The following is a 72,089-nucleotide window of genomic DNA, read 5'->3' as shown; positions in this document are numbered from 1 at the left end:
TGATGAAAATCAACAAAAATAATACTCATTCACTCCAAGGATGAATAAGCCACAAAAGTCCAATAAAAATAGGGTTTGAACATCATATGCAAAAATGACTAGCATAATAGTGTAAAACCCCAAACCCTCATCCTAAAAATTAGGGAAATGTGCATACCCAACCAACTGGGCACAACTAGCAACTAGAAGCAGAGGGGAATACTAGTTCTCAACCTCCCAACATACAACTACCAAAAATAGAAGAAGAAATAGAGTTGAAATTAAAAAATAGGAGAGCCCTACTTGATAGCCAAAAGGGTAAAAATATGAATCTAAACAATAAAATAAAAATCCTATAGAAGTTGCCAAAAATTGCAGCACACCAAGGTCTCCCCGAGCTAAATTCAACAAGACCAATCTCGTGATGATCCCACACCTGTAGCTCCTACAATGAACATAATTACAATCCTATAGAAGATGATTTGGAAATTTTCTCTCAAAATTCTATTTTTCAAAAGTAAGATGTGAAGAATCAAATTCTTTTTTGGATACTTATTCACTTTTTGAGTGAATAATGGATTAGGGTAAAAATCCAAGTAACCTAGTTAAACCCCAAATCAACCCAAATGAAAATAGGATATTCCAAGTAATTGGAATTCATCTACAAAAAAGTTTCTAGAAATTAAATTAATTAAAATAAAGCCAAAAATTCCCTTAAACCAAAATTACATAATTCCCTAAAACTTTCATGACAAATGTGAACCTCTAAATGCACAAACATGCTCACGGGTCTAATCATGCAATTCAAATGAGTCTAAATTTATTAAATCACTAGAAGGTTTAATTCAAACAATTAAACATGATATGTTGATCATACAGGACAATATTGGCTAGATATGAATACTTGAATCACTAACTCCATGTGCCATTGTCAGGGATATAAATCTTGCACATGATTAAGTGCAATTGCATATAATAACATAGTTGAAGCAATAATGCACTAAATTACCTAATTTAGCCATTTATTTAATTATACTAAAATAATCCATTTACAACACTCACTTTCACATAAAGCATCACAAAGAAAGAATGAAGTAAATAACCATAGCATCAAATCTAACATATAACAAAATTAAGGGTATGTCCAAATACCGGATAACTAGAGATCATCATAAAACATACTATCATTTGAAAAGACATTAGCATGCAAATATGATCAATTGAGCAGCATAGTAATCTAACATCTATGATATTGGAAATCATAGTATAACATTTGACCATTGAGTCATCTCAAATGTAAAAATAACATGAGTTAACAAGTATCTCTCAGACCAAAATAGAACAAGGTACAGACTACAAACATGAAAGGCACTACATAGATGTGATGGTTGTTGAGCTTTCTATATAGTTGAATTAAGTCTAGAACTAATGTTAATGTTAAAGGTGTACATAGCATCATTGGTTTATTATCAAGATCTCATTTCTCACTAGTTAAACAACAAACTATGTATATTTTTAGAGTGAACTACCCCAGTTAGTGTATGATCTCACTGTGTTGAGTTAGGGAATGTTTAAAGGTGTTCCTTGTTATTTGAGATTTCTCTCTCATAGATTCACACCATAACTCTGATCTTGATAAAGGATTTGGCCAAGAACCTACAAGATTTTTTTGTTGCATGAAATGGGAAAATTTGTAAAGTTGTCTTTTTACAAAGTTACTTTCATCATTTTCATATCCAACCATGAGCTTAGATTTATGTGTTGATAGTAAAGGGTTGTTCAAATTAATTAATTTGTCGAGTGGTTCCTTTGGTTTAATATTTTAACCTTTCACTATTATAAGGGTTTATGCCTATCCAATGCCACCCCATATTTTTCCAAAATAAATCTCATGCAACATAGGTATAACTAAATTTATTTGAAAACTTACATTAGCACAAACAAAGAATATATGTGTTTGTGGAAGAAGAGGGGTACCTTTCTCCCTAGTTTTTTTGTTTTAGGAGATTTTACAATAGGAAAATGGGCATAAAATGATATGTACATGTTCCTAAGGTAGCAAAAAATGTTGGCACAAAAGGATGTGCTATCTAGTGGGATTCTTGCAAGAAACTTTAAAGTAAATGGAAAATGTAGCTTTTCCAAATCACAAGCCTTTGTATGAAGAATATATTATTAGGAAGTTCCTTAAAAAATAAGAGGTGATTCCAGTATTGATGGGAGTTCAAGATAAGGGTTTACAATTCATCTAAATATTTTTGGGCTTGGGTTTCAATTCAATTTGGATTCAATTGTACAAAAAAATATGTTTTTTTAAATATGTATATTTGTGTATATATATGCAAAAAGAAAAAAATCCATACTTGAATCTTCTAATAGTAAAGGAACATAGAAAAATACACCAGAAAACCTATGTTTTAGTTCAAAAGGACGCTAATTGTATCATTTAGCAATACATACAACTTGATACACTTTCTTGGTTACATGCATGGAACATATTACCATATCATGGGGATAGTTTGAGAATGAAAGGAATTTTCAAAAGATAAGTGCAATTATTTGAATTTTTATTTTGTATTGGTTATGTCAAAAGGTGATATACAAATTTGAAGTCCTGGATTCAAAGATATCACATCTTTTTAAAGACATTCCTCTATAACCTAATTATCATCAATTTAGATGTCGCCTATTGTCAATTTGGATTTCCTTTATGAGAAAGTTTTCATTTTCATATACAAATGCATAAATCACATATAAACATCTTTTTTGGTCTTTTTAGTGGTCACAATAGGGTTGAGAGATCAAAAAACACTTTAAATTTTCTTTAAAATAATCAAGACCAAATTCAGCCTAGATCTAGACAATAAATTCTTCAAAGTTTGTTGCAAATTTTGCCCAAGTTCCTCTAACAGAATTTGGAAAAATTTCATAACTTTGCAAGATAATTTGGAGAGAATTTGACAAGGACCAGACTTTGTATAGATTTGAACAAGAATTTGAGGGTTGCTACAAAGAATATGATAACTTAGGTGTAGAGTGATCTCAAGGAGCATGATCTTAGTTTTTCTTATGTTAGCCTGAGTTAAATTACCTATGAAGAATTGAGGGCTTTCCTTTAGTAGCGGTCAATACCAATGTGTGGTAACATCAGTCAATAGAGTGTTACATAGAGACCATCAAAAAACTTCACTCAATAGGGACCCACCCCTTCCTAATGTGTGGCATCTTTAAACAAAGAAAGCAAGGATTTGAGAATTATGTTGATTTGATGGAATTCAATCTAGTTAGAAGCCTTAGGCTAGAAGAGAGGGAAAACCCTAATAAAGATGAGTATTCCCAAAGTCCTAAGCCCACTGAGTGGGTATATTAAATATTTTGAGGAGGGTGGTGAAGTAGAATCATCACAAAGGCCAACACCTAAGAGGCAAAAGATTGAGCGAGAGGCTCAAATCATTAAAGGCCCAACCAAGGAAATAATCCAAGAGTCTAGTGAGTATTTAAAATATAAAAGAAGAATATTGAGGGAAGCTCAAGTGCCTCCACCATAGGAATCAGGTGAAAGCACAATGGAAATTGTTAAGGCCACTAATGATAGAATTATGTTGTCTTGAATGTTTGCTAAAGATGATGAATTCAAAAAAAAACTCTTTGAATAGCAATAGAATGAATTGAATAAAGGTTTGGATATTTAGAATGAAACTAATGAGAGGAAGGAGGAGTTGGTTAAATATTTACAACAATTTGATCCCAAGAGCCACAATCTAAGTGTGGAACAAGCAAGAGATTTGGTGAAAAGAAGTGGTATGATACTTCTATCAAGATAGGACATGAAATTTTCTTTGATAGTTGTCCAACTTAGAAGGTAACCAAATGATATTTTTAGGTCAAATATTGAATATAGTGATTTGGTTAGAGGGTCACATTTTGATCCTAAGGGTAAGACATTGCTAATTTGGTCACTTGCACTTTCTTCCCAAAAGCCACAATTAATAGATGTATAAGGTGAGAGGAAAGGGACTAAAATGATTTCAAATATCCAAAATACAGCTAGTAGAAAGATTGGTGGAATTTTTAATATTGATTAGGCTTTAAAACCTACCTCATAAATATGGAATCCATTTTAGGCTTTAAAACCTACCTCATAAATATGGAATCCATTGTAGGCTTTAAAAACTACCTCATATGTTGTTTGCCAATAAATTCATATGGAATTTATTTTAGGTTTTAGAAAAAATCCTATTTTAATAAAATAGCCAATGTGGATGTCAATGTAGAGAAGATAACATTCAAAAAAGTTTGATTATCTCTATAGATAAGACATGATGCATCTGCAATGTTGCAATAGACATGATCTGACTTGAAATCTCATGTTTGAATCTTATGTTCACATAGTGCTCGAGGCTCAGATGTGTTTGATTGATAGGGAACTATAAAAAATGCTCCATATCTCTCCAACCAATATTCATCTCTACATCATTTTGTATGCATTGATGAGTTATGGGGACATATTGCACCCAATGATTTGGATTTGGGGTGGAAGTCTATTTTGACTTGTGCCTACATTTTTTGAAGTTGTGCCTACTTTCTCTTGCAAAAATCTTTAAACTAACCTCAAATTTTTTGTATTATTTTCTCTTTAAAATTCAATGTCCAATATAATCAACCTAAATGCATGAAATCACCAGGTCACATTTGATTACATACATGTGTTGCGCTTAACCCTTTCTCTTGCCTGTGTGTAGCCAAAATAAAATGAAATGAGAACCAATTTTCTTTTTTGTTGTTTTTATCCTATGTTGGTCAAAATTTTGACCTTTTCTAGGCATATAAAAAAAAAAAAAAAAAATCACAAGGCAAAATGGCCTTTGGTCAAAAAATTTGGTTGAAAAAGAGGCCATTTCTACTAGTGGTCTCATGAAAAGGTACATCTTCATGCCCAATTTGCAATTATGTTTCAACCCTTAACAATTACAAATGATTTCCTCAACAGAGAGAGAGAGAGAGAGAGAGAGAGAGAGAGAGAGAGAGAGAGAGAGAGAGAGAGAGAGAGAGAGAGAGAGAGAGAGAGAGAGAGTTTATCTAACTAAAGCTACAAAACATTAACACCCCCTCTTAGCTAGGGAGGATAAACATAGGATATGATATTATCTTAATGTATTATCAAGAATGGAATATTTAAGAAAATCCTTGATCAAAACATATTCACCATCTATATAATAAAATGATGTCAAAAGTAATGGCCCCAAAATATCAACTCGTGTGCTATTCACCTAGTACTTTGAGTAATGGTGTCCTCAATGTTAAGATTCATGATATTCACCAAGTACTCTAAGTAATGACCTCATGAACATCAACTCACATGAAATTCATTAGTACTTTGAGTAGTGGCCTCCTAAGCATCAAATTGCATCACACACCAAATACTCAAAACATTTATAAGGTATGTGCACATGTATCCTCAATAATATTTACCATAGGAACATTCATGGTCTATTTAAGGAACTTAATCCACCCTAAAAGATACAGTCTATCATGATCTTCTTAGTCATCATAAGTTATTCATCATAATAGAAGATTAAGTTATTATAAGATTGTCACCTTCCAATAATTTTAACAGATACAATTGATAATCATTTGGAATCTCCACTTCCTCATGATGTATGTAGGGCCCAAAATAGTCATGTAATAACATTCATAATTCATAGTCCTCTAATTTTAATAATTTATTTATCGTTGGAGAATCCATCTCAACATGGTCTACTCCCTCAAAAGAAATATGATCGAGATCCTCAAAAATTGAGTAAACCATATCTTATTTGGTCCCTCTCTTTCTAAGGTTTTCTCTAATGAATTTTTAGACTCCCTCTTCTTATATGTATTGTCAGCCTAATACATGTTGTTCAAATTTCATTTTACTCTTATTATTATATTCAGTACCCTTTTTCCCTATTAAATTCCAAATGGAATATTGTATAGATTAAAGTCTCTTCACTGCAATTTTTGATTACTCGTCCCTTTCTATTTTTGCATATCCATTATTGGCCTTTATCAACCACCTCTATACTCATCTCCCTTATTATTTTCTTTACCAAATATATCATATTCTAGTTGCAATGTCAATTTTACATATTAAATTCATTGCCTTGATATGTAATAAAATGATACATGATGTGGAATCTATTTCCATTGCTTGTTTGATTGATACTTTAGAAAATATATCATTGTAACTCTTATGTCAATTTTTTCATTTGTTCCAAGGATGTATCATCTTCATTACAAAGATTTGTTTTTGCCTTCTTTACTAAATTTTAGCGATAGATGGCATAATTGGATCTCAGTTTATTACATGGCCTTTTCTTTTAATCTCGATAGATGAAGAATTGAGTGCACATCATAAGACCCGATAAGAGTAAATTTTCAACCACATTTTATTATTATTTATTTCCATATTACTAGAGGACATTTTATTACATGTTTGGTTACCATGCATTATCATCTGTGGATGAAATTCATTCCAATATTATCAGTCACCTTATAGAACCCAAAATATCATATTTAGTAATTGGAGACAAATATATATATTGGAGACATGTGTGTTTATTTTAATATGGAGTGTATTTGACCTACCCATCTTATCATAATTTGATGTTAATATCATTGATTATATCTACATTTTCTTTCTCTATCTTTCATTTATGACCTGGCTTTAATACCATGTTAAAGAACTAGGATTTTGCAAATGTGTACAAAATGAAAATTCAATATTAATAGATATTGAATGTTGATTTATAATTCTTGATCTGAGAATTGTATTCACCAAACTCTAAAGGATAGAACATATATTGATTTTGATGTCTTTCCTTGTGATTGAATCTACATTATAAAACATATGGCTAGATATATCCATGAGCATATATGTCTCCATAGGGTGGAGAAATTCCTATCCATGGGTATGTCTCAAGAAAAGGTACATCTTCATGCCTGATTTGTAATTGGGTTTCAACCCTTAGCTACTATAAATGATTTTCTTAAATGATTTCATGAATATTCTTAAGAGATTATTTAGGAAGACACTTCTCACCTTTACCCTTCTCTTCAATTCAAGCATGCGAAATACAACTTTATGCTGATATTTTATAGCTTTAGCTCTCTCTCTCTCTCTCTCTCTCTCTCTCTATATATATATATATATATATATATATATGTATGTATGTATGTATGTATGTATGTATGTATGTATGTATGTATGTATGTATGTATGTATGTATGTATGTATGTATGTATGCATGTATGTATTTATGTATGTATGTATGTATGTATGTATGTATGTATAGAGAGAGAGAGAGAGAGAGAGAGAGAGAGAGAGAGAGAGAGAGAGAGAGAGAGAGAGAGAGAGAGCTATAAAATATCAACATAAAGTTGTATTTAGCATGCTTGAAGTGAAGGGTAAAGGTGAGAAGTGTCTTCCTAAATTTAATCTCTTAAGAATATTCATGAAATGCCTAGAACTATTGAATTTTTTGTTAAGACAATGGTTATGTTATCATAAAAAATTGATCACTTGTAAGATAAAAGAAAATTATTATAGAAAAATAAGTAAAGGATAAGGAATCGAGAATGAATTTTCATAGGGAAATAATTAGAGCTTGGTCACTTAAATGACCAATAAATTTGACTAGTCTCAATTTAGGTGTAATGACATGATTTATATGTAACACAATGATTATGGGAAATACCCAGTAGTGGCTATAGCTAACTTTTCATTCTCAATTGAGGTACAAAATGATGTCAAAATTTCCTAACTTTTTTATTATTCTTATATGTGACTTAATTTCTTGAAGCCAAGGTTTCAGATTCTCACCAATAATGATCCACTCTATAGAAGTTGCATATGCATATAGGTCAAAAAGTGGCCAAAAGAACATGTCACTTGGTATGAGACACTAGGAACCTTTACAATGGTTCATTTTAAATCCAATTATAAATAATAATAATAGTTAGTTTTGAATATATAAATTGCCTATAGTAAAGTATTGAAGCATATGGACCTGTTCAACATTATCTTCATCATTGGGAGGCATAAAATCACATGTGACCCCATTTTACCTACCCATGTGCCACATAAAAGGCCTCTATAGGGGGGATTTCAAATCATATGGGAGCCCTAAAAAACATTATTTTCTCTAAAAAAATTTCCATGTTTACCATCATAACTTGTCTCCTACCATTCTTCTTTGTAATTCAGCTCTTTGTCTGAGTTGCCTAAGCATTCGTTCTTTGTTCTATAACTTCTAGGTAACATTTTTCCCATCAAGCATGTTTTCTTTATTATAAGTAGAATGGTTGATATAAATAATGATTTTGTAAATGTATTATAGTTCCTTCAATGTTTATTATTTTGCAATGGTCATTGAGCGTTCTGGTTTGTTGTTAACTAATTATCCAAAGGAATTAATGTCTACAACAAAATGATGGATTTTGCTTCAATGTACATGCACTTAAGTATCTTTTGTAATCATTTATTTAAATATGCTCCATTTTCTTTAAATATTTATTAATTTATAAATGTCTTTGAGAGTTTTAGTTTTTTATTTAATTGTTATTAGCATGCATAAAAAGTTTCAACAAAATGATAGATTTCTCTTTTGTGTGCATGAACTTTGGTATCTTTTTTCATTTATTATTCAAATGTGTTTCATTTCCTTTAAATATTTATTATTTTGCAATTTTATTTGAGGGTTTTAGTTTATAGTTCAATTATTATCTGTATTCATTAGGTTACAATAAAATGATGAATTTTCCTTCACTATTCATGCATTATGGTACTTCTTGTCATCACTTATTCAAATATGTTTCATTTCCTTAAAATGTTTATTATTTTGCAAATGTCATTGAGGGTTTTCAATTTGTTACAAAATGATTATTTGTATGCATAATAGGCTACGATAAAATGATAGATTTTTTCTATTGCATTCATGCATTTTAGTATATTTAATGATCATTTGTTTGAATGTCTTCTATTTCTGTTAAATATTTATTATTTTGTGAATACAATTGAGGGATTTGGTCTTTTATTATGAGTATCCATATGCATAAAAAGTCGTAATAAAATGATGAATTTTTTTCTTCATGCATTTTAACATCTTTTGTCATCATTTTTTCAAATGTGTTTTGGATTTCCTTTAAAAATTTATTATATTTTTTAAAATTTAGTAGACCAATTCAGTTTGTTGTTCAATGATTATCTGAATACATAAAGGGTTGTAAATGATGGACTATTCTTCCTCATTTGTACATTTTTGTGTCTTTGGTATTAATTTTTTCAAATGTGTTCCATTTCCTTTAAATGTTAATTATTTTACAAATTTAGTCAAGGATTTTGATGTGCTATTAAATTATTGTAAAATGGTGCTAGCATTTTAGGTTTCAAAAAGTTTGACTTATAAATCATGAAAGACTACTTATATGATTGAGTTATTACTTTCATGAAATGTATTTTATAAATCAATAAATATTACTTATAAACCTTTTGATGTTAAATTATTGTGGATCTACATGATTTACAAAGCTTTTTCATCTCTATAGGAAATTTCATTTTGGTTATACAAGACATAAATGTAGCACATGAATATTGCAGAAAACTAGGACTTAAAAAAGGTGGAAAGACCTTTGTTAATAATGTATACATGCACAACATCATCAGTATAGGAAGTTAGATTTAGATAAATGAGAGTGGAGGCATGAATATGTTATCTCTTGGGCCCTTAACATACTTTTTCACAATCTTAACACTTATATACTTTCAAATCATAAGCTCAGTGATCATATCAAACATTAAGATTCAAATTATTTAAATTATTACCTCAAACTTGTATACTTATTATTCTTAGTATATACTAAGTATCAGAGATATTTACCAATTTATACTAAATCATAGAATAAACTTCTAGTATATATTGAGTTGTAGCAGTGAGTTTAAAACATGAAATAAACATGCAACATAAGAAACATTCACACAATTTGACACAAGTATTTGACATGGAAACCCTATTAAGGGAAAAATATAGTGCCTGCCCCTAAGTCGCATTTCTGTCATCATTGCCAAACTCTTTTAGGCCAATTTATGTTTGATGATTAGTATTATTATTTTAGACATTATCAGATGTTGTTTTACACTCAGTTTATTATATGATGAGATTACTTGGTACTCTATATATTTCATGCATGTATGATGATTATTCAATGTTTTCAGTTATTGATGATGATTAGTTAGATGGTTTATTATCACACGTGCTTTCTTATGGATACTTACCCCATACTGCATGTGTATGGTGTGCGTGTTTGTTTTATTTATGTATGGTGTTTTTGATGTGGTAAAGGAAGGGAGTCGTAGTCACCTGCTAGTCGGGATCTACACGATGCACCACTTCCTGCCATTGTCTGTTTAGCTTAGAATATTGTGTTTGTACATGTGTGGATTTTATGTAGGTTGCAGGTACCGGGTATTGACTTCCCTGAATTGCCAGGATGAGCGTACCCTATCACATTGTCTCAATGGTAAGAGAGGGGAGATAAACTCTTAAGTCCAAATCCTAAACCCTTTAGCCAATTGTCCTAATTGATAATTAGGACAAGTATCTGAGTTAAGTACCCTCCGAATGCATCAAAGGATGTAATTTCATGATTATAACCCTTTTTGTTTGATTTAGTATGTGTTTTGCTATGATGGGTTTTCGTATGTTGTTATATGAGTCCTTGATGTGTTTTCTATTAATTAAGTCTAATTAAAAAGATTAATTAATGATTTAATGTAATGGAGAATTAATATGATGTCTTTAATATTTAATTAATTGAGAAATTAATTAAATAAAAGAATTAAATTTGGAAATTAAAGTTCAAAGATAAATTTAGAACAGGATAATATTTATTTAATTTAATAATAATATATTTAGAGTTCATTTTTAAATAAAAGCTAAATATTATTGTTAATTAAATTAATTAAATATGTTATCAATTAAGTTTCTAAAATTAATTTAAAAAGTTGAAAGATATAAAATTATTAAGAATTCTAGATCACGTGATCTAAGCATGAGTTTAAATATGAGAAATAAATTAAAAGATTAAATAATAGAAATTAATAATGTTATTTTAATTTCATGAAGTGCACATGAGATTAAAGTAATAAATTAATTTAAAATAGAAGTCAAGTGGAATATTAAATAAAGTTATTTAATAAATCAACTTATTGTGCATAAAAGATGAATGCAAATTAAAAGAAAAGAGAATAAAGGTTAATTTGGAGTTAACTCAGTTGTGCAAAGAGTCTTCTCGGGTGAACACACAATTAGTGCCCCGGTTTGAGGAGAAAATTGCTTATCACAACTTTGGGGGTTCATTCTTGGGACACACATATTTGGACAGGAATTTTTGGGAGACTACTTTTGGAAGCAAATTTCAGAAGGCTAAGACCAAGAAAGTTTTCCAGAGGAAGGATATTGAGGGAAGCGAATTCTCTTACAGTTCCTGGAGATTGCATAATAGCATCAAGATCAGGTAGGGTCTTGTGTTTTTTATTATCGATTTATTACGCAATTTTCCTTTCCTGTCTTCTTCGTGTCTGGGGTTTGTAAATCTGAATTCTCTGTGATGAATTTTAACATTACAATATTGGAATTTATCAGATTCTTGTCAATAAACTTCTGTATACATGAGATTTAAATGGGAAAGGGTTGAATCTAATACCGAAATTCTAAATTGGAAGTTCGGATTGACTATATTTCTATACCAATTTAATGAAAGAGGCAATTCTTTAATATAATTATATATTATATATTAAGGAGGAATTGAGTTAGTTTATTTATAAATTTATATATATATATATATATATATTTATATGAAATTAAATTTCATTTAAAAATAAAAAAATAAAATATATTTATAGAAATCGATTTAAAAACAAATCACTGTTTTTAAACAAATATATATAAAATTTATGTTTTAAGTGGGGGGAAGGCAATCACCCCGTACCCACCCCCACTACCGACAACCGACAGTACCTGCATCGTAGGTACTGCGACGACAGGTACAAAGTACCTGCCGCCTTAGGCCCTGCGACCGCAGGCCTGCGGCAGAGCCGACGGACTTTAAACGTGGGTTTGAAAGGCTGTTTTGTTATTTCATTTTTTTTATATTTATAAATTTTATTATTTAAAAAAAAAACAAATTTTATTTTAATTAAAAGTTTTAATTAATAAATTTTTAATATATATTAATTAATAAATATTTTAATCTTTATTAATATTTAATAATTAAATAATAATACATTTAACATAGTTTGTAAATATTAATTTATTAATAATTTTGGGTTAAATATTAATAAATTAACAATTAATAAATAGATTAAAATAAGTAATTAGAACAAATGATTATTTATTAATTTAATTAAAATTAGTATAATTAAAGTTAATTAATAATGAATATTAATTGATTAAATGGTAGATTTGGAATATTGACTTAATGGAAGTTATTATAGAAATGGGTTAATCGTAAGGGGTAGTTATGAAAACCTAGTTACTTGAATTCGATATTAATCTGAAACATAAACCTTACCTTAACTTAATAATATACTTTCAAATCCAATCTCTGAGACTTTGATGTTTTCTTTGTGATTTGAGTGTTATGGGGTTGGTTTAGCGTTGACCAGTTTAGGTTGTTACCAGAGGCTCGGGGTTGTGAATGTGATGTCATGATGATTTGGTCTCGATCTTTCTTAACCCGACCATGGTAATGTGATAAAGTGCTCTATGACATGATTGTATTTACTATTTGTTATTGCTTTCCAGTTTCCTTGTGTGAAGCTGAGATGTATGTATTTAAGATACCTGACTTAACCATTTTCGAGTCTCGATCAGTTATACTTGGATTGCTTTTCGGTCGCTTGAGAGGATTGAAGTGGTGGTTATGTTCTTGATGATGTCATGTTTTGACTTGACCATTTTGGAGTCTTCGATCAGTATTGTAATTTACTATTTGGATACTTTTTGGTTGCTCATTGGAGAACCATTGGATTTTGTGATTTATCATTGATGCCTTCAGTTGCTGATAGAGAACTGTCGTGGTCATATGATTATTATTTGGTGCTTATCTATTGCTCATGAAGAACTGATGTAGTTTTGTGGCTTATCTTTTATGATGTCTTTTCAGTTGCTTGTATAGGACTGAGGTGGTTTTATTATGATTCTTTGATTTATGATTTCATGAGCCTAGGGTAGGTTATCTATGTGTAGAGTCGAGAAGTGGCTTGCAATGGGGATCGGGGCCCTAAGAGGCTGCCTGGAGTAACCCATTGTAAGTTGTTTTAATAAGTGAAAACATTTACACTAAATGAGGGAAAATGAACCTAACAAGATAATTGTATGTTCTCTCCCATGCCTTGAGTGCTAGTATAGACTAGGATGGGGTAGAGAGAATGCTTGGTTATGACCTTGCATTCCATAGTATGCCTCATCAGTACGAGAGGATACTAATGGCCGCAGGGATCAGTAGGGACCCAGGATTCCTAAGGGATTGCTCGGGTAACTTCTATGTGACTTTTGCAATGACACTTTTCCACTTGCATATTAGGTTTCCTACGTGTCTTTGTGGTGCCTCTAGGTCTAGATGTCTATCTATGTTGGAACCCTTGAGTTAGTATACTTTTAGGATTTCCTAGACTTAGAGAGTACTTGTGTTTTGTGTTTTGATACCTTGTTTGGGAATTGAGACTATCTCCTCAGCGCGGTGGGAGTGGACTATTTAGGTTCCACGCAGTCGGGTGGTAGTGCTTTTACTCTTACCATTGAGATCCGTTCCGTGGTCACCGTGGCTGGAGTTTTCATGATTAGTATTTACCTTCACTATGTTCTTGGATTATTATGATGGATGGTTAGATTTTATGATAGATGTTTTATCATTATGGATGTATGGATGTATCAAGTATGGTGAATAGTTTTGTATATATCTTTACTGTACTTTGTATCATGGATTCGTGGAGGTTGATGTATTTCTATTTTTACATATGTATATTCTTTTAAGCCTTTCATACCCTGTGACTTGTACAGTGGATGATTGAGCATTCCAAATTAATTTGCCAAGAGGCATTCGAAACAAATGTATATTATGGACATTGGACTTTCTGATTATTCTTTCATATGTATGTGGTAGTTGTTAGACTTAGAATTTAATTAAATTTAAACGTGACTCAACGTCTTGGGATCCTTAAGAAATGTAACTTGCGATGTATGGTTGTCGATCATTACATGTTATTGCTTCCGCTACTATGTGTTTGATGTGTATGTTATACTTTCTTACTTTAAAAAAAAAAAATGTTTAGCAAACTTAGTGAAACTTTAGGTTAATTCTTTTGGATCCCTTGGCGAGGCGTTACAAAAAACTACCTAGGAGGTGGTAACCCAAAAATTTCACTCTACTAAAGTGAGTTCCAATAGGAGTCAACCTTGTAAAAGGTTATGTACACATCATTACATGTGACCTTGTTAGAGGATTTTCACCGAATATCATCTATACCTTATCACTTCTTGGTATTTCTAAAGAGTGGCCTTCTCTAAAGGACTTATAAATATTACTATTGAATGTGATCATATAGGAATTCAAAAATTTGTTAGGTCTACTCGGTTAAGATGTTTTTTTTGCTACAAAAGTTAGAATGTAATATTGAACTAGTGTGTTCAGTTTAGCACTACCTTGCTTGTTCAGATTTCTTTTTCCCTCATACACTTCCTTTTGATCCCTTTCTAACTAATCCACATGTTTCACATGTCAACTTAGCACTTCCTTTGCTTGATCTTTCTAATGTAGCTTTCTTGGTTATCCTTGTCTTCCACCTTCTTCTTCAACTTCTCCAACTTAATCAATAGGCATCAACAATAATGAACTTCACATTCATTCCATAAATATAAAACTTACTACTTCAACTCTCCATGTGATCCATCCATTTTTTTTCTTAGAAACATTAGTTAGATCTTCATTCTTCTTAGGTTTAGTCTATCTAGTCACTCAGTTAATAGAAAATATAATATCTATTCCATTAGATCTTTCCTAAATTTCTCCAACCATTGATCTCATAAATAACTTTATCCTTATCCTTTATTCTTCTCAAAGTTTCCTTTTTTTCATCAAATATTGTCCTTGAATTCTATCTTACCCCTTCTATTCTTTTATTCTATGTTCAATTAATACTAGATCTTGCTTGGGCAATACTACACTTAGTTAACATTGACTTGGCTTGGTTAACAGTACATTTCCTTCACTTCTTTTCTTACACTCAATAACAACTATAATTTCTCAATGAAAATTTTAGTAGGTTAGTTATTTCTATAATCATTTATTCACCTAGAAAAATTTCTAGCTTATACATGATTTCATAACTTCATGAAATAATCAAGCCAATATTATACTATCATAGTCTAACTCATTCAAGTGCCCACTGAATATTATACTCTTGTCAATCCTTACATCATCAATGATCATACTTTCTTCATATCCTCTTCATCAATCAAATGATATGGAACTCTACTAAACTAGCATTGTCTTACCAACTAAGGCTTGACATCAATGACAACATAATAAATGATATGACTCTTTTACATACATTACCAAAAATTTTAATTTGGGCTAACAATTTCTAACAATCTCCCCATTTGGAATTGATGGAAATACATAAGACATAATATTTCCCTTTTTTATTATGCATCATATAGCTTTTGATTCTCAACATCTCTCCCCATGTGGTATGTGTCTCTATTCAATCACATCTTCAATCATCTCTTTTTTAGTTCCCTTTGACACATTGCTATCTTATTATAGTTCTCTCCCTTATTGGCTCCCTCCCCTTGGCTTGTCATCTTTGCTAAGGATCTCCCCTATATTATCATCACCCCATTTTATGACAATAATAGAGGTAAATATAAGATCCAAGTAGAAACTCATAAAATATTTTAGATATACCTTGCACCTTTCATGTACTCATTACATCAGTTTTATTACAGTCACTCTTTCATAACTCTAGACATAAATCCTAAAGTGTAAACTCTTGCATCAACTCCACAAAGATATTTAAGTTCATCCATGAATTGATGTAGCATGCATATTTTGTTAGTTAATCTTGGATAGAGAAAGAAATCCTAACTTACCTCTTATATACTTAAAATCATCCTTAGAAAGTGGCTTGATAAATCTATCGTAAATTTTCTCCTTAGACCTCACATATTCTGATCTGACTTGTTTCTCTTATACTTTCTCCCTCAAGTAGTGATACTTGATAGATATATGCTTGGTTTTTGAATACATCACGAGATTCTTTGAAACATTTATGAAACTTGTATTATCACAATAGATAGTAATAGGCTCAATAACTTCCTCTTGCATTCCTTCCAACAATTTCTTTATCCAAAAAAAAATTGAACAATTAATTGTAACAACAACATACTCAACTTCAACATTAGATTGTGATATGTAGCTTTGTTTCTTTCTTAGACAATATGTAATCATTCTTTCTCCTAAAAATAAGTCTCCACCACTATTGCTCTTCCTATCATCAATATTTCTAGCCCAATCAACATTAGTGTAAAATCTTAGCTCAAAATCACCTTCTTTCTTATACCATAATCCACAGTCTTTTGTTTCTTTAAGATATTTTAATATCCTCTTTACTACAGTCATGTATTTCCTTAGGATTAGAAGAGAATCGTGCAACTATTCCAACTACATGTACAATATCATATCTATTGTGTACAATATTTACACTTTCTCAACCATTGAACTATATTGTGTCTCATTCACTTTGGTAGTGTCATCTTCCTTAGATAATTTGCAAAAAGTGACCATAGGTGTACCAACTAGCTATGACTCATCCATACCAAATATCTTTAAGATCTCCTTAATGTACTTAGATTGAGTCACATATATACCTTTCTATATTTGATGATCTTGTAATCCAATGAAGAATTTAATCTTGCCAAACAAAGAAATTTCAAATTCCTTTCTCATTTGATCATAAAATGACTTACTTAGAAAATCTTTCCACCAAATACTATATCATCAACAAAGATCTAAACAATTAAAATTTTATCTTCAACTTCACTTTTCAAGTAAAAATTTTTGTTCTCACTAGTTCTAAAAAATCCAATCATAGTTTAATATGAATGCGATCTCCCATACCATGCTCTTGGTTATTTTTCAATCCATACCATTCCTTTTTCAATTTACATACTAGGTTCCTTTGATTTGTCTCATTGAATCCTTCATGTTGTTCAAATTTTCTTTAAGTATTCCATTTAGAAATGTAGACTTGGCATCCATTTTATATACGTTGAATTTCTTGTAAGAAGCATAGGAAAGTAGAGTTTTGACTCCTTCCAATCTGGCAATAGGTCCAAAGGTCTCTCCATAGTCAATTCCATTTTCTTGGTCATAACCTTTACAAACTAGTCTAGATTTGTTCCTTACAACTTCTCCTTTCTCATTTAGTTTGTTTCTAAAATTCTACTTTTTTCCAATTAAATTTTCATCTTTGGGTGTTTGTACTAGTGTTCATGTATTTTTCTTCTCAATGTGGTCTATTTCCCCATCTGTTGCATTAATCTAATATTCATTATCAAATGCAACTTTCATAGCTCTAGCCTCAAAATGAGTGATCAAATATTTCAAAAACTACAATTAAAATAATTTTTATGTTTTCACTAATGTCAAACCTTATTGGTAGGACATTTTTCTATATTCTTAGGGTGCCATATCATGATTATTGATTAAGAGGATTTGAGGACATGAAAAAGGACCTAGAAGAAATGTTGAGTTTTGAGAAACTACAATGGGAACTTGATCAATTGGATTTTGACAAGATAATATGATTGTTTAATCATAATATGAGTGAAGATTGTTTAATCATAATATGAGTGAAGACAAAAATTGTATTGAAGCCTAGAAGAAGTGATCAAGGAAAGACCAAATGCATAGGCTTGATCAAACAAAAGAGAAGAATATTAAAGAACTTGAAGTTTATGTTGAGTGATGCTAGAGTTGACCGAGAAACATTATAAGTTGAATAATATACAATGTTGATTGGGCATCAGTATTGACTAAGTATCAGTCAATGTGCCAAGAAAAATAGTCAATAGCAACTGAGTTATTCAATGATGTTTGAGTGTCAAAACACAGTGTTGGCCAAGGGACAACATTTGACAAATTATGAGGAAATTGTGATCTCATCAGACACAGTTAATTTCTTGGAATATGTACAGTGTGTTGAAGATAAGGATGGATGACCTAGAGCATTTAATTCAAGAGAAACCATGTTTGAGCATATCTATGCGAGAATTCAAGTAGAATTTAGGAGAAGTTTCTAGAAGAGAAGAGAGGAGATGAAATGATGGAGGTATTCATTGTATGTGTTGAATGTAATTGAAACCCTAAGATCTATGGTGATTTTTAAGTTGCAAAAGATTAGAGTTACCTATTTAAGGAGGTACAAGGGATATACCTAAAGAGGTTAGCAGAGTTTGTTAAGACCTTAACAAGGTTAGTGTAGTTTTTGATTTGTTCATTAGAGAGCTTGAGTAGAAGGCTTAATAGTGAAGAGTTGTGAAGAAGAGTGATTTCTTCCAAGAATGTCAAGTGAATTAGTAATTGAGATGTTAATGGAGGCCAGTTAATGAGTTAGCTATTAGAAAAAATTGTGATATATATTTGCAAGAGTGATTTGTATTTGTCAAATCAACTTATTGCTACTTTCTAACCATTGTATTGGTATTGAAATCCTTTAAACAAGGTTGACCTAATAGTCATAAGTAAATCCTTTAATCAAGGTAACATTCTAATAGAATTTTATAAAGTCCTCTAACAAAGACACTCTTAATAAGGTGATTAAATACTTTAACAAGGTCACATTTAATAGTATGTTTTGTAACCTTTAACAAGGTTGGCTCATAATATATCTCACTTCGGAAGACTGAAAATTCAGTGTCATGTTACTAGCAATTTTCCCAAATTTGGTTTCTCCGTTAAATCCTAGTACCATACTTGTGTGGGTTTCTTTTAAGATGTTTTATTGATAATTTTTTACATTCTATCAATTTTTTATTATTAGGATAGTGGACAACAAGTTTATGTTATCAATTATCTTCTATAGAGACTAAGCTACTAAATGTTTAGATTTGAGGCATTTAAAGTGATTAAAAGTTTAATTTGTACTTCTAGATCTAAGGATAACTAATTCACCCCCTCCTCCCTCTAAGTTATTCATAATAATTCTTACAATTGGTATGAAAGCTCTTTGGTGATTGTACAAGAAATTTTGAAGGTACTTGAAGCTAAAGATCAAGATGTAAAAAAAGGAGGTGCCAAGGTTGAACAAATAGAACTTCCCTACATGTCATAGTTTGATGAAGTTGTATCTAGTAGAAATTGGAGAAGGATCAATACACTATGTGGAGAATGTGTATGTAGAGATACCAAAACCCTTAACAACACATCAACTAAAAGAGAAGCAAGAACACAACCTAACAATGTTGTAGATTGTATCATCCCTAAGCTATACTATGTTTGATGACATAAAGCATTGTAGTGCTACTAAGAAAATGTGGGATACACTGTAGACTGTCTATGGAGGAGACACAAATTTTTTTAGGGCCAAATAAGAAATCTTGAGAGGAAAATTTGATGAAATGAGAATGGTAGAAGGAAAAAATATTGTACAATATTTTAGAGGAATAAAAGAGGTGGTAAATGCTATAAGAGGATCAAATGGGAAGATTGATGATGAAACTGTGCTAAAAAAGGTATTGATAATTCTAGTTCCTTTCTATGCTATTATATTTTTTGCAATACAAGAACTGAGATGTGCCCCTGCTAATAACCTAACTTTGGAAGGTGTAGTTGGGAGGTTAACTACTTTTGAATTGTTAAATTTTGATAATTTTACTCCTACTAATATTGAATGTGCTTTCAAGTCTTAATTGGTTCTTAGTAAGTAAGGAAAAGGAAAGTATGTAAATAGTGACAATGATGGCTCTAACGATGATATTGATGAGCTTGAAGCATTTATGGCAAGAAGATTTCCAAGAGATAGAGGAAAATACAAAAATAAACTTCTTATAATATATTTTTCATGTAAAAAAGTTGGTCATATGCCTTAAAGATGTCCTGATAGAGAAGACAAATATTAAAGAAGGGAAGGAAAGTGCAAAGGCAGAAGAGATGACCCAAATGATAGGAGAAACAAGGACTACAAAGACAAAAGTAAGAAATATTGTTATACTATTGAAGAAGAAACCGATAATGAATATGATAGTAATGATGATGAAGTTTTCTATGTTGCTATGGAAGAAGATTTTGATGAAAATGAAAAATTTGTATTAATTTCATATGTGAGTAAAGGTGATAGATGGATAATTGATAGTGGATGCTCACATCACATGATTGGTGATAAAATAAACTTTGAAACAATGGAACAATATAAATGTAGTTGTGTTAAGTTTGTTAATGATGCATTATGTCTTGTGAAAGGTAAAGGATCAATACAATTGACCAATAAGATCAAGTTTGACAATGTTTATTGGGTTGAAGGACTTAAATATAACTTGTTGAGTTTTTTTCAGCTAAACAAATTAGGATACAAAGTTGAGTTTCATCACAAGAAGGATAGGATATTGGATGTCATTGGTGAAATAATTGGGAGTGGTGATCAAACAAGAGGAAACTTGTTATATCTAGATTTATCTAATGAGACATGTTTTGTAGTGCGTACCCCTAGTTTACTTTTTAGTTATTATTGCCAAACTCTTTTAGGCCAACTTTATGATCATGTTTGATTATTAGTGGTATTTTCTTTCTAGATTGTTGGATATTATTTCTTTCTTAGTTGATCATATGATGAGATTACTTGGTACTAGTTATTTTATGTATGCATGATTATTCCTTGATGATAATGATTGTTTACAATTATTTTAGTTATGTCATGATGTTAGTTAGATGGATTATTTATACGTTATTTCTATGGATACTTACCCCATACTTGCATGTGTATGGTGTACCTAAATGTTTTATTTTATGTATGATGTTTCTAATATGCTTGAGGGAGGGAGTCGTAGTCACATGCTAGTCGAGATCTACATGATGTATTACTTCCTACCATTGCTTGTTTAGTTTAGAATTTATATGTATGTATATGCATGGGTTTTATGCAGATTGTAGGTACTAGGTATCAACTTCCTTGAATTGCCAGAATGAGTGTACCCTATCACAATATCTCAATGATAAAAGAGGGGAGATAACTCTTGAGTCTGAATCCTATCCTTGAAACCATTTGTCCTAAAAAGTAGGGCAAGTATATGAGATTTTTGCCCTTCTGAATTCCTCATATGACTTAAAATTGTGATTATAACCTTTGAGTTTGATCTAGTATGTTGTATTTTATAATGGGTTTTCATAGTTCGTCTTGTGGGTCTATGGTGATTTTCTCTATTAATTAAACCAAATTAAAAGAATATTTAATGAATTAATTTAATAGAAAATTATTAAGATAATTTTAGATTTTAATTAATTAAATAAAAATATTAAATTTAAAGATAAAGTTATAGTTCTAATTTTAGAGCGTAATAATATTTATTTAATTTAATAATAATATATTTAGGAGATCATTTTTAGATAAATGCTAAATATTATGATTACTTAAGTTAATAAATATTTTAATAAAAAATGCTTCAAAATTTAATTAAAGAGAGAAAGAGAAAATTAATATAACAAAGATATTTTAAATTGCAAAAAGTGTGCATGAATATTTAGAAAGTAATAAAATATTAAAAAGAATTCAATCAACAAGTTCCCTCTCATGATTGCACAATCAGAGCCCTGAATTTAGGGGAGAACTCTTTATTAGAGATCTAGAGCTCATTTAGTAGGGACGAGGATTTTGGAGAAGGGATTTTTAGAAAAAAAAATTTAGAAGGAAGGGGTTTTCTCATGTGCTTCATGTGTTTGCATGTTTGCATGTTTGTGTTTTAACATCACATTTAGGTAGAATCTTATGATTAATTTACGTGAAAGATATCCATTTTCCAATCTTTTGTCTTCTTCATGTTTGGATAAATCCATTCTAGGAAAATTGTAGATTTGTTTGATATCATTGATAAATTCCTATTGTGAATCTTGGTTTAATTTCATTTCAAAGATATATGTGTTTGAGGAATTAATTCTTTTGAAACCCTCATTCTTTCAAGATTTAATCATATTAGTTTTGGATTACAAATCAAATTCTTTTTTTGGGTTTCCCTATCAAAATATTGTTCATATTTTTATTAAAAAATATATTTAAAAAAAAAAACAAATTGGAGGGGGATATTTGTTTCAGTCTTTTGTTTATTAAAAAAAAATTAAATGGTTTTGGTGGGAAAAGCCATCAACCCTCCACCTATATATGTGAATTGTGGGCCTCAAATCCTCACATACACTTCAACATGGTCATTATATGAAAGATCATCCCGGAATGAATATAAGATTATTCATCCAAGTAAATCCAACAGTGTGACCTATTGCCTTCCAACTAGAATGATTTTGCATTTGCTCTCAAAATGAGAAACGAGCAACTAGACCTCTAGAATGAAGGATTTTAAGCTATATGAGATTAATCTAGATGAGAATGTATTATTAAGCTAAGAAATGAAGAAACATATTATGCTAAATGGATGCATATTAAACTAGTATGAAATTGATATGCAAGAATATTAAGCTAAGAATACAAGAGAAAATAAGTAGATATTTCAGCATAAGTTTGATGCAAATTCTAATTTTCAACCTCTGTAATGAGGAATTGAGAGCTTCTTAAATAGAATCCAAGAGGTGATCGATGGTCAAGATTAATTGGAATGGACGATCAAGATTCAAAGTGAGACTCATTCATAATGGAAAATTCCTTAAGAAAAGGAATTTAACTGGTTGCTATTGTGTGGAAAATGGAGTTAACTGATTTGATTTGGAGTGGAATAAGGAGTTAATAGATTTAATACCTTTCTAATTTTAGTTCACCCAAAGGTTCCATTTCTAAACTGAAGAGAAGATTTGGAGAGAATATTTAATTTAATAAAATAGAATATGACCTCATAAATGAATAAACTTTAATTAACTGAATAATATTTTTCCCCTCTTTTGAATGAATGTGCAAGTAGCACATTCAATTCAAAGAAATCAAAAGTATGAAGCATAGATCAAGAAACGAGATTGGTTTTGAAATTGATGACACATAAACCAATTGATAAGCTTTTAAAGGCTATCTCTAGAACAAAGCTTAACCTTAGGGGATCTAGATAGAACACCTAGATACCTAGATTGATAAGCTTTTAAATATTATCTCTAGAATGAATCATAACCTTGAGGAATCCAGATAGAGCACCTAGATACCTAGATTGATAAAAGAGATAACAAAACCTATCATGAGTTGTAGAATCATCTCAAAAATGAGGCTTGGTCCTCAAGAGTCAGGGTTTAGACTTTCCCAATATGTGTCCATCGAACTCTGATAAGAACTATTATAAGATTGTTCAACTGATCAAAAGATAAGATAGATGGAAAATGATGCTAGGTAGAGGGGACAAGATGCCCTGATTGATGAGATGCCCTGAGTGATGAGGACATAAGATTTAGATTGAGTTGAAATTCAGATTCAATGATGTGATCATTCTGTTGTAATCATCCTACCCCCTAGAGAGCAAAATCAAAAGATGACACACCAAAAATATGATGTAAAGTGGTATATCAAGAGATACAAAAGAAATATGAGATTTCAAAGAGTATAGAAGGGATCAAAATGATTAGAAGAAAATTTAGAGTCAATTCAAAGTGATTGTGAGTTCCAAAAGACCAAGTTTGACCAAAGTTGAATAGAGTTGACTTTTTGAGAAATGTTGGAAAATTTGAAGAAAAATGTGATTTGAAAAGATTCCAAGATTTACAAAGTATCAGCAAAATTGGACTGCACAAGCATTTGATTGTGTCAGTCCCAAATATTTAAAGTGTGAATTTTAGTTATTTAAGTGTGTTAGATTTTGAATTCAATCTCGAAAATGAGTTTAGAGCAACAAAAATAGTCAAGAAGATGATTAATCAATCATTTGTCCAATTGTGAAGAAACATGATACTTTTGAAGAAGTCGATAATCCCTCATCACGAAGGATGTAAGTAAATGAGTGATCGAACCATGTGTTGATGCAAATGCAACCCTACATTAGATGCAACCCTAAGTTTGGTTACCAAACTTCAAAACTTATCATCACTTAGCATGTAGCAAATCCCAAATGTCATACAATCTCCACTGACATTGCAATCATAAGAATATAAATAGGACATCTGTTCTAGTTTTTTTGGAATTACATGTAAGTATTTGAGGCACAAGAAGCTAGAATGACTAGAACATTTGTCCCTTTTAATGTAGCAAGTTAACACAAGCATCAACGCATAAATGCTAGGATAACTAGAATGTTTCTTGTGTGTAGACACACCAAACACACAAGAGATATTTCTTATGCTAAGTAATCAATAAGTATTCTATCCACAATGACCCTTGCATTCATAACCTAAGACAAAAATGTGCTAGATATACTCATAGTGACCCATACATTCACTTAGTAGGACAAGTATTAGTAGTTACTATAGCATAGAGAATTCACTCAAACAAGCAAGGAAAAGAACCAACCTCAATGAAGAGTCCATATAAAAGGAGTTGAGGTACACATGGCCATCCAATATGAGATGGAGGCTCTTATAGTGGACACCCCATTTATATGTATGCTTTAGATCATTGGAACTAAACCACAAATAGAAAGCAAAGAAAAGATCATGCCCCTAGTCATTGCTTCTCTAGTAAAAAATGACATCATCGAGTTGCTCAACGAGACATGATAAAGAAAAAAGCAAAACAAACAAAGAAAAGCTAAGCATGTTCCAAATAAATTGATCATTTTGAGTTCAATTTTTGTGTTATAGGATTGATGTCAAGTGTCAATGTTTAGAACATATTTGAAAGAAATATCTTCAATAGGGTGACAACAGTAGATAGACACAGTTAGAACAACTAGTGGCTGAAGTCAAAGAGGAATCTTCAATAAGAATAACTTTGATAGTAAACTAAGTAACAGTAGATAGACATAGTTAGGAGAACTAGTGACTGATGGGAGAGATGTTCTTCCATGAGAGGAATCTCAAAAGTGACACGAGCAATAGTAAGTAGAAGTAGTTAGAACAACTAGTGACTAACACAAGAGATGTTCCATAAGAGGAATCTCTAAGTGATACTAGAAATAGTAGATAGACACAATTAGAACCATTGGTGATTGATGTGAGAGATGTTCTTCTATGAGAGGAATCTCAAAAGTATCACAAGCGACAGTAGGTAGACGTAGTTAGAACAACTAGTGACTAACATGAGAGATGTTCTTTAAGAGGAATCTCTAAGTGACACTAGTGAAAATAGAAAAACAATTAGAAAAACTGGTGACTGACACAAGAGATGTTCCATAAGAGGAATCTCTAAGTGACACTAGCAACAATAGATAGACATAGTTAGAATAACTGTTGACTAACACAAGAGATGTTCCATAAGAGGAATCTCTAAGTGACACTAGTGACAGTAGAAAGACACAGTTAGAACAACTGGTGACTAACATGAGAGATGTTTTATAAGAGGAATATCTAAGTGACACTAGTGACAATAGATAGACATAGTTAGAATAATTGGTGATTGATGTGAGAGATGTTTCATAAGAGGAATCACTAAGTGACAATAGCGACAGTAGACAGACACATTTAGAACAACTGGTGACTGATGTGAGAGATTCCTATGACATTGCAAGGGTTGCCCCCAAGTTATGACAAGATTCAATCCATGGATACATGAGTAAAAGTAGCAAACTAAAGTAGAAAAACAATTGTACATGAGCCAAAAGATGCATTGTAAGATATAGCATTTTAAACAAGAGGTGCCTGTTTACCAAGTTTTCACCTTCTTGGTAGAGATTCTATTTTTGCTACCATGTGTCTGTTTCCAAGTTTCCATCAATGGAACTTTTTTTGTTTTTCAATTTTTTTGAAGTTTTCTCCTTTGATTTTATTTTTAATTTTGAGTTTTTCAAATTTTTTTGGTATTACCAAGGCACCTATTGCTAGGTTTTCACTAAGGTAATAATTGTTTTAGAACTTTTTGCAATTTTTAGATTTTTTTTGGACATTTAGATATATACAGAGAGCTTTTAAAACAGATCAGATATAGAACCTCTTCAGGTGAAGAGTGTTGATGGGCTCCTTGAGCACCTCTCCCTTAGCTATAGAAAGTTGGTAAGCACCAAATCTGAACACTACAATGACTATGTAGGGACCAAGCCAGTTGGTTTCCAACTTCCCCTTTTGTACCCTTTTTTTTTCATTCTTAGGGTTTTCTCTAAGAACAAGACCACCCAATTGGAAGTTGTGTGGCTTAACTTTCTTATTGTAACTTCTAGACATAAATTGCTAATAAGCTCAAAGATGATCACATGCCACTTGCCAATGTTCATCTAAAAATACTAGCTCTTGAAGCTGAGATATTCTACAGTCTTCATCAGTAATGAGGTCTTTCATGGAAATTCTCAAATTAGGAATCTTGACCTCAATTAGAAGCACAAAATCTACTCCATATACTAAAGCAAAGGGAATTGTACTTGTTGGAGTTTTGATACTTGTTTTGTAAGCCCATAAAGCCAGATTAATCTGAAGGTGCTAGTCCCTTCCAAATTTACTAACTATGCAATGCAAAATATTAAGGATTGCATTGTTGGATGCTTTTGCTTGACCATTACCCTGGGGGTAATAAATATAAGACTAGTGTTGCATGATTCTAAAATTTTTACACATTTCCTTACGATCCTTATTTTTAAACTATCCTCCATTATTAGTAATAATGGAGGAAGGTACACCATACCTGCATAGGATGTAATTCATGATGAACAAAGCTATGGTTATGCCATTTTCTAGAGAGAGAGGGAATACATCTACCCACTTAGTGAAGTAAATTGTAGTGGTAATAATAAACTTATGTCCATTTGAAGAGGATGGGTGAATCTGACCTACAATATCAAAGGCCCATTGTTGGAATGGCCATAGTGTAACAAATAGAATTAGATCTATAGCTAGAGCATGAATCAAATTCCCATGGAGCTAGCATTGTTTGCATGACTTGGCATATTTGATTGCCTCTTTCTCCATATTAGGCCAATAGTAACTGGCTCTAATAAGTTTACGAGCTAGTGTCAAGCCATTAGACTGAGATCCAAAAATACTCTCATGTACATCTATTAATGTGCGCTTGGACTCAGCAAATTCTAGACACCTAAGGAGTGTTCTATTGAGACCTCTCTTAAACAAGTCATTAGCAATAATAACATATCGTAAAGCATTACGAATAAGGTGACATTTTTCATTTCAAGTTAGATTGTCTAGAATGGTTTGGTTATGCAAGTAAGAGTATATATGGTGGTAGTAGGATGAATCATGTCTTATAATAGAATAGATCATCCTAGATTTAGGAGAGTCATAGGTAGGGTAGAGTAAAATTTCCACTAGAAACTCATGTTGGATATCATTTTTTGGCATCTATAACAAGGAAGCTAAAGTAACCATGGCATCAACCACTTTTTTTCTGCTCGAGGAACCTTTTGAAAAGTGATATGAGAAAATTATTTCTTCAAGTCATCCACCATGTACTTATAAGGAATCAATTTCTCATCCTTTGTTTGATATACATCATTGACCTAGTTGATTATGAGCTGTGAATCACCAAAGATGTTCAATTGATCCACTCTCCATTTAACTACAATCTTCATGCCATTAATCAAAGTTTTATACCCTATGATATTGTTTGTATAAGGAAATAGAATCTTGTATGCCTTGGGTAGTGAATACCTCTGTGGTGTTATGAACAAGAGTCTAGCACTGGATCCCTATTGTGTGAAGGAGCCGTCAAAGAACATTACCTAGGTTTGATGTGTAATCAGTAGAATTGATTCATCAGGAAAATCAATGTTGAGTGGAAGAAGACTCTCCATTGGTGCTTTTGATAACTAATCAGCAATCACTTGTCCTTTGATAGCTTTTTGTTCAACATACTAAATGTCAAACTTTCTTAATATGATGACCCACTTAGCCAATCTTCCTATTAGAGTTGCCTTGCTCAGTAAGTACTTTAGTAGATCAATTTTAGCAACTAGTCATGTATAATGGGTAAGCATGTAGTGTCTCAACTTTTGAGAAGCAAAGACAACTACCAATAAAGCCTTCTCAATGATGGTGTAATTCATTTCATAAGAAATTAGCATGCGACTTAGATAGTATATAGCTCTTTCCTTGTTATCATTGTCTTCTTGTGCTAGCAAGATACCAAGAGATGATTTTGTTGCTGAAATATACAAGATGAGAGGTTTCCTATGAATAGGAGGCATCAATATTGGTAGATTAGTAAGGTATTTCTTTATTTATGTTAAGCTCTACTCACAATATTGACTCCAATTGTATTTCACACCTTTATGCAACATCTTGGTAAAAGGTTGTGACATGTCTACTAGTTGTGAGATGAATCTATGAATGGATTGAAGTCTTACCTATAGGCCTTTCATCTAACTGATATTATGAGGTGGGGGCATGTCCATGATTGCTTGAACTTTCTCTGCATCAACCTTGATTCCTTTTTCAAACACAATGTAGCCAAGTAGTTTCCCAGATGTTACACTAAATGCACATTTCTTGGGATTAAGTCTCAAACTGAATTTCTCCATGCAATCTAGGATAGGTCCCAAATTTTGAAGGTGAGTATTTTGTTTTGTGCTCTTAACTAGGGTATCATCAACAAATTCCTCCATTGTTTTATGCATCATGTCATGAAAAATTGTAGTAACTACCCTCTGATATGTACAACCAACATTTTTCAAACCAAATGGCATCAAATTTGAATAGAAAGTTCCCTATGCACAAGTAAAAGTAGTATTTTCCTAATCTTTTGGTGTAATTTTGATCTGATTATAACTAGAAAATCCATCCATGAGTGAGTACATCTCATATCCTACCATCATATCCACTATCATATCAATGTTGTAGAGTGGAAAATCATCCTTTGGACTTGCTAAGTTTAGATCTCATAAATCTATATAGACTCTAATAGATTTGTCATGCTTCAAGACTAGAATGATGTTTGATATCCATTCAGTGTAATCAATATCTCAAACAAAACTAGATTTCAAAAGCTTTTCCAGTTCATCTTTGACAAGCAATGCAACATGAGGATGCATTTTTCTAAGTTTTTGTTTGACTAGTTTAATTCTTGGTGCAATGGACAAGTGATGCATTATGAGATTAGGATCTAATCCTAGCATGTATGATTATGTCTAGACGAAGTTTATCTTTTTCTCTTGGAAGAAGGCAATGAATTCCTCTTTTTCTTCTGAAGATAGTGATTGTCCAAGATGTATCATGTGAGGATGTTCTTCTATTCCCAAGTTGATCAACTATGTGGGCTCTATCAACACTAATGACCACTCCTAAAAATGACTAGTAAGTGCATCAAATACCTCATCTAGAGGCTCCTCAAAGAGGTTTTCACTCTTCAATATGTCTTTTATTTTTACTTTTTTAGGTTTCAACAATACCACAATGTGGTTTTCACCATCAAACCTTTTATTTCTTTTCTTTTTAATTGTATGACTGAGATATTTGATGTCAACTTTAGTCACTTTGTTCACTAGTGGAAGATGTTACTCGTTTGATAGTGTTTAAGCAGCAAGCAAGAGTGTAGTCATTCTAGAATGTAGGGACTTCACTAGATGCTTTGGAATTCTAGTCTATGAGCTCAGGATAAGTGAGTGAAAGAGATGTGATGGGTTCAATTGTGTTGACGGTATAATCATTAAATGCTTAGACAAGCAATTCGAGGCCTAGAGTAGCTTCATCTATAAGTGTGTTCAAATTCCTTTGAGCATTAATGTCATTAACCAAAGACACAAGGATACTAGATGGATAGGACTCATCCAAATTAACCCTAGATGATTCACCTACTTCGAGGAGCTTTTCATAAACATGAACTTGATCTATGTCTTTATCTATAGTTTCTTTTGAGAGAAATTAAAATTCATACTCTCAAGAATAAATGCTACATGGAGATAGACTATATAATTCCCCAACAGTAATAGAGAGAAACTCTCCTTCATCCTTTAGATTTTTACAAAGATACTCAATGTGTAGAGTGTGAATAGACTCTTCTTGTTCTTGTTGAATATAGGGAGAATCAATAGTGTCATTAGAAGAATCACTATCACCATCCATGGTACTAACACATGGCACAAAACCATATAGTTTTGCAAAGAATTTAGCAAGATCATTAGGAATTGGATAAGGATACAGATCCTCATCATCAGTATTATCTTCATGGTCATTGGACTCAGTGTGTGACTCATTTTCAAATGAATTCTCAAGTTCTAGTATAAATTTTTTAGTCCCTAAATGGAAGGGAATCTTCTTGAAGCCTAGACCAGATGTGTCTCTATTCCTTCTAGCTATCACCTTGACAGGGTCAACCAAATCATTTTTGTTGCATCCAATAGGACCAATCCCCTTGTAGCCAAAACATTTCATGAGTCTAAGATTGGGACCATACTTTTCAAGATTAATTTAAAGAGCCTATTCTATGAGGTCAATTGAAGTTTCTTCTTTGTAGATCCATGCAACAATAGCTCTTCTTTTACATTCATCCTCAAGAGGTACAATAGCTTTGACAAGGTACCATCATACTTAGTTTGATGTGTCAACACAAATAGTCTCTTCACTTCAAATGGTCTCCCATAATGATGGGGAGATTCAAGAAGAGATGTCAAAGATAGAATGGGTTATATGTAATATTCAGCCATTCCAATTTCTTTTATCTTCAGTGACTACTCAATTTGCTTTAGCTTGTTATCATGATAATCTATAGACTCTCTATTAGTAGGTACAAATTTTTTAGTAGATTTCAACATGTTATAGGTGTAGCTAGTATTTGTAGGTATAGTGACTTCAAAGCCATGAAATAAGAACTTTATGCATTGATGATGAGTGGAAGGTACAACTTGCATCTCACATATCCATGGTCTTCCTAGCAGAATATTGTAAGCTAAGGGAATGTCTAGGACTTGAAAAGTGACATCTCTTTCAATAGGATCAACTCAAAGAGATAACACAACAAGACCCAAAGATTTGCACTTGACTTCATCATACACTTTGATAGTTATCACGACAAGGGTCAATGGACTCTTTAGAATATTCTAATTGTTTGAGAAGAGTAGCAAAGGCAATATTTAAACTAGCTCCATTATCAATAAGCACATGTTGGACACATTTCTAGTGTATCATAACCTCAATGTGCAGAGGTTGATTATGCAGATGATTTAGTGAATTTTCATCCTCCTCAGAGAAGGACATATAGTAAGGTGAAGTTAGATAACCTACCATAGATTGGAACCTCTCAAGATCAAGATCTTGAGGAACATTTTCCTCAGTGAGGGCTTTGTCAAGAATCTACCTATGAGTAGGAGAGATTTTGAGAAGTTCAAAAATCATGATTTGAGCATTTCTTTATTGTAACTAATTTAGGATACTATAGCTAGAAGTCACAAGTTTTATTGCTTTTCTAGATGGACCAGCAAAAGGTTTGTCTTTGTGTTGTATTATCTCAGGAGTAGAAGGCATAGGGCCTTTGAGTACTAACTTGGCATGAGAATCCATAATAGTATTGGCACAAGTTTGTGATGACTCATTTTCAAATGCCCCTTAAGACAAATGGTGTCTTAGGTTTAGTTTTGTCTTCTTTACCCTTGATGGTGATAGTGTCACAATACTCAACACTATTGGTTCAACCATGTGGACTATCTCATCATCATTGTTAGAGTAAATGTAGTTGACCTTGTTATTAGGTTTCAGTTTTGAGTTTTCTCCTTTTTCATATTGAGGGAATGGCTCCTTGAAAGCCTTGTGATCCGAGTTCTTGTTATGTCCATGCACAACAATGGCACCATCATCAATTAGGTCTTGGATTTTGTGACACAAGTAGATACAATTGCTAGTTTTATGACCTTAGTTTTGGTGGTATTTACAAAATGAATTCTCATTCCACCATGGTGGCCATGGTTGTGGATCATAAGGATGAGAATTTTCCAATGGAGAAATGAGTTTATTTTGTAAGAAAGGTCTTGTAAACCATGTCCAAAAGTTCACCAAGAGGTGTAAAATCTCATTTAGGGCATGTAGCCTATGAGTTCCTTAGTTTGTTTCCAGATGTCTTATTGTTAGAAGGAGGTTTCTCAACATTCTTGGATGATTTGAGATTATCTGTAAGATTGAACGTTGCCTTAGTAGGTTTAGGAGTAATGTTGTCAACAACTCTTTGATGCACAACTTCTCAATTTTTGTTCATATATTTGGACTTTTCCTTATTAGAGGTTGACCCTTGTTTAGTGTCCTTCTAAAGGGTTAGCTCACCCTTTTTGACCATGAATTCCTCTATCTAGATAGCTTGTGTGACCATTTCTTTGAAGGTATGTGGACCTTGAAGTTTAAATCTATACCTAAAATTAGGTAGGAGATTATCCATAAAGATGTTAAGTTTCTCTATTTTTGGGATTTTACTTGAGTATTTGGTGTAAAGTTGTCTTTATCTTTGAAGGAATGTGAGTAAAGGTTCCCCAAATCTATGTTTAAGGTTGCACAAATCTCAAATGTTAGTTGGGTGTTGTATGTTGTGAGAGTAATGTTGGAGAAAAAAGTTAGCAATCTCATCGAATGTTTTGATACCAATAAAAAAGTGTGAGAACCACTCCATAGCCTAACCACCTAGACTTCTTGGAAATAAACACATGAGATATGTCTAATTATGCATAAATTCCATAGACAAGGCATCAAATTCCTATAAATGATCTTGGGGATTAGTAGTTCCAAATTATTTATCATACTTAGGTAACTCAACTCCTCTTAGAAAAGGAGGCATGTCTATACTCTTATCAAAAGGAAATGGACAAAGAGCATATAAGGTGTATGTTTTTGTAGGTTTTCCTTTATCATGCATCATTTGGGCTAACTAGTCTTGCATGATTTTTAGTTGCATTTGCAATTTGGAAGTTTTAGTTTCATCTTCAGGTGTAATGATAGTTTTAATGTTAAAGTGATGAGGTAGCTTGACTCCCTCTTGGGAAAGTTTGAGAAAGTATTTCTCTTTCTCTTTATTAAGAAAGATTTTCATGACCTTTTGGAAGTTTTTTTCCTTACAACATTTCTTAATATGGTTGGGGAGTATTTCTACCTCTTCTTCATTCTCATCTATTAAGAGAGGTTCCTTATATCATTCATTCCTATGTTGATCTTGGTGTCTACTTTGTTTTCCATGTTCAGTTTCTTGATTAGCCATTGTAGGAATGTGACAAGTTTCAATGTGTTTTGGTTAAAAAGGTTGTCTAAATAAGATTTCAACTGTATTGTTTGGAGATGTATGACCTTTGCTATTTTTAGGATCCTCTTGGTACAAGGGGTTCCTAGTTTGTTGTAAGTTTATAGAGAACATTCTCTAAACATGAGATGATTTGACAAGTGAGGAAGATTGTGAAGATTCCTTATTAGATGAACTAGAGATAAACCATGTGTGAACTAAAAAGTGACCTCTGCCACAATTATGACTCCTAGCTCTACCTCATCTAGCTCTAAGGGGATAAAACACATTACTGCTTCTTGTTTCCATAATCATAGACAAAAACAAAAAGTGAAAGCTTAAATAAGGACCACACTAGAATGTAGTCTCAAAAAAGGAAGATAAGTGTACTGTATACTAAGGTATGAGTTATCTAAGTAGTGGCTAGAATAGCCAAAGATTATGACTATTGTGACATGAATTATGACAAGCACAAGAGACCAAGGAAAAAATAAATAAGAGACAAGACTAGTTTTTGTGTAGGTCACAAGTCGTTAGCTAAGCATTAATTCATTGTTTGAAACTATTTGTAGACAAAGAAGACGTACAATATTGTAGATAATAGACCATATTTAGAGAACAAGTAGCTCATATAGAAAAAATTGACAATTCACAAGCAAAATTTTGTGTGAATATTTCCAATGAAATGTGTGAATAAACATAGAGAGCCAGGCAAAGATTCAAAATAGCAAGTTTTGCAAAGATTTCTTGTGCAAGGACCTGTGTAGATCCATGCAAGAATGTGCTAGACTAACAACAATACAAGATTCTAACAATAGGACAAATCTACAAGATCTCGTGCAGAGATTCTCATAGGATCATGCAAAAACTAGGATAGGGTCACATGAAAAAATGCTAAACAAAAAAAATTTGTGCAAAATTTTGGAAAATTGGGCTTGAAAATAGGGACTAGACTGACAAAAGAGACTAAATATTGAAGAGATTTTGCAAGTTTCAAAAATTTTTGGATAGATTGTTCATTGTCTTGACAAATTTTAGACAAGTAGTAAGACCATTTTCAAATTTTGGACAATATTTTGGTTCTTTTGAACAAGATAGTTGGTTTTCAGATAAACACAGGAAGCAAGCAATAGTTTCAAACAACCCAACTGATTACAAAGAAACTTGAAGGGCTGGGGGAGTCTTGACCTTTAGTTTGTTTGAAAGGTTTGGACAATGTTTAAAGACTTAATAATAAACACAATTTTATCCCTAAAAAAAAAAAAATTGGTAGAGAAGGTAAAACCTTTGTCCCACAACTTATGTGCATGCCTTCACCTCACACAGTTGTGTCACCCACTAGAGGGCACCCATGCTTTTGGTGTATTCCAAGGGCTCAATAACATATATGCTAAATGAACACTCTTGTGGTAGGGGTCAAGCATGTATACCACCTTCCAATGCCTAGGTACATGCCTATGGTGAGTTCTTTAGGAGAGATTCTTCCCCGTCCTTACACAAAGATTATGCCCCCTTTTAGAGGTTAACTAGGTAGCAACTAACTAAAAAGTTTTTACTTGGCTTCTATTCATATTAACCCCCAATGGCTTAACAAGTGAAGTTGTGGCCAGAAACCCACACCAACATCTATAATTGCATACACTTGACAAGTAAGACTGGGGTTGGCACCGACCAGTGGAGTTTACAAAGCCTCTTCTTTAAAAGTGATATCAGAATGAAGAAGAGGAAATTAACATGGCTTTGGAGTCTTTTACACAACAAAGCTACTTTATTAGAGTGAGGTGAAATCTCTAGTGAAAGGAGTGTGCTCACTTGGGTCATTCCTAGAGGTTGGATCACTTCGACAGACCCTCTAAAGGTTGACTCAGACTAGTGGTTTGGATCTAAGGGTCCAACTTTCTAATTTACCTTAAGGGAAATAGCCTACTCCTCTACATCATTATCTTACCCAAACACACAAGACATGTTAATCACCAAGTTAGCTTATCTATCCCACCTTGTCCTATTCCAAGACTTTGATTCCCTAAAAGGAAATCATCATCTTTTCATTAAAGACTTCATTTGGGAGAACCACTAACTTGCTTGCCTCCCTCAGGGATCGTCTTTTAGAGGCTTCTAGGTTTCTGATTTACCCTTGGGCATCACTTCCAAGTGGTAAAGAGCATACTCCCCTATTCCCCTATCTTGCACCCTACAGAGTTCAAAAGCCCTATTTATACTATGTGTGGAAAGAAATAAAGAAAACACAATATTTTAAGTGAGTTTGAAATGAGTCTTTGACATGCATATCTTTGAAAAAGCATCCTGCAATCATACAATTAGTACTTGCTTCAAGTGTTTTGATAAGGTGTCTTCGACATGCATCCGAAAAACCATTGTCAAGCTATTTGAAAACTAGAATTCAAAAATAAAATGCTTTAGAAAACACCATTAGTAAAACGGAAGCTTAACTATGGGAAAATAAAATTTAATTTTTTTTTGTTCTTTTTTGTACCCATAAAATATCTTAGAAAATGTCAAAACCTATGAAAACATCAAAAATCAAATTTGTTTTAATACTTTTTTCTTTTTTAAAATTTCCTACAAACCACTGTTAGTTAGATCATCATGATAAATAGAATCTAAAAGTTACATAATGCAATTACTGATGCAGAATTTTGTGCAAAATCTTGCACAGGCTCGTGCAAGAAAATATTGTGTACCACATTAGAAACTGCGCAATTGTATGCTTTTTCGCATGAGGAAGTGTAGAATAGAGAGCGAAATCTCAATTTCTTTGCACAAAAATCAAGAAAATGGTATGGACAACCATGACAGAATAATTAAAAATGTAGAAAACAGAGTAAACAAGACTAGAAAAATTGATTTCTCGGCCCCACGACGGATGTTAGAAATGTATACATGAATTGTGGGCGTCAAATCCTCATATAGACTTCAACATGGTCATTATCCAAAAGATCATCCCAAAATGAATATGAGATTATTCACCTGAGTAATTCTAATAGTGCGACCTATTGGCTTCTAACTAAAAGGATTTTTCCTTTGCTCTCAGAATGAGAAGTAGGCAACCAGACCTCTAGAATGAAGGATTTTAAGCTATATGAGATATGTAAGATTAATCTAGATGAGAATGTATTGTTAAGCTAATAAATGAACAAACATATTATGCTAAATGGATGCATATTAAACTAGTATGAAATTGATATGCAAGAATATTAAGCTAAAAATGCAAGAGAAAATGAGTAGATATTTCAACATAAGTTCAACACAAATTCCAATTTTCAAACACTGTAATGAGAAATTTAGAGCTTCTTAAATAGAATCAAGGAGGTGATTGACGGTTGAGAATAATTGGAATGGAAGATCAAGATTGAAGGTGAGGCTTGGTCATAATGGAAAATTCCTTAAGAAAAGGAAGTTAACTAGTTGCTATTGATTGGGAAAAGGAGTAAATTGATTTGATTTGGAGTGGAATAATGAGTTAACTGATTTAATCCCTTTTCTGATTTTAGTTCACCCAAAGTTTCCATTTTTGAACTGAAGAGAAGATTAGGATAGAATATTTAATTTAATAAAATAGAATATGACCTCATAAATGGATAAACTTTAATTAACTGAATAATTAAATTCATTAATTAAAAAAAGAATATATGTATTAAATCAAATATATTTAATTCCTTTCTACATTAGCTAAAGGGGTAATTTTAATTTAATTAAAGTATGAACACTTATAATTAAATTAAATTAATTCAATAGGTTTATTATAGCCAATTTGAGTCAATATTTAGGAGTTAAATAAATAGTGTGATTAATGTAGATTAGGGCTTTCTTCATTTGACACCTAGGTCAAGTAGTGATTATCAGAATTAGAATTGCCTAATAAAATAAGACTTAGGAATAATTGAATAGACCAGAATTGGTTAATATGGCAATGTGCCAATTTTGGGGTATTACACCACCCACCCCTCTTTTCCCCTACCCCACCATGATAGTGGCAGTGTTGTCAGTGACCATTAATGGCTGCGCACAGTAGACCTTATTGTCATGACAATAGAGGTACTGTTGTAGGCAGTACTTCGTTGTGATGATAGCAGAGCTGCCGCAATAGAGAGCTAGCCCACTTTTAAAAACTTTTATGGTAAAGTTTTTTTGTTTAATTTAATTTAGATTTATTAAATTAAAGTAATATTATAATATATTTTTTAAATGTTAGATTTAAAGTTTATAAATGTTTATAGTTATTAAATGTCATAATATTATTATTATTTTCTTTTAATAATAATAATAATTATTAGATCAAAAATTACTTATTAATAATTTAATATATATATGTTATTTTATTAATAAATTAGTGGTTATTATAATCTTTAATAAAATCATAATTATTATATTAAATTTTTTAATATTTTTAATTAAAATTGAAATTAATGAATTATGATATTGTATGTGAAAAGTAAATTCTAAAATTGTAAACTCTAGCAAACTGAAAACTAGCAATGAAATGGAAACTTAAACCTTACTGTAAACTCAAAATTGTGTGTTTTCAAAATCAAACAAAACTATGAAACTACACTATTAATTGTATACTTATGTTTTTAGTTTGGGGTTTACCTATAAGTGTTGACTAGTTTTGGATGTCTTCCAAAGGTCAGGAGTTATTGTTTTGATGATTGCATATGATGACATGATTTGGTTTATGTATACTTTCTTGGATCAGTCCCATTAGGATGATCATATTAGTGATGTTTATACTTTGACCAGTGATTTTAGTATTTATTAGTTGTTTGTTTAAGAACTAGTGCATGGTATGTGGTCTTTTGAGATCTTTTTACTTTACTGAGCTTAGGCTAGGTTATCTATATGTAATGTTAGGAAGTTACTTACAATCAAGGCCAAAGCCCAAAGAGGCTACTTGGGTAATCCATTGTAGGTTGTTTAAATAAGTGATAAGATTACATTTAATGAGAGTAAAATGAATTAACAAGAGTCATTATTTTTCCTCATCCATGCCTTAAGTACTAGTACAAACTAGGATGGGAGTAGAGAGGATGCTTGGTTGTGACCTTGCTTCATTAGTATGCCTTGTCAATACGAAATGATACTAGTGCTGCATAGAGTCACTAGGGGGCCAGAGTCTAGTCAAGTTGCTAGGGTAACCTCAAAGTTGACTCATGCGATGACACTTGCCCACTTGCATAGTAGATTCCCTATGTTTCTTTGTTTGCTTCTGGGTTTAGATGTCACTTGTGTCTTGGTACCTTGAGTTAGATTGCTTTCAAGTTTTCCCTTGACCTAGATATTACTTTTGACTTTTGGGATTGTTATCCTATTTGGGACTTGAGACTATCTCCTCAATACAGTGGGAGCGGGCCCTTTTTGAGTTACCATAAGGTTAGGTGGTAGTACTTTTTACTTTTACCATTGAGATCCATCAATTTGATGCCATGGTTAGGGTTCCTTGTTCTACATTTCCTTTCATTCTATCTTTGTATACTATGATGGATGGTTATATCTATTTTATGTATTTTATCTCATGGATCTTAAAGAGATGATGTAATCTATTTTATAATGTATATTCTTTTACCCTTTCATACCCTGTAACCTATACAGTGGATGATTGTGCATTTTGTTTATTGTCAAGTGGCATTCGGGACAATTTTATATTATTTAAATGGATTTGAACTTGTAATTAATCTTAAATATGGATGTGTAATATATATTGATTTTAGTATTAATTAAACTTAAATGTGATTCAATGTCATGGGATCCTTAAGGAATGTAATCAGTTTTAGTGTTGTTTATGTATAAATGTATGTTATTGCTTCCAATGTTTTATAATTGTTGTTATATGTTATCTTTAAAAAAATTTTTTTGGCAAACTTAGTGAAACTTTAGGCTAGTTCTTTTGGATCACTTGGTGGGGCACTACATGTTTGTTTGCGCAAAATGAAGATACATGGTTATGGCATAAAAGGTTGTGTCTTGTGAACTTTGATAATTTGGTAAGCATCCAAAAGATTAAAAGAGTAAGAGCATTACCAAGACTAAGGAAACTTTATAATGCTATGTGTAAACAATGTCAATCAAGGAAAATGACAAAGTCTAGTTTTAAGAGCAAGACATACACATCTATTGATATTTTTGAATTGGTTCATACTGACTTATGTGGAAAAATTAGAGTGTAAAGCTATTGTGGTGATAAATATTTCATTTTATTTTTTGATGACCATTCTAGAATTATGACGGTGATATTTCTTAAAGAAACATCTGATGCTTTTCAATTGTTTATGTGGTATTTAGCAAGAGTTGAAAAGGAAATAGGTAAAAGTTTGAAGTTCTTGAGATCTCATAGAGGATGATATTTTATCTCTAATGAATTCAACATATTCTTCAATGATAAAGGAATCATAAGGTATATGTTAGTACCTAGGACCCCTCCACAAAATGGAATAGTTGAAAGGAGAAATAAATTAATCATGGACTGTGCTAGAACACTAATGATGGAGAACAATGTATCATAGAAGTGCTAGAGAGAAGTTATAAGTATAACAATCTATAATTTGAACCAAGTACAAATCAAGAAAGGTACAAACATTACATTATTTGAGTTATGGTATGGGTATGCACCTAATGTGAAGTATTTTAAAGTTTTTGGAAGCAAGTGTTATATACTAAAGGAAAATAGGAATGTAAAACTTGATTCTAGAAGTGATGAAGGCATATTCCCAAGATATTCTACTAAGAGAAAAACTTATAAGTGTTTGAACTCTAACACTAACAAATTTGTGGAAAGTACAAATGTGAAAGTTGATGAATATGTAGAAAAAAATGAAGTTGAGTGCAAGATAGAACCTAAAGATTATAGCACATTCATAAATGTAAATGAAGGTGTTCTATTCACCTTACCTAAGATATAAAAAAAAGCTATCAAATAACAACAACAAAATAAATGTCGAGTTGTAGCAACAGGTTGCTGGGAAACAGACTCTAGGTGTCAAGTATTAGTAGGAAGATGCCAAGTAATATGAAGAGGTGTCAAACATTAGGAAGACAATATCAAGCAACTAGAACCTAAAGAATAACTAGAAGAAGAGATATACAATGAACTTGAAATAAATTTTCAAGATGAACCTATATAAGATTAAAGAAGAAAATAACCTACACTAGAAAATTATGTGAGAAGACACCATTTACCTAAATAAATTATTGGAAAAAAAGAATATAGGGTTATGACAAGGAAAAGACTTAGAAGTGATACATGTTTACTTTGTGAAATTGGGCCTAAATCAATAAAGGATGCTCTAGATAATGAAGTTTTGATTCAAGAAATGAATGAATAAATTGAAAAGATAAAGAAGAAGAACACTTGGAAACTAATACCTAGATCAAAGTACAAGAATGTTATTAGAACAAAGCAGGTATTTAGGATCAAGCTGAATGAAAAAAGAGAAATCATAAAGAACAAGGCTAGATTGGTATGCAAAGAATATGCATAAGAAGAAGGTATTGATTATGGGGAAACATTTTCCCCAATTGTAATATTGGAAGGAGTTAGAATATTACTTGCATATTTTTCTTATAAAGGATTTAAAGTATACCACATTGGTAGGCAAATCTGCATTTCTGAATGGAATACTAGAAGAAGAAGTTTACATTGAACAACCAGAAGGATTTGTTGATCCCAACAAGAAGAAAATGGTATGTAAACTGCACAAAGCCCTATATGGATTGAAACAAGCTCCTAGAGCATGGTATGAGAGGTTGCATAAGTATTTGGTAAAGATTGGTTTTGTAAGAACTAATGACAACAATAATTTGTACTTGAAAACGGAAGATGGTAAAGGGATACTAATAGTTGTAATATATATTGATGATGTCATATTTATAGGACAAGATGCATTATTCAAATCATTTGTAGATGAGATGAAGGAGGAATTTGAAATGTCTATGATTGGTGAAATAAACTTCTTTCTTGTTTTGCAAGTATATCAAATGAAGCAAGGTGTCTATGATACTTAATCAAAATACATCAAAGAATTACTGAAAACTTTTGGGATGGAAGATTCAAGACCAGTTAGTACACCTATGGCTATAGGATATAATCTATCTGAGAATGATGATTTTACTAATGTGAACTAGACATTGTATAGATCAATGATTGGAAAGCAATAATATGTTGTTCATAGGGGACTATATATTGCATTGGTAGTTGGGATTGTTGCAAGGTTTTCTCCAAATCCTAAGGAGAATCACATGATGGTTGTGAAAAGAATTCTAAGATAACTAAATTGAATATAAGGCTATAGTCTATATTACAAGAAGAATGAAAAGTCTAAACAAAAAGTGTATATAGATGCTAATTGTGGAGTCAATATTGATGACAGAAAAAGTAAAAGTGGTGGACCTTTCTTTCTAGGAAAGATATTATTTTCTTGGACAAGTAAGAATTAGAACTACATCTCAAAATCAATGGCAAAAGCTAAATATGTAGTAGTAGCAATAAATTGTTCAAAAATTATGTGGATCAAGAAATTGTTGAAAGGGATGAAGAAAGAGATCATTGGTCCTGATTTTATCTACTGTGACAACACAATTTCTATAAACATATCAAATAGCCCTATAATGTACACAAAGACCAAGCATATTCCTATCAAGTTTGATTATTTGAGAGAGTTGGTTCAAGATAAAGAAGTGAGATTGGAATATGTGAACACTAAGGAGAAAATAGTTGATATTTTCACTAAGGATTTACCTAAGGATGTGCATGAGTATCTAAGAGGTAAATTAGGGGTGATTCCCCTAGCTAAGGCTACTTAAGCTTAGATATAAATATGCATCAAATGTTTTGATCATATTATCCTACAAGTTGATGTAGAAAATTATACTTTAGGAGTTGCCTAAAGTAGTGAAGGTAGAAGAAAAAAACTTTGTATCTCTCATAAGAAGAGATGACAGGTGATGGATAAGATTAAGAAGTATTGACTTGAATATATATACATGGTAAAGATGTATGAGAGAGATGAAGTTTCTTTGGCATTTTTGTCAAAGAAGGAGAGAATGTAAGTGAGGGATATATTATACAATTACCATATGAAGAGGAAGTTATTTAGGAAGAGCTAAAAAGTTATTGTAAAGAGAGAGAATATATGTAAGGTGGCACCAGCAATACAAAGGAAGTTGATTGATTTCATGATCAGATGTGATAGAGGGAGTCTATTTGTTGCATATTAGAGCTACATGGATGAGAATCTGAATGAAATTGAAAAAGGGATATTTCTAAACAATAAGATGAGAATCAAAATGAAACTAAGGATATTGATGAAGATTTGATTCTAAACATAGTGGGAGATTCTCAAAGAAATCATATGTTTTGGACTGCATAGTAACTAGAGGTGTTGGCATTAATGCCAAAGAGGGAGATTGTTGGAAACTAAAATTGGAATAATTGTTATGTTGTCATTGATGTCAAATCTTATTGGTGAGATAGTTTTCTATTTATGTAGAGTTCTGTATGCAGATGATTGATGTAGAGGATTTGAGAAGAAGGACCTATAGGAAAGGTTGAGCTATGAGAAACAACAATGAGAACTTGATCAATTTGACTTTGACAAGATAATGTGATTTTTTAATCATAATATAAGTGAAGATGATATTTTTAATAAAGTCTAAAAGAAGAGATCAAAGAAAGACCAAATGCATAGGCTTTACCAAGAAAAAGAGTAGAAGATTAAGGAACTTGAAGCTTATTTTGAGTGATGCTAGAGTTGACTGAGTGACAACTTATAAGATGAACAAAATATAGTATCAACCAAGCATCACTATTGACCAAGTATCTACAAATGTTCCAAGAAGAAGAAGCAATAGCAATTGAGTAATTCAGTGATGATCAAACATTAGAACAAAGTGTTGGCCAAGGGACAACATTTGATGAATTATGAGGAAATCATGATTTCCAACCGACACAATTGATTTCTTTGAATATGTAAAGTGTGTTGAAGATAAGGTTGGATAACCTAGAGAATTTAATTCAAGAGAAACAATGTTTGATCATTTCTATGCAAGAATTCAAGAAAAAGTTTGGAGAATTTTCAAGAAAAGAAAAGAGGAGACAAACTGATGGAAGAATTCATTGTATATGTTGAATCTAATCAAAACCTTAAGGTATACATTGATTTTTAGGTGGAAAAATATTAGAATTACCTATTTAAGGAGATATAAGGGAAAAAATTAAAGAGGTTAGTAGACCTGGAGAAGACCTTAACAAGATTGCTGCAGTTGTTGATTTTTTGATTAGCGAACTTGAGTAGAAGGCTTAACAATGAAGAGTTGTGAAGAAGAGTGATTTCTTGAAGTAATTCCAAGAAAATTAATAATGGATATTTTAATTGAGGTCATTCAATGAGTTAGTTATTAGACCAAATTGTGATATGTATTTGCAAGAGTGTCTTGTATTTTTAATATCAAACTATTGTAACTTTATAACCATTATATTAATATGGAAATCCTTTAATCAAGGTTGACCTAATAATCATAAGTAAATCCTTTAATCATGGTGACATTCTAATAGAATGTTCTAAATTCATCTAACAAGGCCACTTTTGATAGGGTGACTAAATCCTTTAACAGTGTCATATTTAATAGTGTGTTTTGTGACCTTTAACAAGGTGGGCTCCTAACATAGCTCACTTTAGAAGAGTAAAAAATTGGTGACATTTTATTGGTGATTTTTCCCAAATTGGGTTTCTACATTAAATCCTAGTGTCATACTTGTGTGGATGTCTTTTGAGATATTTTACTATTAATGTTTTACACTATGCAAGTTTGTTATTATTAGGATAGTGGACTACAAGTTTATGGTATTGATTATCTTCTATAGAGACTAAGCTATTGAATTTTTAGATATGAGGCATTGAAGTGATGAAAAGTTTAATTTGTACATCTAAACCTGAGGATAACTAATTTACCCCACCTCTCAATTATTCTAAATCGTTTTAACAAAACATGTGTTATCCTTAAACTTACTTCTTTTCACACCTCCAACACTTTTGTCTTCAATTGCTTGATCTTGTGAATTATTCTAACATATTTCTATAAATAGGTTTAGATTGTTAGTCTCTAGTATATCATCACTTAGTTGGGGCTCAATATTTTTCTTGGATTGTTATGTCTGTGGCTTAGGTACTAAAGGAAATTTCTTGGTAGCTCATTGTTGTTTCTTGGTGTATTTCTATTTTTCCTTGGTTGCTTTCTATTTTTTATCAGTGTATCATTTTAATGACTTGTTTAGGTTCTAGGATGCAGTATACGGTGCATCATCATAGACATATAAAAAAATTTTGTAATCCTTGGGTTATTTCTTGTTTTCCTCATCATTCTTATCTTCAAACTCATCATTTCTAACATTTTCACTTTCAATCATACTATCAATCACCTTCTTTAAACATTTTTAATCCTTTCTCCTAGTAGAGTAACTTAGGAATATACCTTCATCTTGTATAGAATCAAACTCCCCATTTGTTACATCTTAATGAATATAACACCTACTTCCAAACATTTTTAAGTAACCTACATTCGGTGTATAACTATACCAAAGTTTGTATGGTGTCTTGTTTTTTCCTTTCCTCAAATGAACTAGGTTGTGAGTATAGATATAAGTGCTAATGGCTTCTCTCCAAAACATCTCTATAACTCCTTTTTCAATCATTAGAGTTGTTGGCTCCTAATTTAATAGATTTAAAATTAACCAAGAAACTAGACCAATACATCTAAGGCTAGAAAAGTCCTATGATGGATGCACTTCATTACAATCTTGGGCCAACTATAAGCCATAACTCCTTCACTTTAAGCTCTGCAAAACCTAGGTAGGTTAACCTTGAGGTTCTAATATCTGGTACCAGTGCAAATAAACATATAATCTAAATCTATCAACAATAGATGAAATCCTTATGTCTTCTGATACTTATGCAATAACATAGGAATGAAATAGCTATAAATCATAATCTATGAACCCATAAGCTATGTGAGGGTTAATTCCTTTTAGCCCACTACAAAATGTGAAAAACTTAATTGATTTGATTAAAATGATTTGTGCAAATGACCTTCATCTTAGCTTGCATCTAATTTAGTGACAACGCCTCATCCGTTGCAACATAGAGTCACTACCAGCAAGATGACCTAACTTGATTTGCTTATAATTAAGTTTATCAATTGAAATCCTCAAACTCCATTCTTACTAGAATCCCCTCCATTCACCTAGAAACCCTATCAAATCATTGAAGTATTTACTTAAATCCTTGAATTAAAAGCAACAATAGATCTGACACACAACTCATCCAAGTTGTCTTAAATTGAATGAACCTTATTCATTCAATCAAAAAGTTAATAGCATATGAAGAATTAGGAGATAGAATAAGAGAACATAGATAATTCATTGTAAATCCCCTTTTGCATTCATCCTTAGAAAGATGAAATACATTAGTTGGCAACACTAAATGAAACTTAGGATATATCACATGAACTATCACCCATTTTCATTATCTTAGAGAAGCAATACATGAAATGAAACTAGAAACCTACATAAGAATGGATGTATAGCCTTCACTAGTAGAGCTCAACTTAATAGATAGGAAGCAAAACCAACAATAACTTGATCTCATAGTAAAAATTGGAACCTTGTTCGTTTCACAGAGAAAACTACCAACCACCTCCAAAATGAGAAAGAAAGAGAATGATATAGAAGAGAATGAATTCCTAGATTTGTTCTATGTCTGCCATGTGTCCACTTAGAAAACTTCCATTTGCAGATGCAAAACATATTTCTACTCTCTCTATGTAACTGCACATCATATTCTCACTCATTTTGCCTCCAAAGTTGAAATATCTTAAATATTTGATGGAAAACATAACTGATTTTGATGTTAGATCTAAGATCAAGGCAAAGGCAAAAAATTAGTCAAATGACCTCTAAAGGAAAGATAAACCTTTTAGAATCATTTTCCTCCTCATTCAGGCTTCAACAAACTTTCAATTCTACCCTCCAACTAATTTTCATATTCACTAATGAATTTTGTCCATTCAACTGAGAATGCCCTAGAAAATACAAATTGGGGTATAGACTATACTGCTAAATACCTATACAAATTCTAATCCCATATTCAAAAAATTCATCTCCTCCTGATTCCAATAGTATATTGGAGTCCATATTTTGGTTCAATCTCGCCCCTCGAGTAGCCATTTGAAAAACTGGCCCAAGGCTATAAAATGAACAATTTAAATGGATGAATTTGAAAAAAAATTAAAATCTCTATAGTCTACACTATAGAAAGTTCAAAATTTTGAAACAAAATTTTCAAATTCTTAGATTGAATGCTCAAAACTAGAAATAAAAAAAAGTAATTATTAAAATACATCTCCTTATACCTTCCTTGACCATTCACACTATGCCACATGTTGAACAGTAAGTGGCCCCCTGACCACTGGTGGGTCCCACAATTTTTTCCATTTTTTACATTTTTTGGGAGGTCACCATGTCTCCACTAGCTAAACCTCCCATTTTTTAGTGGTGACATAGGGACGACCAGAATCTGGCAACTTTTCTAGCACCTTAATATCTCCGCCAATCAAAACCCATATGACTTTTCCATCCAATGTTGGGCGGGCTCCACCTTGTAGCTTTGCTTCAAAAGGCAGCATCTTTTCAAACAATTATTATAGAAGTGTTCATGTATTTAAACAACACAAGACCACCATACCCACTCAATGTGGGATAATTCATTTTAGTTCAAGCTCTTGTGCTCCTCATCTACATAATATTTCCCTATTGTGATTGTGGGGAGGAGATCTACCCTTCTCTTTGTGTTTTTTAAATACTTCTACAACTATTCCTTTGATATCACTCCAAGATGAGCGTCTCTCTTCAATCGACAGCTTCCATTTTCAATGGCAAAGTCTTTTCTCTTTGCCAACATGTGAGGAGCTCACTTGTTAGTTATCGTCCTCCTTTGCCCTTGGATCTTTCCACTACCTTTACTGCACTCTTTGCTAAGGAATCTTCAATCTGCACAAAATTCCCCTCTTCAGTGTCATGGGGCTAGGGGTATTGATGTCATCTTTTTTGGCTGCTATTTCTGCTTGATCAAGTGGCATGTCCTCTTCTACTTTCATTGAATTAAAGAAGCAACATATGTGTCTCCCTTCATTCTTCTTGCAACACCATGAGATGGTCTTCCTTTGGCATCTCTCTCTCTCTTTTTGTTCTTTTCTTTAAGGTTTTTCTATCCAAACCCACCCCCATACATTCTTCCATGTTGCAATGGTAAGGGACCAATGAAGTAGTCTTATTTTCAAACAACAGGAAAACTTCCTCGCCCCCTGCTACTCATGTGTTTGAGATTCAAGGAAATTAGGAGTAGGAAGATAAATTAATGCCATATATATTAGAATTTTTGTAGAGACTCAATTGAATATCCCATCGAAAATGAGAGCAGTTGGACAATCTTCATCAGATGTTGATGAGATTTATGAGAAAGTGAATGACTCTCATGGTATTCTTTTTTACTATAACTACACCTCTCAGAATTTTCCCCTATTACATAAACCTCTATTACTGGCCCTCGGAATCACATGGCCACTCTCTTTCATAGGCATCAATTTCACTATCCCTATTCCATAAGTTCTTTTCAATCTTCTTTTGACTATACTATGGTGAGATTTGAATCATCAAAAGGAAAATACCCTACCATCAAAATAAATAGGATAACACCATATGACCACAAGTCTATTGTTGCCCCATCATAACCCTTATCATTGATGACTTTAGGGGTAATGTAGTTGGGGGTTCCACAAGTGGTGTAAAGTAGACCATCATCCCTAACTTGCTAAGACAATGCACTATGGCCAAAGTCAAATATTTTGAAACTCCCATATGTGTTCAAAAGCATATTTTTTGGCTTTAGATCTCTATGGTAAACACCTCTATTGTGGAAATAATCAACAACATAAATAAGTTTTTAGAAGTATCTCCTTGCTTCATCTTCCTTCAATCTTCAATGGTTAAAAATTTTGTCAAAGAGCTCACCTCTAGATACAAACTCAAGAACAATGTAAATTTTTCTCTTGTTGGCCATGACCTCATACAGCTGAACTAATTTGGATGCTTGATCAATTTCATTGTAAATATCTCCCACTTTATCTTTTACCTTTCCAAATTTGAAAGATATGTTCCCAAAGTTATAGTGATTACAATCATTATAACCTTTCAATTTTAGGAAACTTTTAATCCATGATATACCTTATCAATTTGATACCATTTAGTTGGGCCCCAAAGCGAGTCTAACTAAAAAAAAATTCATTTTCAAGTGAATGAACTATCAAATCAATCCATTAAGCATCTAAAATTCAATGGGATTAATTTTGAGCACTAATTGATCATTAAGACTCATTTCACATCTTATCTATGAACTATGATTTTATGCTAACAGGGCCTATCGACTGGCTTTAAAAACTAATTCAAACAAATAACTAGGCTTTAAAATCAAAATTATTCATTCTTTGTTCTACATACTCTTACCCTATCAAATCTTGTCTCATGATGAATTCTCAGTCAAAAGATATTGACTATCAAAGTTGCCCTCTTAGAACTGCCTACAAGCAAACATGTTAGAAAACAATGAAATGTGTTCAGATTTGGCTTTGAAAATTGGGTAAACTGACACTTGGTCAAATGAAAACTAGGGCATTAGTTCATTGTTTTGAGGAAAATATAAGTATGCAATTAGGGCTCATGATGAATAACGAGGCAAAAATGGCAAGTGGTCAAAGTAGGCTACTCAAATTTGCAAAACTGAAAACACTGGCAGAAAAACATTTTTTGCAAATGGAATGGACCTGGGAAAACATGCAGATAGATTTGTCAAGATTTAAAAATTGGCACATGTAAAAAATTTTAAGAGAAGAACACAACGATATAATCCATTTGATCTAACCTATCATGGATTCAAACATATAACATCACGAATAGGGGTATCAACCAATCTATACCTTTTGACTGTAGTAAAACATCATAAATTGCATTTGAAAAATGATCAAACGGATTCATAATTAGCTCAAAATTGAAACATAGAAATTATCTGACCACTAGAATGCAATTAAAAATTAATTTTCTCATTTTGGTGAACTATGCCAAAGTTATAACAAGTCAAACAGAGCCTCCTAGAATTCAGAGCAATTTGCATCAGCATGACAACAATAAATGACCAACTTTGAGGGATTCAAAACCTAGTCAAAACATATCAAAAAAACTCAAAATCTGAAACATAAGCTCTTTAGTATGGATGCTAAACACTCCCAAAGCTATGATTTATGAAACATTACTGAGTGCTATATATTCAAATGTAAACACGGCCTCCTGTCAATGTTTGACACTTAGGCAAAAATGCAAATTTGGTCATTACTCAAAATGGGACTTCACAGAATAGCTCAAAATGGAAATTTTTCTTTATGGAATGCAAAGACATAATAAATGAAAGGTGTTAGAAACACTAAACACCTCTTAGGCCTTAAATAGATAGTCAAGTACACATGCATCAAAAAGCACTTATAAGGCTTGATTTTTAGGATGGTACTCAAAATCAGGGCTTCAATTTTGAGTCCCAACAAATAGTACTTGGATCTTATAAGAAAATATCATTCCTACAAATAGTAGGTTTGACATCAATGACAAAACAATGATTGAAAACAATAATCTTCCTTCTTTCCAACAATCTCCCTCTTTGATCTTCAATAATGAGCTTTTCAATCAAATTTCCAACATCTCCGACTTCAAAATAAATGTAGACAAGACTATGAATCTCACCATGTGATGTAGGAGCATCCTAGGTGTAAGATAAATCTTACATCACCCAAAAATATTTCCTTTATGTTTCTTGAATAAGGGTCATCTCAGTGCAGAGTTGTTTTTAGAGGCTTGCTACTTAGTAATTCAGTCATATGAGCTTGAGATGTCCTAATTTTAGAGGTGGAGGTTTTTCTTGGATATATCAGCCTACCAATTAAATTTTAGCACAGAATCATCACTATTTGTGAAGTTATTATAGATTTTTGGTGTGTAATCCTGCTAAAAAAACTTTAGGCTCAGTTTTGAAGCCCTTGGATGGACTCCAAAATGGGTCAATTGGAGCTTATGCAAAAAGGCCTCTATATAACAAGTTGAGTATTCTAGAATGGGGTCATAATAGCCAATCAGTTCAACAATTCACAAGTTATGGTCTTCCAGAGTCAGGCTGACCAAATTTTCCTAAAATAATGGTCATTATTGTATTGGGCTAACTTTATATGTAATTTTAGGGTTAGTCAATCTCAAGTGTTAGGGTTTGACATCTAGAAACTTCTCAGGTGGTGTAAAATTATCAATATAAGGAATTCATGTAGATCATCTAGGACAGCTCTAGGTGATAGTTTGTAGCATTGTCTTACAAATTATTGTTAGGAAGGTTCCCATGTGGTTTAGCATATTGTATTATTCTGTTATTCTACATTTGTGGTGATAAAAAGAAGCCCATATTTTTTTCTCACAAATAATATTCTTTTCTTTTTTTTTTACATGTTTGTGGTATAAAGGGGAGAATGTTTCATCAAGTGGTATTATAGAAGGAGTTCTTAAGCATGTAGAAAAATCACTGATACTGAGGCATGTTGCACAAGACCATGGTTTGGGTTGAGCATGTAGACAGATCATTAATTGTGAGGTAGTTTTTATAAGGGTTTCAGTGAAAGTGTGAAAATGCCTCCACAAAGAGAGATTGGTGTTGAAGGTGTTACACCTAAGGTTTTTAGAGCCATAGAGAGACAAATGAAATCATTAGAAGAGTGTATTCATAGAGGGATAAATCTTGTTGTAAGAGATGATAAGCATGATGAAAGAGAAGGAGAATCTAATCTAGAAGAAGAAGAGGAAATCTTGAACCTAGAAGAAGAGAGGGCTTTTAAGGTCATCACCAAGATTGGAAAAGACCTAATTTTGATGTTTCCACATTTTTTAGGGAATCTTAATCCAAAGGATTTAAATGATTGGATCAATGAGTTAGAAGAATACTTTGAGTATGAATACATTGAGGATCCTAATAGGATCAAGTTTGCAAAGGAAAAACTAAAGAGTTGTGCAAAGATCTGGTGACAAGAGATTCAATTGGAATGAAATAGAAGAGGGAAGGATAAAATAAAAATATGGGATCAAATGATTTCTAAATTGAAATGACAATTTATTCCCATGGATTATGAGCTTGATATACTAAAAAATGCAAGGGTTGAAGTAAGCATGAAGATCTATTCAACAGTATACAAAAGAGTTCTATTAAATTCTCATTGGAACTGGCCATATAGAAAATAACAAGGAGAAATCTTCCCTTTACCTTAATGGGCTGAGGAAAAGTGCTAAGGAGGAATTGAGTCTGATCTAAATGAGCATTATTAAAGAGGCATACCAAATTTCCCTAAGAGTTGAGAAAAAGTCAAATGAGACATTTGATAATGAGAAAAGTTGTAGAGGTCATGGTGGAAGATCTGGTAGATGGTATTATGGAGACCAAAATTAAGATCAAAAGAAGAAGGGTGAGACTAGTAGGAGCGATTAGAACCAAAGGGAAAATAATTTCAATTGTTTAAATGATCATAACAACATAGATTAGAGAGGAAGAAGCAGAGGGAATGTATATAGTAGAGGAGGTTTTCGTGGAATGTGTTTTCATTATGAAGAAGGACATAGGGAATTTGAATGTCCTCAACACCAAGAAAGAATAGATAGGAGAATTGAAGGTCAAGCTAGATTTGTGCATGTTGATAAAGATACCAAATTTCACATTTTGAAGATGCTGAAAGAGGATAAGTCCTAGTTAATAGAAGATTTTTGTTCAGTGGTGAGAATTAGCTTGATCAAAGAAGGAGTTTGTTTCACACAAAGTGAAAGTGTGAAGATAAGTTTTGTGATCTAATTATCAATGGAGGAATCATCGACAATTTGGTGTCAAAAAATATGGTCATGAAGTCAAATCTTGAGAGGCAAAAATATTTGAATCCATGCCATATTACCTAGGTGAAAATTGACCACAAGGTCATGATCAATGACCAATTCCTAGTGATGTTCAAGATTGGAAGCTACTAAGATGAGATATTATGTGATATCATACCTATGGACATATGTCATATGTTGTTGGGTAGGCAATGGTAGTTTGATAGCCTGCATGTAGTACATGATGGGTGTACAAATAACTATACTTGAGAAGGGATGAGTGAAACATGAGTTGAATCCATTGAAGGATACAAATGAAAAGGGGTGTAGTGTTACTAGAGTATGATTTGTTGATGGAAAGCAGTTCCTAGAGGGTATGAGGTGTGAACATATGTATTTTTTTATAACTCCAAAATATGGTAAAGAAGAAGTAGAGGAGGTACCTATAGAAGTTGCATTTGTTGGAAGATTTTTTAGATATTGTAGTAGATAATGTACCTAATGGATCACCACATGTGAGGAAGATCAATCACCAAATGGACTTGATTCTAGGCACCATCCTGCCAAACAAGGAAAAGAACAAATTGATACCAAAAAAAAGAAAAGAGTTGAAGAGACAAGTGCATGAGTTATTGCAAAAGGGTTGATTCGAGAGAGTTTAAGTCTATGTGTTGTACCAAGATTATTGGTACCAAAGAAAAATGGAGAATGGAGGATGTGTATAGATTCTCAAGCCATCAATAAGATTACAATCAAGTACATGTTTATATTGCTAAGGATGGATGAGATTATGGATTGTTTGAGTGGAGCTATGTATTTCACAAAGATAGATTTGAAGAGTTTGTACCATCAGATTTGCATTAGCGAAAGAGATGATTGGAATAATACTTTCAAGACAAGGGAAGGATTATACGAGTGTTTAGTAATATCTTTTAGGCTAACCAATTCATCAAGAAATTTCTTATGGCTTGCAAATTAGTTACTAAATGAGTTTCTAGGTAAGTTTTTTATTGTTTACCTAGATGATATTTTGATCTTTATTAAGACATTAGAGGAGCATTTTATGCATATTTGTAAGGTGTTTGAGAAGTTGAGGGAAGAAAAGTTGCTAATAAACTTGAAAAAAGGGTAGTTTTGTGAAGGAGTTGGTGTACTTGGGATTTTTAGTTTACGTAAAAAGGTCTAAAGATAGACTCTAAAAAAGTGAAGGATATCCTAAAATGGCCTACTCTAAGGAGTGTTACTAAGGTCGTATATTTGCATAGACTCACTAGTTTTTATAGAAATTTTATTAGGGATTTTAGGAGTAATTTTGGACCCTTGACTAAAAGTAAAAAGAGGGAATAGGAAAGAGTTTAAGTGGACTATAGGAGCATATAAGAGTTTTAATCTATTGAAACAAAAGGTTACAAAGTATCCTATCTTAGCACTTCTAGATTTTAAGAAGGTGTTTCAAGTGTATTGTGATTCTAGTGGTACTGCAATAGGAGCTATTTTCAGTCAACAATGTAGACCTGTTGATTATTTTAGTGAGAAGTTGAATCTTTCCAAAAGAAAGTATTATATTTATGATCAATAATTTTATGCTATAGTTTAGGCATTGAAAAAGTGAAGACATTATCTTCTTCCTAAAGAGTTTGTTTTGTATACTGGTCATCAAGATTTGCAATATTTGAATAGTCAAGGAAAATTGAACCAAAGGTATTTAAAGTGAGATGATTTTTTGTAGATTTATATATTTATTTTGAAACAAAGGAGTGGGAAGTCAAACAAAGTTGTAGATACTCTTAGTAGAAGACATATTTTGCTGATAGAGATGTAGATTGAGATGTTTGGGTTCAAGGAACTCAAGAATTTGTATTTAGAGGATCTTGATTTTGGTGAAGCTTGGAATACAAAACCTATTACACTTGATAGGAACAAGTGGTCAGATTTCATAATCCATGATGGTATGTTTCTCAAAGGAAGTCAATTATGTATTCCAATAAGTTCTATGAGAGAGAATCTCATCAAGGATAAGCATAGTGGAGGGTTATCTAGACACTTTAGTAGAGATAAAACCATTTATTTAGTTGCTAAGAACTATTATTGGCCACAATTATAGAAAGATGTTAAGAAGTTTGTATAGAGTTGAAGAGTATGTTAGATGGAAAAAGGAATAAAGAAGAATATGGAGTTGTATCAGCCATTACATGTACTAGAGAAGTTGTGGGAGCATATCAGCATGGATCTTGTTCTTGGTTTACCAAGGATTCAATGAGGGAATGATTATGGAACATATGGAACATTTCATTCCTTGCAAGAAGACTAGTGATGTTATTTATGTAGTAGAGTTGTTTTCTAAAGAAGTGGTGAGATTGTATGGTTTACCAAAGAGCATAATTTCAGATCGAGATACCAATTTTATTAGGTATTTGTGGTGTACATTATGGAAGAAGATGAAGATAGATTTGAAATTAATCTCATCACATCATCTACAGACTAGTGAACAAATAGAAGTTGTGAATCAATGTTTGTTGAGATGTTTGGTTGGAGATAAGCCAAAGGGTTGGGATCTAATTTTAGCATAGGAAGAATCTTTATATAATAATTATGTCAATTTAGGAGTACTAGTAAATCACCATTCTAGATTGTATATGGAACTAATACATTTGGCATCAATTTGCGATGACTATGTGTCGCAATTACGACAGCAATGTGTTGCCACTGTGATAGTAATAGACATCATTCTTTTTTCATCGTAGATTACAACGTCTACCCTCTATCATCACAATTACGATGAATATCCGTTGCTATGCAACCACTTTATTGTGACACCAACCCTGTCACAATGCTTGTGGCTGCCATCACAATTGCGACGAACATCCTAGAAATTGCGATGGCAGTTGGGCATCGCCACTATAGCAAGCTCGTTGCAATGCTTGTGGTTGATGTCACAATTGTGACAAAAACCTTGGCAATTGTGACTGCAGTGGGTGTCGCTACTACAACAACTCCATTGCAATGCTTGTGGCTGACATTGTAATTGTGACGGATACAAAGTAAAACAAAACAAAAAAATTGCTAGCTTCTTTTAGATGTCCTTTACAATTTTGGTAATTATATTCTGGTTTTTGTCCAGGCCTGATGGAAGTTATTTTTTCTTAAGCATGTGTGAATTTAAAATGTGACTGCAAAAAATAAATCCAGTTGCAGGTATCCAAAGCAATTTGATATTTAATTCAACTCCAAATTATAGTATTTCATCAAATCTTGTCCACTATAGGGACAGGAAAAGAAGTTATAGGATTCTGGGGAGCCAGGAATGGCTACTAATTAGAGTGTGCCTGTATGTTTATGTGATACAAATAACTTAATATTAACCTTGCCCTCTGGATGCATCTCAAGAGCTAAGCCCATGTTCATGTCTCTATGTGTCTTTGATAATTTGTCCCATACTATTTCTCATTCAAATGGCTTGTAGTTTTACCAATTGGTAATTATCAAATAACATATGATTTTGTATCTTTTCTCTGAAAGTAAAATCTAGTGTGTGGCATTCTTTTTTATTTGGATAGCACAAAGTAGAAATAATAACAGTTATATATCATTCTAGAGGTTACCACACTTTATCTTCTCTACCAATGTCTACCAAGCTTCCTCTTAGAAATATCATTTTAAATACATAAAACATGGACTTGATGAGTTTATCTTTCATATATCTATTTGCTTCATTATAATCAATAGTTAATAAAAGTTCAAGATGAATAAGACAATTGGTCAAAAATCAGTGGGGTATAGGCACACATTTAGACCGTATAAAGATAACTTTGAACTAGGAATATTGAATGGGACATTATGAATAGTAAAATTTGCAACAACACTGAATAAAGACAGAAAGCAAAGAAGTAGTCAAAAAGAGCAAAGCACAATATAGATATACATAAATACAAAACTATTAAAGTCAACCTACTATTTTTAGCACGATTTTAAATTGAGAAACATTAGCATTTAATAAAGGCTTATTGAAATAGGGGTTTGCAAGATAGCATAGCATAAATTCCTTAAAACAACATAATTACAAATGTTTGCTACAATACATTTTTGCAATGCAAGCTCAAGATGGAAAGATTAAAACTAGATACCTTTATAGTTGCAACAAGCCCCAACCTGCACAGCAGATTCCATATGGCAACATTAGGAAACTTTGAATGTTAAAAAATTCAATTAAAAACACATAATCAACACTAATCGTATCTCTTAGATTTCTATTTAATGGTAGAAATACTAGAAACATATCAAAATTTACAAATATAATGCATGTTGAATAAGTATAATTGTTACATACGGGACCTATTTGTAGATAGCATAATTTATATATTATTAGATTGTGGTAGTTACATGAAAAGAACTATAGTTGTTAATAGTAGTTACCTTGGAACCATTGAATTTATATAGCACCTTTGTACTCAAGGGAAGAGACCACATGTTAAGGATTGTTCCCTTATTCTAGCATTTGTATAAGAGCATCTATGAATGAATGAAACAAATGTGATATCATCTATGCTTCTAAGTTGTAGGTCATCTACTATTTAGTGATATTTTTGGGGGTTCTTTTTGAGGCATTTGGGTATATCATTGTAGACATATGTCTAAACAAGATTGTAAATTTCACGTCCTGGGCAATTATAATTATTTTCCTTCTCTGATACACTTCTCTATTTTATCTCAAAATACACTTTAGAAGATCCTGAACCATTTAATACTAGGAGCACATAAATTATTCCAATTAGGACATATAGAATGCATCTTGAGACTTTTATTCTACATCAGCATCATTTTCTATTCAAACTCATGTAGCTTTATATGTTGTTCAAAGAGCCTCATTTTTTTGCCTTCTTGTGATGCTTTTCATCAGTCCTATCCATCATTTAATTTTTTCTAAAGCTCCCATACATATTTGGATAAATATCAAAATATTCATGAAATGTCTATTGATCTTGTTGAGGTTCAAAGCATTCCTTTCAGGCATTTACTTTACACAGAATATTCAATCCCAAAGCTTCTTTCATATTCCTTTTGTGCCTATCATGAATGTTTAGTTATAACTGTCTTTGGGTAACCAAACTATGGGAATTTCAACATGATCAATTTCTTCCATGGATCCATGAGGAAGCTTTTCTAATAGGCCAAAAGATCTTATTATGTTGCTATCCAAGGATTGTGCATTAAATATCTCTCATGAATGTCGACTGTTGTATCATTGGTGATAACATAGTCCCAAGATAGTGCTGAGATCGAAGGATGCAATAAAAAAGCTACAAGTTTAGAACTTCATGACAGTTCAAAGCATGAAGCCTTAGATGCATAGGACAATAGTCTAAACATAGGAAAAAATAGAGAAATATTTAGTATCTTATTGACCTTCACTTTGTTTTGAGAATAGTTTAATATTCTCTACTAAACAAGGCCAACCATGTAAAGGTGGAAGCTCATTTGGCCCCACCCCCCTCCCCCTAACATCACTCTACATTCCCCGTTAACATCTAACATTCATTCATTCTTTCAACCATTAATAAAATGTAACATTCAATCAATATCACATGATAACATTCATTAACACATTAGATTTGTTAACATGCAACGTTCATCAATATTTTGCATTAACACATAATTCATGAACATTCATTAGCACATAACTAAATCCATTGAGACATAAAATTCAGTCATTATCAATTAAGGTATGTAGATGACAATCATTTCTTTCTTTTTTCTATGTAAGCTCTAAGAGGAGCATCAGTGTCATCATCAATTCCCCCCTCATCAGTTGTTCTATTCTCTGTTCTTGATGATCTCAAATTCCTATGCTATTGCAAAGGGGGGTCCTCTTCAATAAAAAATAAAAGATTTAAATTAAAAATAATTTATTATAATTGTTACAAGTATTTAATTATTTTAAATAACATAACTATGGCACTCTTTACCTAATTTGACCACATCATTTTCTCTGGGCTCAACGTCAACACGCTCATGAACATCGACCCCTCGATCCTCTACAGCTGCTATACAAAATGTTACATTAATCCAAACACCAATTTCAATTACATATAAAAAAATTTAATAGAAAATGTATACCTCCACCACTGGGATGCACATCATGCGAACCTTTAGCATCCATAGATTGTGTAGAAGGATTGTTAGGCTGCATTCCAACATCCTATGCATTGTTATCATTGCTTGTTTAAAATAGATATACTCACTTTATATTGGAACTTAACATCAAATAGACTAATTGGTAAATTATTCAATTTGAAATAAATTTCATTTAGCTTATTTACCTGTGGCTCAGATGCATCATTATTAGAACCTTCCACACTGATTTTAGCTTGTAGCTATTCAGCCATGGCTCTATAGCCTTGTTGAAAGCCAATTCTCTTATCCTCTTCTATGAGGCATCTCTTGAACTGTGAGCCCTACATTTTTTCATGTTATGGTGAATTTTACTTGCATTGTTTCATCAACCAATGGAGGGTAGTTAAAATATCAAAAGGAAATGGTAAATAGTTAGTAGGGTTTCCAACCCTTGTTACACCTTATTTTGGTCATGTTGGATTTGTTCTAAACTATCTTTGGTGTTTGGGAGTCCTAGAGGATCCAATTGCACTCTTGGTTGGGTGTGTAGAATAAAGGTCAAGTGATGCAATCTGCCCTGTGACAGGTAACAACAAGTTTTCCTTAGACCTGATTTTTTTTGGGTTGTGTTGATGTTTGTTTTGGTTTCCATTTATGTTAGAGGGTTGGAGTTGTCCAAAACACTTGGTGTCAAGGTAGGGTGTATGACGCCTTGAATGGTACAAGGGAGAAGTAAATAGTATGTAGCCTTATGTGATGAGTTGGGTCCATGAATTAAAGGAGTAGTTGTAATAACATATTAGCTCCTTGTTTGAAGGTGAATCAAGCCTTGAATGTTCTTGTGGAGAATAGAGGATTGGGGTGATAACTTGAATTGCTTGGTTGTTCCAAGGTGCTAGGATTTTGTTGGTGCTTCCAAAGCATGTTACTCTGCATCATATATTGGTCTAGAGGAACATTGAGATCCAAGTTGAGGATTAGGAGCATAGACAAGCTAGTCTATCCTAGCATTTCCCATCACAATATATAAAAAATTTGATACAATTTTTCATTTACTAATACTTACAACTCGTGCTTGAAGTTTCAAAAAACCACTAGAGTCGAGTTTGTGTGTCCCATGCTTTTCTAGTCTTTCCTTTGTTGCCTTTGATGTGTTAGGCAATCTATGAAAAGTTTGAAATATGTTAGATAGTATAAATATGGCGGTTAATTAGTACATAATTACATTCTCGACAGTATCACATACCTTGATGTACTCTCTACTAGTGTAATATTATTTTTCTTGTCAACTTTATACTTTCCATCCAAAATCAGAGCCTGCCACTCAGCCTCAGGAACATAGGGTGGACGCTCATACCTAGGGTTATCCTGTAAATTTTTTTAGTACTCGTCCCTAATATACTTAAAACATAAACCATATTTTTCAAGGAGCTAGTTTCTCTCGAATGCACGAGGTCCAAAGAGTTGGGTCATGCTCTCTATAAGATCATCCTTCAACTTTTTGTCTTGGTTATTCCACCTTTTAAGTAAAAAAAAATATGTTAGACTCATAAATGAAGTGAAGCTACCTTTATTATAGTTCAAGAAATGGATGAAAAGGAAAACTATTCTAGCAATGATATGAAATCAAAATAGTGGTTTTGGATTTTAGTTAGGATATGATGTTCCACCAAGTACGTAGGGTGGGCCTGAATATTCGTAAACACTCATCACCAAGTTTTCTCCAAAAAACATCGTTTCCTACAAAACAATCATGGGATCATTAGTCGATGAAGAGTGATCAAAAACTAAATTACTATTATATCACTATAGAATAATAATAACTTTAAAGTACTTGGAACTTTGGCTACTTTTAATGGAATGCCTTCATTGTCGCTGATGATCAATATGACATCCTTCACCATTCCCATACTAGGAACATAGGAACATCCAAGAAATGATGTTGCAGCTCATATTGCAAAAAGTTTCATAAGTTTCATAAGTCTTTGTCACGAAGTATAAAAGAACAAATGATAATTGATGTTAAAAAGTTGTAAAAAATAAATTGTTTGTTGCTGTCATAAGAGAGAAAGAGAGGGATTTGTGTACCAATAGATGGTGCAACAGTTGATGCTTGTAAGTTGCGTGTTGTCAACTCAACAACCGAAAAGAGATTTTTGGTTGTCTTGGATGGAGGCAGCATCATCATAAGATACAATTGATTTGAAGCTGAAGAATAAAATTGTTAGAGCATGCATAAATATAGAATGCGTGGACTAGCATGGACAAGATTGTTAGAGCATTAAAAAAAAGGATTGTTCGAGCATGTATTGTCAATGATTATGATCATTCCTATATATTCTATGGAAAAAACAAGTGGGGAATGGAACATGCAATCTACCCGAACCACCTACAACACCCTCATCATGGGAATGGGGCTCGAAATCATGCAAAAAACTTTGTAAAGACAATGCATCCATATTTTAATTAATGCCACAAAAGAACATAACATAAAAACCATTATTGAACTCTTGTTATAATTAAAAATTTCATTAATACTTACTTTTAAGGTTTCAGAGGTGTACAACAATTCAAATCCCCTATCTTTTATTTCTTGAGTAGTAGGCTTTATGGTTGCCAAATGTATAATTTCTCTGCCAATTTTCTTTAGCACCTTTTTAATCAAACTGATTGGGTCATCGATCTCTACTAAATCAATATAGAAAGGGTCCTCCTCAGGGGGGGGCTGCTGAGGGACTACATGTTCCTTTCCCTCCCTCCGACCACTGGCCCTCTGTGACAATAATAGTATTAGTATTATCAAAATTACTCCAAAACAATGAAGAAAACAACATTAAAAAAAAAACATTTTTCTTCTATCTAGTTTACACAATTACAATGAGTTTTACCTGTTCATGTGTAGATGAGTTGGGAACATTTCCTGCATCCCCTCTAGGTGGTTGCTCTGTATTGTGCCCCTGTGTCAAAGATCAAGTATAAAAATGTTAGCCAAAAATTTATTGACTAAATGGTATGTTGGAGTCATTGATTAGAAGTTGGTTTAATAGTATGTACCACCCCCATGATAGTAGCCTTGTTTGTATCTATGTGGTTCAAATTGTAATCAATAAGAAGATCTTCCCCTGCACGTATTGATCTTATCACACAGATGAATACACGATTTCCCTCGTGCACCTCAAATATGCAATTGGGTTGCTTTATAGTTGACCCAAGTCATGTAATATTTATAAAACCTGCAATATTTCCTGTTGCTTTTGGCCTTCCATCAATGTATATAGCCACACTTTTACTTTTATTATTGTCTTGTTGTTGTATATAATTTTCTGAGAGGGCATACCTACGCATACTTTTTTTATATTGAACAATATGCATCCAAATTTTGTAATCGTAACATGGTCCAACATACTCCATCAATTCAAAAACTTTATTGTAAGACACCTTTATTCCATCCATAGAAAATAGGCCCAACCATGTAATGATGTTGGTTCTGTGCGATATATCCTCTTGTTAACACAAAAATTAGTGTTTATTGGAGGAAATTCCTTGGGTACCCAATGTTTCTGTAGATGTTGGTACCTCAAGGGCACCTCAATGTCGGCTTTTGTCTCACCATCATAAGAACATGACCCCCCTTGAGCAAGGAAAAATTTCATGCATTTATTGAATTTCCTTCTAGTCCTTTGACCTCTAGTTAATCTCCCTATTCTAGATAAACTGCATGTCTCACTTTCCTCTTCTATTCCTATATTTCCCTCACTCGAGGAAGACACTTCTGACAAATACCTATTCACTAGCACCTGTAAATGGGAGAGATCTTCGAAGACATCAATCTTACTATTTATAAGTGTATTAAATAGACTATCTATAAGGAGTATTGACGTATACCTGTCGATCCATGAGACTGTGCAAGATGCTCCTGAAAGGGGTTCAGTTTCCTACAAATGTAATTCAATTATCGTGAGCATAATCACATCCATCATAAGTATCACATAAAAATTAAAAGCATTAAAAGGTACACAATATAACACTTAAATCAGTCTCACATTATAAGCCTTCTAGGGAAGTAGGCCTAGTGAAGGGCTAAAATTGGGTTTTTGTATTAGCTGATGAGTTGAGGGCTTAGTCACCTTGGGGACATGTTATTTGAAGTTGTTTGATGTGTGTGGAGATGGAGGAAACACCTAGTTAAGGTGAGCATTTGATAGTTTGTTGATTAGATTGCTTGGATGAATCCATTGGATGGATTGAGGGACATTCATGGGATTATTCCAAACATGTAGAACGTAAGGTGGCATAAGGATTTGGTGTGCACTATGATAGGTTATGGAGTTGGCTTGGATCAAGGAGAGGGATCTTATGAAGATGCTTGGTTGGTGTTGTGAGAACACTATGGAAGTCCCTCTTGTTATGAATGATTGCAAGTCCACCTAGGGTCTTTGCATCACCTATAGAGGTAGAATTATTAACCAAAAAATTGGGTAAACACTTATATTATGTTTTCCCTATGAATTTTATTCTAGGTACAACTCCCTTTTATAGATATTTAATGAATTCCATTTTCTAAACTAAAAACTTACAAATGCTTTTGACTTGAAAGAGAATAAGGCTCAATACATTCACGAATCAATATGTGTTTTAAATAGTTTTATTTAATTAATTTAGATTAATAGTTAATTTAGATTAGCGATATTCTATTTGTAGTTGAAACTTGTAGCTTTTAAATAGATAATGAATAAACTATGTAACCATATAAGAAAAATATATTTCTATCAAGAAATGAATATTAAATAGATTAAGGATTGATGGCATACCTCTAAATTTCATCATCATGATCCTCGTCGTCATCATCCTCATCATCATCATCATGGTCCTCATCATCATCATCATCATCCTCGCCATCATCATCATCATCATCATCATTCTTGTCATCATCATCATCATCATCATCACCATCATCATCATCAACATCAACATCATCTTCATCATCATCATTAGTAGTAGCATCATCGTCATCATCTTCTTCTTCTTCTTCATGAAAATTTGTGTTAGGAACATCATCCAATAACTGTCGATCATGATCACCATCTACATCATCTTCTACTTCTTCGGTATCTTCTTCTTCCATCGCATTATACTTTACTGGCCTTCCTCTCAGTTCATGTCTAACAAAAAATGACCAACCTAGTTTATGTGGAACCTCTGAGTAAAATACCTGCTCACATTGGCTTGGAAGAACATAGGGCTCATCCCTAACTGGCTCAAATGACCTTGTATTAACCATTATAAATCCATTATCATGTTCAATAATAGTTCTATTAGGATCATTTGGATTAATTCGTAGCCTGTACAATTTGACAGTGAAGAGTACTAATTTGAAGGAACTAATGTCACACTCAAGTATATCATCCAAAATGCCATAGTATCAATTTTTAGACTCTCGAGGATGTAAGTCGTTTCTAGATGAAATATTAGTCGCTTGAAAGACTGCAATTATTCCTAAATCACAAATTTTCTTCATGTCATCCAACACTTTGATGCGAAATTTCTGACCATTACAGAACATAGCCTTGTGGTGTTTAACCTGCAATAATATGTGAAACATGTCAAAATTATTGTATCGTGAGTTGATAAACATACGGGTGATTAATAAATTTGTACGTACCAGGGAATCTCTTAAACCATGTGCTAAATCTGTTTCCCTTTGTGTAACATTGGAATCTCCATTACGATGAGCTTCTTTAACCAATGAAGATACACCTTCCCATGTTAATGTGCAACCAGAATGTTGACATCATCCAATCAAGATTGTTTGCAATATAAAAATGTAGTGCATCCCACTCTTGAGCACCTGTACAAAAAAAATATAGAAAACTTACAACCGATTTATTTTGAAGATTAAGAAATAATTTATTATAATAACATCTTATAATTTATTACCTCTCACTTTCCTCAATGTACCTTTCCCCATCAAGTACTCCCCTTCTAATTTTTTAAAAGGCTCGAGATCCCAAATGCAATCTACATGGATATTTGATGCAAACTTAAGAAGATATTCAGTAATGTACACCATAGTCTGGTATACCATATATCCCTCTACCATAGAACCCTCAGGATGTGCTCTTTTTCAAACCAAAGCCTTCAAAGATTTCAAGTGCCTCTCAACCATCCACATTGACCTAGTGTGTATAGGTCCACACAATTCAATCTCCTCAACTAGGTGTATGAGGTAGTGTTCCTGTGCATTGAAAAAAGTTGGAGGTAGACACTTTTGTATTTCACACAATAAATGAGGAATTCTTCTCTTCCAATAGTGTATATCCTCTTTATGGATTTCTTTAGATGACAACCACCTATATTAAGAGATTCAAGTCGGAAAAAAATATATAGATACGAGACTTTACAAAATAATATACAATAGATTACATAGCAAGAAAAACAAATCATGAATATAATAAATATATACAACAAATTGAATAGATATTACTACTTACCTCATGTATTTTCCAAGATCGTATATCACTTGTTTGATGTTATTGTTGAAGTGCTTTGGGAGAGATAGAGGAAGCACGTACTGCAATAATTATAAACCAATCATTTCATTGTTTTGTAACATAACATAATGAACAATACACGTAGTTTATGAATATATTGTAAATACAAAAGAACATAACTTACCTTGATGAAAGTATGCCAATCATGCATTTTGAGCCCTAGCCCAAATTCACTTTTTTTTTTATATGAGATTGTTTATGTTCGCAGCAAATCTTGTGGGAAATCAAATTTTTTGTATGACTTCTTTTATGGCATCACTTTGCTACTCCGTTAATAACCAAGGAAGGGCAATTATATTAATATGATCTCTATTTCTATTTGAGTGAATGAAATTATTCAATGCATGATTGGATTCATGAATGTTATTACAAATTTTGACAATTTTTTCTTTGTCACGCCTTCCATCCAATATTTTCCACAATGTCTCTATTGTATTCTTTCCAATATGCATAGTATCAAACAAATGCACAATTTGTAAGTGCTCATAGTAAGGCAACCTACTAAATTGTCTAGGATAGCTTTTTAGTCCCTTTGGAAGGTTGTCAGTACTACCTTGACGACCTTCATGATCATCAATTACACAATTAGTAAACAAAAATCACAATAGAAATATATAAACTACAAACATAAACCATTAGGTGGAATGACATTACCTCGATGATTAATTCTATTATATTCCAACTTCCATAGGCGAGGTGTCATTCTTCATGGCTTTGATGTAGTCTCTTCTTTCCCATTGAAAAGATGTTTTTTCATACTTTGATCCTTATGATTCCTGTGGAGGAAGTGTCTACACTCATCAAACACCTGCTTTCCTAAACTTTTTGAATGATGAGATTTCATCTTTGGACCACAAACTAGACATGCAAATTTTCCCTTTGTTTGAAGACCTACAAGATAATGATATAATTGGATTAATAAATATGTTGATTTTGATAATTAGAATTATCGTGCACAACTTGAATTCAGTATAACATACCAAAAAAATGTGTTAGCCCTAGGGCATCATGTATTGTCCATGCAAGTATTGCATGGAATTAAAATTGTCTTTGTCCTATTGGTCTAGACACATCATACATAGTGACATCATTCCATAACTTCACCAACTCGTCGATAAGAGGCTCAATATATACATTCATATATTTTACTTGATATTTACCTACTTGAATGAACAGTAACATTACATAATTATTGTGACCATTTTACTGCAAGATTTATAAGTACATGTAAATTAATAACTATCAAATGATAAGATACCTAGAACAATCATTGTGAACATAATGTGCTCCCTCTTTATTGACGGGCATATGCACCGAGTTGTGGTGCCAAAAAGGTGACAAGGAAATTTTGTTTTCCTATTTTAAAAAGCGCGTACGCACTTTTTAAAAATAAAAAGTATATATGATGGGCTGCAAACCCGCAGCCCATCATTTTCATCAGCATTTTCTTCTACTCCTACAGCGAGCAGAGCGTACGCGAGTTGAAGACTCAACATTTGCACCACCATTTGCCAAAATGCCTCCTCGTTGATGAAATCCAAGACCACAAGCGCACCCACGATGACACCGTAAGTGATATAAACTTAACTTTGCATTGTTTGATATATTTTTCATATTATTTTGTAAGTTTTTTATTTTCTTTTGTAGGGTTCTTACAAATTTCATTTAGATTTGTTTATTTATTTGAATTTCAATTGATTTTTTATTAGGAAATGTTCATAATCAACCAGAAAATCCACAAGAACATCAAAACCCTCAAGAACCTCAAAACCAAAACCCTCCTCAAGAAGAAGAACAAATTCCACAACCCGAACCAATTGCAAGACCTCCACCAGGCACACAAGAAAATATAAGAAATGAAATAGAGAGAGGCAAAATTGAATTAGAAAGAATCATTTCTCGGTTGAAAGAATTCGAACAAACCAATCCAATGAGGGCTCAATTGGCATCATCCCTCAAATCCATTAACACTCAGATAGCCTCAGTTAGTGGTCAGTTAGATATTTGGTGGGCTAAGAGGGATGAACAAAAAAGATTTTATGCAAATAAATTGTCATATGAAGATGTTAGAAAAAAGGAAATACCAAAAGGTAGTATATGTGCATTATTTAGAAAACTCGATGAGCAAAATACTATTAGAGAGGGTACTAAACAATTCCCAATCCATTGGTGCATACATGATGCTATTAGAAATAATTTTTGGGATAGATGGTGGATGGTTTTTGATGCCCCTCCTTGTAACAATCATGAGGTCCCCATGTATTTTTTGAAGAAATTATATTGTGATTTTGTCCTTGGGGAGATCCCCAATTATTTTTATATGTTAGACTCCCAGGGTAGAGGTGGGGGGTCATCATTTGAGAGGCCAGGAGCACGTCGTGACCCTAATGTAGTTAGGGCAGTCGTGGTCCATCCACAATGCGAGCATGTGATTATTCCTTCAGTTGTGAAGGAACATGTAGAGGCCAGCACTCTAGGGACCATTAATGCTTTGACGCAGACCCTCATCCATTCCATGAGCCCATTAGTTGAGGGGGAGCCTTCTATACATCATGGTCACATGTGCACTTCATGCGGATCCCTATGCACATTTGGCACTCATGTCGGAGATGGTGCAGATGATGGGCTTGTCACCGATCAGTTCCTGAACGAGACATTTTGCATTGACACACAGGTAAATTACTAATTTGATCACATTTCATACGTATAGTGAATGATTAATTGATTAGGATTTATTGACATTGTTCAAAATTTAGGGTCAAAGTGTTCCTGGGCCTAGCAGCGACCCTCTAGGCCCATTTTTTGTCCCTTCGACGAGTCCTGAGGTATGTATCAATTTAATCATTTTAATTAATACATATATTTATTACATAATCATATTAAGGATTGACCAAAAAAAATATGCATGTGCATCAGTTCTCCACAGGACCCTCAACCTTTACCACAGACGCAGAGCAGAGACATCATATGAGCTTCACATAGGTACAGTTGTTTCATGTTAATTTAATTCATTTGATTATATTTATTCCATGTTTCATGTTAGATATAATGTGTATTGTATGACATGCAGCTCATGATGTCGGACACACTTCCTCATCTGCAATAGTCTATTGATAGTGGAGTGGTCGCAGCTGTGGCTAGCTCACAGCCACTGACGGAGGTATGAAAGAATTTTCTTCATTTTAGTTGTTGTTTATAATAGTTAATCTCAAAATTTCTAATGTTATTTATAAGTGATTATATTTATTGAATTTTTGTAGGGCCTTTTCATGCCTGATCGTCCACGAGCATTTGAGGTGGACTTATAGAGTGACTATTTGTTGGCGGTAAGAAAATAATTGATTTTGTGAGTACATATATTTGATTTCAACGTATAATAAATATTGATTCATATCTACTTTCTTTGTATCAGTTGGACCTGGAGAAGAGCCTCAACAAGAGGTCAAGTGAGCATGTTAGGAGGGCCCCATCATCTCCATTGTCTCCCTCCACACGACGGCAGAGGACGTCGAGAGACTTGTTTCCTTCCCCTCGTGGGAAGGAAAAGATGTAGTTGAGATATTTGATACATATATATAGAGACTTGTTTCCTTCCCCATGTATGTATATAGGCATCTGAGAGACATATTCGATACACATTTGATGTATGACATATTTGATGTATGACATTATTGGTTAATATATGATATGTTTGTTCATATATGACATTATTGGTTATCATAATATATTATGTGTTTGTTAATGTATATGACATTATTGGTTATCATTTTATATTATATGTTTGTTCATGTATGACGTTAAATTAGATATGTTCGTGTATGACATTAAATTAGATAAGTGCGTGTATGAAATTAAATTCAATTGCTAGAGAGTTGCCATTATGTCTACCAACTAGTAGATGTTCTTTTTTGCTTTATTAGTATTTCTCAAAAACTGCAAAGAAGTTGTTTCTGGTGAATAGTTGTAAACAATTGTGATCATCGACTTCATGTACTCATGGCTTTGGCTGCAAACACTTGTAACTTTGGCTATAAGCATCCATGGCTTTGGCTATGTGCACTAGTGGCTTTGGCTGTGAGCATTTATGGCTTTGGTTGTAGGCACAATATAGCCTTGGCTATAGGTTGTCTTTCTTGCTGCATGTCGAAGTTACATTCAAGAATATCATTAGTCTAAGAACATTAAAATTAAAATACTATGACATAATACCTTGGAAATAATAGTCTTTAACCCATTACTTTATTTGTTAAAACATCATGTAGTATCTACTGTAGTCCTTCTACTCAAATATGTTTTCAAAAATACTTAGTATGGCAAAGAAATGTCTATGGAAAGCTTGTCAAATAGGGTATTGAAGAACTAAATGTGGATAGTCATTAGTACCCATCAATAAGAACACGGACATCTTTCTCAAGCAAGCCATATGACATTAGCAAGTAATTTATAAATTTCCTTTGCAAATAACTAAAAGATGCTATGAATCTTAATACAGAGTTAATCACGAACTCATTATTCCATCCAAGAAGCATATATCACCCTAAGCCAATTAACCAACAGGATAAAAATTAATTCAATTTCAACAAAATTTTGAGTATAACAAGCATCTTAGGGATTCTTACAAGAATTAACACGATGTTCACAAGAGCATTATAAGTTCTTGTAATGCTATTTCACATATTGTAATCATATTCAGTTTTGAATGGCCATTTGTGTTACAAGCATAAATGTTCTTTAAGGTCTTTTAATTCTAGACATGAATTTTATTATGAAGCTTTTTTATGACAACCCACTCAATGCATATATTTTATTTCCACATTATGCTAATTTGACTTTCATTGGTTGATTTGGGTCTAGACATGACGTTATTCACTACCTTTTTTATATATTATTTTTTTGTAGTGAGGTTCTGGCCTGAATGAATGTATTAATCATCAAAGTTGTGAACCTTGGTCGAGATCCTTACAAATATATTTTCAAATTGGACCTCAAATAGTTTTCTCAGTCACCCCCTGTACACAGATACTGAAATTGTAGTTAATTACAAAATTAATACTAAATTAACACAAGTTTAATTGAGAAGTATTATGTTCCTCAATAGGCTAGATTGTTATTGACCGGGAAGCTTTATCTTAGAGCAGTTGGTTTCCTAAATCTTTAGCGCAATGACAGTCTTATGGAATGTGGAATTAGGTCTGCTAGCTAAGGAACATTCTTTAAAAGGTAGAGGAAACTCAAGACTCACGTGTTTCCAATCAATATAAATGTTTAAATCGCTTCTCTAATTTTTTCTATTTATGATCTTAAAACTTAACTTTCTAAATGCATTGATGGGGAAATAAAGATCTTCTAGGAACTAAAGGCTAATCATGTTTAATACTTAAAATTCTCTATTTTTATCTAATAATTTAAAAAAGATTGTACAAGTGTTTTCAAAGAGCAACACTTGTCACTAACATCATAAGAAGGAATATCCAAGGAGACTTACCACTGATCCCCCACCACCAAATTCAAGAGAAAACAAAATTCCACTACTAAAGAGATAGTAACAATGATCATCCCTAGTCTCTCCCTTATCACAAAATGATCACCATCAAAATTTGCATTTCCAATTGCGTCATGTGTGTTGAAGCGATAGTAACATTTTCACTCTCTTACCTAATGTCTCCCATTTCTAAAACTCCTGGGGAAGGGCAAGGCCATCTTCTCAGTACTTCAAAATACAACGAGTTCCATTTTTTCACATATTGATAATCGTTGACTTAAAGTATAGTCGAAGTATTGACAGCCCATAGATATGCCCCATCAAAGATCGCAACCCTGTGGCATTTAGTGACCCTTAGGGACATTCTGGTTCAGTGTGCCTGAGAATGTTCGAGCACTAAAGGGGATAGGAAGAGGTTGGGGATAGGGTTTACCCAGCCACCCGGGGCTAATGGAGCAGACAGTTTGATCCCACGATGAAAGATGAGAGGGATTTGGCAGTTGGTAACTTTGTACTGGCCAACACTACAAGTTTCAACATCACTTGAGATGGCATTGTAGAATGAAAATGGAATGTGATCTCCAAAAAGTGAGAGAGTTTATTGTAGGTCTCTGTAACACAGTCCTATAGGAATTGGAATCTCATCCATATCTCGCACAAGCTCCGAGATATGCCCCATCAAAGATCGCAGCCCTGTGGCATTTAGTGACCCTTAGGGACATTCTGGTTCGGCGTACCTGAGAACATTTGAGCACTGAAGGGGACAAGAAAATATTGGGGATAGGGTTTACCCAGCCACCTAGAGCTAATGGAGCAGACAGTTTGATCCCATGACAAAAGATGAGAGAGATTTGGCAGTTGGCAACTTTGTACTGGCCAACACTACAAGTTTCAGCATCACCCGAGATGGCATTGTAAAATGAAAATGAAATGTGATCTCCAAAAAGTGAGAGAGGTTATTGTAGGTCTCTACAACATGGTCCTATAGGAACTAGAATTCCATCCATACCTCACATGAGCTTTGAGATATGCCCCATCAAAGATCGCAGCCCTATGGCATTTAGTGACCCTTAGGGACATTCTGGTCCAGCATGCCTGAGAATGTTCAAGCACTGAAGGGGACAGGAAGAGGTTGGGGATAGGGTTTACCCGACCACTCGGAGCTAATGGAGCAGACAGTTTGATCCCACAATGAAAGATGACAGAGATTTGGCAATTGGCAACTTTGTACTGGCCAACACTACAAGTTTCAGCATCACCCGAGATGGCATTGTAGAATGAAAAACAGAATCTGATCTCCAAAAAGAAAGAGAGGTTATTGTAGGTCTCTGCAACATGGTCTTTTAGGAATTGGAATCTCATCCATATCTCGCACGAGCTCCGAGATATGCCCCGTCAAAGATCACAGCACTGTGGCATTTAGTGACCCTTAGGGACATTCGGGTTCGG

General features: G+C 32.7%; 1 pseudogene; it reads right to left on the bottom strand.

Moving 5' to 3' along the window:
- Positions 1–11,995: 11,995 nt before the first annotated feature.
- On the bottom strand, positions 11,996–56,920 carry LOC149562524 (CBL-interacting serine/threonine-protein kinase 3-like; annotated as a pseudogene).
- Positions 56,921–72,089: the final 15,169 nt, after the last annotated feature.

This window comes from Cupressus sempervirens, chromosome 4 (genome assembly GCF_028749045.1).
Source record: "Cupressus sempervirens isolate cs-2001-9-10 chromosome 4, ASM2874904v1, whole genome shotgun sequence".
Lineage (NCBI taxonomy): Eukaryota > Viridiplantae > Streptophyta > Pinopsida > Cupressales > Cupressaceae > Cupressus > Cupressus sempervirens.
Note: the sequence above shows the minus strand (reverse complement) of the source record. Positions and strands in the feature narration are given on the sequence as shown.